The sequence below is a fragment of the Vicia villosa genome, unplaced genomic scaffold (assembly GCF_029867415.1).
Source record: "Vicia villosa cultivar HV-30 ecotype Madison, WI unplaced genomic scaffold, Vvil1.0 ctg.001498F_1_1, whole genome shotgun sequence".
In the NCBI taxonomy this organism is placed as follows: Eukaryota; Viridiplantae; Streptophyta; class Magnoliopsida; order Fabales; family Fabaceae; genus Vicia; species Vicia villosa.
Window position 1 is genome coordinate 250,868 of NW_026705641.1, and position 72,089 is coordinate 322,956.

The 72,089-nt window shown below is 37.8% G+C and overlaps 1 protein-coding gene across 1 annotated transcript; it reads right to left on the reverse strand.

Annotated features, from left to right (window-relative positions):
* Positions 1 to 19,410: 19,410 nt before the first annotated feature.
* LOC131635482 (uncharacterized) lies at positions 19,411 to 32,139 on the reverse strand. The gene is made up of 2 exons (XM_058906099.1): positions 31,547 to 32,139; positions 19,411 to 19,633 (listed from the first exon to the last, which is right to left on the reverse strand). The coding sequence occupies exons 1-2, from the start codon at positions 32,137 to 32,139 to the stop codon at positions 19,411 to 19,413; spliced, it is 816 nt and encodes a 271-aa protein (XP_058762082.1).
* Positions 32,140 to 72,089: the final 39,950 nt, after the last annotated feature.

Below are 72,089 nucleotides of genomic sequence, written 5' to 3' on the forward strand. Positions count from 1 at the left end.
CCATCAGATATGGTCTAATGTATGGCTCGTTCTGATTGTTCTCCTTCAGATATGGTCTAATGTACGACTCGTTCTGGTATCCTTCATCAGATATGGTCTAATGTATGGCTCGTTCTGATCATTCCTCTTCAGATATGGTTTAATGAATAACTCGTTCTGATGTCCTACGCCAGATACATTCCGGAAGCTCGAACCCCGGATATTCTGAAAGTTCCAATCAGATGAACATTCTGGAAGCTTGACCCCCAGACTTCTGAAACATTCCAATCAGATATACATTCTAAAACATTCTCATCAGATACACATTCCGGAAGCTCGAACCCCGAATACTCTGAATCTCTCTACACCAGTTCCACAATAACGACGCAAGCCGCCAGATGCACCTAAGCGTCAATTCACCAAAATCAATATGTCATTGGCTCAAGCATTACAACATCTATTGAAGATCGAATTGATTACTCTGAGAATGCTAACACCTCTACTCCTGACTATAAACTCAATGCGAGGTGCGCGTATCATTCCAACATTCCTGGACATTACAAAAACAATTGCTGGACGTTGAGGGATAATATCCAAGATCTAATCGATAACGGGGAAATCAAATTTAACCCTCCCGAAACTCACGTGGTGATCAACGCTCCTATGCCCAGTCATGACAAGACTAATTGACGTCTAGACGGACGAACTTTTGGATCATTAGATCTACTTTCATTTGCATGTTTCTTTTCTGTTTGTTTAAATGTTCGAATTATGATAGACATTATCTGTTTTAATAATCATCATCAGTGCATTGCATATGTTTGTCTTGAGTAAATCATTTCGCTATCACTCATTCTAAACTGCATCTTTACTTTGCATATGCTTTATGGTACTCAACTCCTGCTAAAGCTGTATACCTTTTGAGGGAGCATGACGAAAATGATACCGCAACCTCATACAGTATGCTTTTGAGCGGACTATGCTGACGATGTACAGGCATTGTTTCAATTCCTAAACAGTGGAGATATAAGGATGTTAATCCCTCGTCAACCCCTTTGAGCCTAAGAAGTAGAAGTTTCTTTCTTGTACTAATTAAAACCCTTAATCATAACCTGGGGCAGGGTAGTTCTTAGTTAATTTGGCTGTGCATTCTATTTTAAGAGAATCATTCAGTACACCTTTCAACAAAGGTTTCAATCACAAGAGTTCATCCGCACACATCAAAGAAGTGTTGGAGAAGTCAATCAAAAGCCAATGATGGTTCATCAATCATTAAGTAAGGCAGTCAATATCTTTCAAAAAAAAATGATGACGAAAAACATATATACAAAGAAAAGCCTGCTAAGTCAAAAACCAAAAAGATGACTTAGGCAAAAATCAAGGCATCCCGCTGACTGTAAGCTCAAAATAGACAGTTCAGGCAAAAGTTAGGGATATCAAAATAAAAAAATGAAAAAAGAAGAGTCAATAAATTCCTGAACAACACAATGTTGTGACTACCAAAAGGAAGAAGTGACTGCCATCTCAAAAAATTCTCTTTGCTTGTGAACCATCATCATTATCAAAGGTGCAAATCCAAAAGTCTCCTGGAAACGGAATGCATAAGTCGAATTAACTGAGCTTAGGATTGAAGATCATCACGAAGAAGGGTGGGTACAGTCAAATTTTGAGCCTTTATCCTTTGTTTCTTAAACCGTGAACCAAGCCACGTTACAACCCTTGAAAGTCCTAACTGAAGCATGGTTAGTTCGAAAGCATACTGTCACAACAAAGGTATCCTGACTCCTTAAGGTTTATCACAAATGCTGAGTCGATATTTCATTTTTACAAACATCACGTTGTTACAAATATCATGTTTTACAAATAACACACTTTTACATCTCTAGTTTTAATGTTTTTCAAAAAACTCAAGACAGACATATACATTGCATCTCATGAATTCATTATTAAGCATATTCTGCTACATAATTTCAAATGTTAGCATCAGAAAGAACTTGCACAGGGTACAACTAATGACTGAAAGTTATCCCGACAGACAAGATTACTCCAAGACACAATGTCTCCTACGAATACAAGGGGCATGACACAATCAATCAATCTGGGGCAATCCAGTCAAAATTCAAAGAATCTCTCAAATGCCAAAAAGTCAAAGGCATACATCTCAAATGGGTTTCAAAATATTTCCCGATCAATCTGGGGCAATCCAGTCAAGATTCCGAGAATCTCTCAAGGATGCCAAAAACAATCAGGGGCATGCATCCAAGTAAATCAATATGGGGCATTGTCCTGGGCCTATATGATTACGAGGGGCATGACGCCAGAGTGCACATCTCATAAAGTCCTCGCGAGGCGAATCTTTCCAAGGTCCCTACCAACTGGGGCAAATCTATACAAGCCCAGTTCGACATCTTGATCAATACTCAGTGGTGTGTCCTAATCAAATCCAGGAATGGTAGGTACTATAATACTAGGGGAAACGTTCAAGACACCCACGTCTTCCCACAAAGCTGATTTTGCAAGAACATATCCCAACAGAGTTCACACCTTCAACGCTACATATCTTTTCTCCCCAGTCAGGGTATATCAAGTTACTGATCATCCCCAAACAAACATTTCAGAGTTAAGTCGATACCTTTGACGGTTCCTTAACGACCTACTTCAAATTTAAGTCGATACCTTGGACGGTTCCTTAATGATCTACCTTTGGAGTTAAGTCGATACCTTGGACGGTTCCTTAATGATCCACCTTCAGAGTTAAGTCGATACCTTGGACGGTTCCTTAACAATATACCTTTAGATCTAGGTCGATACCTTGGACGGTTCCTTAATGATCTACCTTTGGAGTTAAGTCGATACCTTGGACGGTTCCTTAATGATCCACCTTCAGAGTTAAGTCGATACCTTGGACGGTTCCTTAACAATCTACCTTTAGATCTAAGTCGATACCTTGGACGGTTCCTTAATGATCTACCTTTGGAGTTAAGTCGATACCTTGGACGGTTCCTTAATGATCCACCTTTAGAGTTAAGTCGATGCCTTGGACGGTTGCTTAATAATCTACCTTCAGATTTAAGTCGATATCTCAGACGATTCCTTAAACAATCAACTTTTCAAAATCTAAAAGCAGTTCCGTAACGATCAACACTCAAACAACTACTTCTCAAACACTCCAAACAAAATCTGATGCATGATTTACTGGATGGCATCCTCAAGCCCATCCCCGACAAAGGCAAATTTCTTGGTATTCTAGTGTTCAATCATCTTCCACCTTCAGATACCGACTGGCACACAAACCACTCTACATCTTCAGGTTTAAGACAATTGAACAGGGGCAGCTGTCATAACCCAAAATTTGCCCATACTATTTCTCCTATTCAAATTCAAATCAATACACAAAGCTCCAAGGCATCTCACATGGCTCAATATATCTCATATCATCTCCATGACAAATATCAAGTCTCATCTCAAAAGATTGGTCACTCAATTGTTCAAAAAGTCAACAGTCGACTAGGTTAACCTAAAAATCAACTGTGGTCAAAGTAAAGTCAGAACTCCTGATTTCTTGTCAAGATTCTCATATTGAAGTATCATTCACCATTTGATCAAGAATTGATCATGGTTCATCAAGGAAAGATTAAAAATCCACAAATCAAAAGGTTTCAAAATTAGGGTTTGTATAGGAGAAAGTCAACTGAACTTTGACCAGCCATAACTCTCACATGGAACACCATAAAATTTCCATCCAAAGCTAATTTTGAAGGAAATTGAATTCTCTACAATTTTGTCTCTCACAAGCCAAGTCTAAAAATGCTTCATTTAAGAGATATGGATCAAAACATTATAGGTCCTTCTAAAAGTCAACCAAAAGTCATCTTTTTCAAAAGAGCATACAAGGAGCATGGAAAATTATTTTTACATGGGATCAAAGACATTGGTTAGAGGACTCCTCAAGGTTTCCAAGAAGTCCTAGAACATGTCCATATGATTAAAATTGATGGAGTTATGGCTTGCATAAGTTGGGCGATTTTGAGAAAATGCATGAAATACAAAGTGGAGAAGTTTGAGGTTTTTGAACCTTTGGGCCTAACTTTCGGATTTCAAACATGTCCATGGGTCTTATATTTACCATTTAATTAATCATTTTATTTTTATAATATTTATCTTATTTATTTGAATTTTTTAATTCATTTAAATATGAATAAATCATTATAAATGTGAAAAATTAATTTTAAATCAAAGATTTGATTTTGTAACCAAATTCAATCATCCAAATGCTCCATATTAGCTGGAAATTTCGTGCAAAGTGGATTGGTAAGAGATTGATACAAAAATAACAACTTTCCAATCTAATTTCAATCAAATTTTTCACCATCAAAGCACATGATTTTATTTGATTTCCTCCAAACTTAAAACCCTAATTCACTCCCTATATATATATAGCTAATTATCCAACAAGCAAGGGGACGAGATTAGGAGAAAAAAGTTAGGTTTTCAAGGTTCATAATATTCAAAGAAAAAGGTGAAATTTTGCATTCCTCATCGCAAGCGATCACAAGGCCAAGTAAGTGTTTTAACCCACTCACAAGGTATCATGGAGTAGTTCCATACTTTTTGTAGCATGTGATAGCACTTAATGTTTGAGTTTCACAACTTCCATATTCATGCATATTGTGTAGCTTTCGTATTTCATAAACTAGTACGGTTTCGTGTTATTTAATGTTTTATTTGAGTTTATGAGATGTTTTAGGGAAGGTTAGAACCATCTTCCATAAGCTTTGAGGCCGGAATACCGATTTTCCATGGCTAGGGCAAACGAAGCTCCTTCATCGTATTCACATTTACAACGCGTTTTAAGGAAAAGTAACACCATATACGAGATCAGGACATGATTTTTCATAGATCTGGGCAGGTTTGCGTTTGTGTAGATCTTGTTTGTGCAGGTTCTCAAATCGCAGCCAAGAAGAAGACGTACCTGCGGAAAATTCCGCAGGTAATTCCACAACAAAATGCCCAGCAAAATCCGCAGGGAGCAATGGAGAAGACGATGACGTGGAGACTTGACCCTTGGACCATGCTCTGATTCGTTGGTCAACTGATTCGTTCTCTCTCTCTCTCTCTCTCTCATTCTCACTGGTCTATTCGCTTGCATGTGGGCCCTGGTTTGATTTGTTCCACTAACTTTTTATCTTTTCAATAATTGTATATCTTATTAAATGGCTGTTGAGTTTACAGCGAATTCACGTGGCACAGTTGGCAGGCGTCCTGGACCACCATTGACTAATAAGACCTGAGTTCGAAACTTGGCTCAGGTCACCTACTTTTAATTTCTGTTTGATTACAGATCCTGTGCACACAACCCGTGTGCGCTCACTATACACCTTCGCTACAGCAACCATCAGATCTCAACCTCAACAGATCTAACGCACCACCAATCCGCAGGCACACCAAGGATCCTCCAGGAATTGTCACACAGGATCACAAACGCCCAGCTGAGTCTATTTTCTTTTTCTTTTCTTTTCAATTTTTATTTAGATATTTTCATATTATTTCTTTTATTTCTTTCAACCATAATAACCACTAGAATTAGATTTATTTAGTTTAGTTTTTTGTTATTATCTATTTTTAGGACAAATGATTAATTAATTAATGATTAAATTTTTAGATCAATTAGAAGGTTAGCATTTAAATTAGGTTAATTTAATCATCTAGAAAATTAGGGTTAACTAAGTTATGATTTAATTTGGTAATTTAAAATTAAATTAGATTAATTAGGTTAATTAACTTATTGACTTAGTCTAATTTTAGGTTTTTACCATTAGCCCTATAAACCCTGTAGGTCACAATAAGTTTTCTTGTGTAGGTTTAAGGGTAAGGTTTGTAAACCTTTTTTAGGATTGGTAGATCATTCATGCACTAACAACCTCTTCTTTGTGCCCAATTTTCAGGTTTAATCAAAATCCTCCGACAGCACGCCTTACCAATTAAAAAGCTAAGTTTCTAACTCTTTCTTTATTTAAATATTATTTTACTTTTATTTTTGCCTTGTTGCCCAAAATAGGGTTTGCCTCGAATAGTCAATACACTCACCCCTATTATTTGCATTTTAATTTCAGGGTCAATCGAAGGTTCGAGGGAGATCAAGACATTCAATGTTAAAACTTATTATTGATCTTTCTTATTTTACTTTCTGTTTTAATTCCCCCGTCCCCGCAGATGTTTATTGTAATAGCGTGGGATTTTTATTTTCCTGCCTTTAATTTCCTGCAATTTTAAACTGCGTGGTTAGTAATCTTAGGGAGTGCAAACCTTTAACAGAATTAGATAACTAATTATAAGATAATATATATGAATTTAATCACATGATTGTGCCACACACTCACCTTTAGGGTAACCTCTTCTGTTGCCTTATTACTATTGCCTGTTGCCTCTAAATTGTACTAAATAGTCAAGTCCCTCGGTTCCGAGGATACCTAAAGCAAGGTTGCCTACAGAGATTTAAAATCATCTAGTCCCTCGAAGTTGCCTCGATAAAAGATGATTGTCCCAAATTGCTAAGGTATCCTCGCATGATGCCTAAACAATAAAATGACTATTATATCCTTCCCTTAGACTACCTGCCTTTTTTATGGCATGGGATAGTCTTATGGTGAACGATTACTCGATGACCCTTTCCACATCCAATTGAAAGACTTTCTGCCCTCTTATGGTACGGATAGACCCTTTCGCCTCGAAAAGCTAAAAGAACGATTTTTCAAACTTAGGGTAGTTGCTACTAATTGCTTGCTCTAAAATTCAAACTCTTTTTCCCACTAATTTTCAAATACTTTTCAAAAATACTACGCTTATTTACAAGCTAAAGTTCTTATTCGAATTTCTTTTCACACCTCATTTTCAAACATTTCAAACAATACAAAAGTGAGCTAAGCAATTAAGAGCCCATGGAAAACCATGGATGCAAAGGGTGCCTTACACCTTCCCTTTGCATAACTTACCCCCCGAACTCAAAATCCTTCAAAGGTCTTTTCCTGTTCTTTTAGCCTTTCCTAATTGGATAAAAATAAAAGTCGGTGGCGACTCTTGCTTACCGTACATTTCAAATAAAGTCAGTTCACCGTATTACAATGGCTACCCTACTCGTAGGCTGCTAGGGTTAATGATGGCCATTTTTTTTCCCAGAGCTCGCGTGCGGCGCACTTTTTACGGTGATTTCCGGTAAACAACCGCTAGTCCTCCAAACTATAAAATATACTTTGGTTACTCGTAGGATCGACTAGATTGATCCAAGGACATAGTCAAACAATTGTCTCTTGATATGATTCGATTTATGCTTGTTTGTTCTGACTTCAAGAAAACTTGTTTGTGATGTGATCGTATGAATATTCACTTAAAAACAACACTTGCTATACATGTTAATATGACTTTCGACAAAGAAAACGTAAATAAAAGCGTGTAAACTACAGGAATGTAAAGTGCAGAAATATAACGTGCAAGAATGTAAAATACAGAAATGTAAAGTGCTTCGAAATGAAAGTTAAACGAAAAGGATAAAGGAATTGAAAAGATACTTGAATAAAGAAAGATACAAATGTATTTAAAATGGTGTTGGTGTCATACGTACGTTTCTCAGCGAACTCGTTCTCTAAACACTTGATACTTGAGTGATTTGTAAGTGATTTGTACAAAATGAACACCCGGAATCCTAACATTAAGATCCTTATTTATACTAATTTCGACCCTAACGGTCCTACACTAATCTGATGCCACGTTGCCCACAAGAATCCCTGGGATGCCATCTGTCCTTGTGCGGTTACACAGACTACTTCGAAATTAAAATCCTCCCGCCTGAATCCTCTTTCGACGCGTGGCAACGTGATCAGAACCGAGAATGCCACGAAAACACGTTAAGCCTCAGTACCTTACGTATTTCGCAAAACGTTTAAGTCTCAAAGATAATTCACTTCGAATTAGCTCCGATTCTAACCATCTTCACTCCAACTCAAACAACATTCTTGAAACATGGCTATCAGTAGCCATTTTTTAATCTCCGAAATGGTCATCAGCAACCATCTTTCTTCGAATTCTAAACTCTTCAAAGAATATTCTTCCTAAACGAAATCTTCAGCCAACACGCACGTGATGTCCTTAATTGTTTATAAGTATCGGGGGTTGTCATTTTCCCCAAATTTTCAAAATCGTATTCTTTGCTTTCTTCTCTCCGCCGCTGACCGTGAGCTCCGTCGTAACGTTCCTTCTTCAACCTACGTTTCTTCCTTCAGAATCATACTCGTAAGCTCGCATTTCCTTTCGTTTTTAATTCTATGCTTTGATTGCTCTAGAAATCGTTTGCATGCGGTTAGGGTAGGTTTTAGGAATGGTTTTGAGGAATGTTTAGGAGTTTGTTGGTGGTAGACGGCGGAGGTAGCTGGTTTCTCCGTCGCTGACGGCTGCATGCGACTGAGTTGTTCGTTTTGAGCCATTTTCTAGTTTTTTAATTGTTGTTTGGAGTTTTGATCATGCGTTAGCGTGTTCTTAGATTTTTTTCAGAAAAATGGATCATCGTGACGTAGCACGGGTTTTCATCCTTCCCTTTGGCGCGAGTCTTCTTCTGCTCGATGACTGTTTTACTGGGGAACGACAAGGTCGAGGGGCCATTCAGTCCCCGGGCCGTTGGTGCGCCCTTTCACTTTGAACGGTGGTGGAAGGGTGGATTTGATTGAACTGTCGAATTCACTATTCTCCTCTGTTTTTCAGGTGAACATGGCCGAAGCAGGGCGTGCGACATTGTCGGGTTCGTCGTCCTCGACTCCCCCGGCTCGGCAGGAGGTGCCTCTGTCGGCTTGGGTGCTACAAGAAGCGCTCGACATCGAAAGTTACTTCGTGGAGGACAGTTCAAATATCTTTTTGGAGATTGGAGGCCATGTACACCCTGCTAGGGATGCGTCTCGGATCGGGTGGTCGGTCCTTATCCCCACTGAGGAGGACCGTATCTGCGATGTGTATGCCACCGACCTGATCCCGATGTATAAGGTGGTCTTTCGGGAGATGGGGCTCCGGGTACCCTTCACCGAGTTTCAGATAGCTGTTTTCAATCACCTGGAGGTCGCACCTGGGCAGCTTCATCCTAATGCGATCGTTTTTATCCGGGCGTTCGAGCTGACCTGTTCCCACTTGAAAATAGCGGCGACGATCCCTTTGTTCTTTTTTATATTCTGTGTGCAGCGGACGGTAAGGGATGGTCGTTTCGGGTGGGTGTCTCTGAAGCAATCTAGGAAGATTTTCAAGTCCTATTCGGACTCTCTGAAGAACTACAAGCCTCGTTTCTTTCTTATCCGTCCCCAGTCTCGGGAGGCCCTCGACAGCGTTTTTACCCGGGTGCCGACCTTAGATATTCACGGTCGTCCGGTGCTCAATGATACAGGGGATCCTGTTACTACCCGTAGGCAAAAGTTCAGGTTTTTCTAGTCCTGGGATCATTTTGAGTACGGGACCGATCAATATATTACCAAGATTTCAGATTTGGACGAGGATGCTCGGGCGGATTACGCCGTCCTCCAGAAGTTCGTGCAGGGCCTTCCCCCGGTTGCGAAATTGGAACGGTCGGGGAGGCCTGCTGTTGATGAAAATAGGGATATTATCAGAGAGCCGGGTGTGATTAGCATAAAGGATCTTCTGGCCAGTGGGACCGATGAGGGTGCAGCGGCCTACTTGGGTATCTGCCCCTCCCCTTTTTTTGTCTTTGTTTGTTTTGCGCCTAAGTTATTGTTGATGTTGTAATTTTATGGCAGTGATTTGTGACGGGCTGATTCTCATGTTTTTCGTGTATTTTTCTTTACAGAGTCAATGGATCGGGCGCGCCATGATCGGATGCTCAGACTGAAGGATAGAAAAACACTTAGAAAGGGGGGGGTTTGAATAAGTGTGACTTTAAAAACTTGACAGATAAAAATAAATTGCACAGTTATTTTTATCCTGGTTCGTTGTTAACTAAACTACTCCAGTCCACCCCCGCAGAGATGATTTACCTCAACTGAGGATTTAATCCACTAATCGCACGGATTACAATGGTTTTCCACTTAGTCAGCAACTAAGTCTTCCAGAGTCTTCTGATCACACACTGATCACTCTAGGAACAACTGCTTAGATACCCTCTAAGACTTTCTAGAGTATACTGATCCACACGATCACTCTAGTTACAACCTGCTTAGATAACCTCTAAGACTTCCTAGAGTATTCTGATCCACACGATCACTCTAGTTCCTTACAACTTAATGTAATCAATTCTAAGAGTATTACAATTGCTTCTTAAAAGCTATAATCACAAACTGTGATATTTCTCTTAACGTTTAAGCTTAATCTCACTAATATATTACAACAGCAATGTAGTGAGCTTTGATGAAGATGAAGATTCTGAGCTTTTGGTTTAACAGCGTTTCAGCAAGTCTTTTTGAATAATCTTGTTCAGAGTCGTTAACCTTGCTTCTCATCAGAACTTCATATTTATAGGCGTTTGGAGAAGATGACCGTTGAGTGCATTTAATGCTTTGCGTGTTCCGTACAGCATCGCATTTAATGTTATACGCTTTTGTCAACTACCTCGAGCCTTGTTCACGCTGTGTCTACTGACGTTGCCTTTAGTAGCTTTTAACGTTCCTTTTGTCAGTCAGCGTAGCTTTCCACGTGTACTTCCTTCTGATCTGATGTTTGTGAATACAACGTTTGAATATCATCAGAGTCAAACAGCTTGGTGCATAGCATCTTCTGATCTTCTGACCTTGAAGTGCTTCTGTGCGTGATACCATTAGAACTTCAGTGCTTCTGATCTCATGTTCTTCTGATGCTTCCATAGACCCATGTTCTGATTCTGCTTCGACCATCTTCTGATGTCTTGCCAGACCATGTTCTGATGTTGCATGCTGAACCCTTTGAGACAAAGCTTCTGAGCGCTGAATTATGCATACTCTTTATATATTTCCTGAAAAGGAAATTGCATTGGATTAGAGTACCATATTATCTTAAGCAAAATTCATATTATTGTTATCATCAAAACTAAGATAATTGATCAGAACAAATCTTGTTCTAACAATCTCCCCCTTTTTGATGATGACAAAAACATATATAAATGATATGAATTTGCGATCAGAAAGAGCAGACGGCAAAAGACAAATTACACAGCTATAGCATAAGCATATGAATATGTCTCCCCCTGAGATTAACAATCTCCCCCTGAGATAAATAATCTCCCCCTGAAATAAATACTCGAAGAACTTTAATAAAAGACTTCCCTGATTATTTCGGTAGAGACGATCACATAAGCTTCTGTCTTCAGAGAATTCATAGCTTCTGACTTCTGCTTCCATTGGACAGCTTCAGAACTAGAATTTCTTTAGATCCTTAGAACACTCACAGCTTCTGATTCCTGCTTCCATCTAGGACAGCTTCAGAACTTGAATTTCTTTGATCTTCAGAACATTCACAGCTTTTGATTTCTGCTTCCATTTAGGACAGCTTCAGAACTTGAATTTCTTTGATCTTCAGAACATTCACAGCTTCTGATTCCTGCTTCCCTCGGATAGCTTCAGAACTTGAATTTTCTGGATCTTTAGAACATTCACAGCTTCTGATTTCTGCTTCCCTCGGATAGCTTCAGAACTTTGAATGTCTACCAACATCACTTCATGCTAGATTTGTATCAGAACATTGTTGAATGTACCAGAGCATCATCAGAGCATCTCTACATCCTGAAATGTTACAGAACAAAAACTAAACGACAAAAGTCAGCATGAACAAATCAAAATATAAAATGTGTATTAGAACACATGATATGTATCAGAGCCATATATATCAGAGCCATATAGGCTAAAATAGTGTATCGGAGCAAATATAATTTTGTCAGAGCAAATAGACAAATATTAATCAAATTCTATTATCAGTGCTTCTGATTCATTCTTCTTTCTTGCTTCTGATATCTGAAGCTTGACAGCACTAAGCTTGCTTCAGTTTCCATGAGCTTATTCTTTTTACAGAATAACACTTCTTATGGTTTTGCTTCTTGTGTTTGCTTCTGAAGATTCTCTTCACTTCTTTATACCTGCAAAACACTTAAACCATATAGAACTTGCAGTTCATGTTAGTTAATGTGTGGGAGCTTTACCCAGCAACTGATAGATTAATCAAATCATTTATCATTTATCTTCTCCCCCTTTTTGTCATAACATCAAAAAGAATATCTCAAAAGATTCAGATGAATAAAACGACAAATAAAAACACTGGAATGTAAAAACAAAGAAACTTTTCATTGATACTCAAAAAGAAAAGTTACAAAAGGTGAATGCAGGAAAACAGATGCAACAAGAAAAGAAAACTACTAAGACCAAAGGACTAAGATCCTAGCCTACGCAAAATCCGCGCCAGAACATCATGAATCCCGTCGGTGCTTGTAGTTTGCCTTGCCATGAAGGAGCGAAACTCAGCATTGGCTACTTCTTGCGCGTCCAATCGAGAAGCCAGCATAGCTTGATTCTGATGAAGAGCTTCCAAGGTCTCCAACAGAGCTGAGGTTTCACCAGAAGAAGAGGCACCTGAATTTCTGCCAAAAGGGACAGCAATCTCAGCAGGGTGATCTTTTGGGAGATCGTCAGCTTGTGCATCTTCCATTTCCTCATCTGAGTCTGACTCAGAAGTAGCCTTAGCATATTCTGGTTTAGGCAGCTCAGAAGTTCCAACTTCCAACGCTTGAAGAATAGCTGCTAGGTTTGTTGGAGGAGTAGGACCAGCAACTTCAGCAGGATAGACCACTACTGGAAAGACCATGTGAGGTGCTTTTTCAGAAGGGTTCATTCTGAACCAGTTAAACAGCCACTGAAAATCTCCAGTCAGCACAGGAAACCATGGTTTCCACACCACGATGTCTCTGCAGAGATTTTCTTCTTTCAACTCTTCCGCAGGTATCTTCTTCTCAAGAACACTTCTGTTCCTGATGAGATGGTGATAGCTGCTTTCACCAACTTCCAACCGAAGACCATGAGTACCAGGAGCTTCAGACATGATCCTTCTCTGAGTGTCTGTAGCCCTAACCAGAAAATCCTGACGAAAGGTATCCCAAAGGTTGTTTGTAGCATACTCATCCAGATGGTTAAGGTGAGCAGCACCCAGAATCTCCAACCAGCCATTTACATCAGAATGTAAAAGCTCCAAAAGTGATTGAGTGGTAGGGGTTGGAGGGTTGACAGTGAACCTGGAGTCGGGAAAAACAATACTATAGGGATTAGGTGTTCTGGTGGGAAAAGGGTGTGAGAGAGGTGAAGAAATATCTGATGGATGGGTTGAGGGAGAGGAAAGGTTAGATGAGGAGGAAGTTGAGTCTTGAAGGTAAAAAGATGAGGAAGACGATGGAGATGATGGAGGGCTTTCACCAGGGGGTTGAAACACACGTCTAGAATAGTTTCCAGATAACTTTGCTTCGATTGAATTCACCTTGAGAGGGTCATAGGTGATCTTTATCTTTTTGGGTTTGGTTTCTGGTTCAGCAGTTGCCTTTCTCTTTTGTTTCCGATCATTATCTTGATTCCCAGAGCTTGACGATGGATTCATGATGAAGTTGCAGATATTGGAAACTGCTAGGGTTTATGATATGAATGCAGAGAGAGAGAACGAAAAAGAAACTGAATGCAAAGTGAGAGAAATATAAGAGGGAAAAGAACCGTTTGAAGAATATAAAAAGAAAACTGAAAGAGAGTAAATGATGAAAAGCATTTAATGTTACGTGACGTGAGGAGAGATAATAATGACAAAAGGCGTGATTTGCACAGTTACCTAAGTAGACGTCCCCTCAACTGCACGCACGCTCGTCCAGGAATAGTGAACACGTGTTTACCATCTGGATAGCCAGTTACAGCTGTTTTGCTTTTAAAGAGATTCTGAATCAACTTAGACAATGAAACGTTAGTAATAACTGAATCACAAATTTCTAATTGATTTCAATCAGAACTTCTTAAAACAAATTTTATTTCAGAAGATACCCATACATAAGAACTTCTCATCTTCACATTCTGGGCTTGTTTCTGAAGACCCATTTTGTACCTATTATATTGAATCCATCTGGTCTAGGAACAAGATCCCAAACATCATTCCTTGTAAACTGATTCAGTTCTTCTTGCATAGCAATTATCCAGTCTGGATCTTCTAGAGCATGATCAACAGAAGTTGGCTCGATCAAAGATACAAGACCTAATTGACAGTCTGCATTGTTCTTAAGGAATGCTCTTGTTCTGATTGGATCATCCTTCTTTCCAAGAATGACATCTTCTGAATGACCAGAGATGAGTCTGGATGATCTTCTGACAGATGGTTCTTCAGAAATGCTTAGATTCTCCAGAGAAGCTGATACTTGATCTTCAGATTCTTTGCTTCTGAGAAGCTCTGCTTCTGATGCGTTGCTTCTTGGCTCAACAACTTCTGATATATCAATATCACAATCTGCAAAATTATCAAACTGCTTTGGTTTTTCAGAACCAAGCTTATCATCAAACCTGATATTGATTGATTCTTCCACAATCAATGTTTCAGTATTGTATACTCTGTAGCCTTTTGAGCGTTCAGAATATCCAAGAAGGAAACATTTTTGTGCTTTGGAATCAAACTTACCAAGATGATCTTTAGTGTTCAGAATAAAGCATACACATCCAAAAGGATGGAAATATGAAATGTTGGGCTTTTTATTCTTCCACAATTCATAAGGAGTCTTATTTAGAATAGGTCTGATAGAGATTCTATTCTGAATATAGCATGCAGTGTTTATTGCTTCTGCCCAGAAATGCTTAGCCATATTGGTTTCATTGATCATGGTTCTGGACATTTCTTGCAGAGTCCTATTCTTTCGTTCTACAACTCCATTTTGCTGTGGAGTTCTAGGACAAGAGAAATCATGGGCAATACCATTTTCTTTGAAGAATTCTTCAAAGAATCTGTTCTCAAATTCACCACCATGATCACTTCTGACCTTTATGATTTTACACTCTTTTTCAGATTGGATCTGAATGCAGAAATCAAAGAACACTGAATGAGTCTCATCCTTGTGTTTCAAGAATTTTACCCACGTCCAGCGACTATAATCATCTACGATGACTAATCCATATTTCTTCCCTCTGACAGATGCTGTTTTGACTGGGCCAAACAGATCAATATGCAAGAGTTCTAATGGCCTTGAGGTAGAAACAACATTCTTGGACTTGAATGCAGGTTTGGAGAACTTGCCCTTCTGACATGCTTCACAAAGAGCATCTGATTTGAATTTCAGATTAGGGAGTCCTCTGACAAGATCTAGTTTGTTAATCTGAGAAATCTTTCTCAAACTAGCATGACCTAATCTTCTGTGCCAGACCCACTGCTCTTCAGAAACAGACATAAGACAAGTCACCTTCTGACTCATAAGATCTTGCAGATCTGTCTTATAAATGTTATTCTTCCTCTTGCCTGTAAATAGGATTGAGCCATCCTTCTGATTTACAGCCTTGCAAGACTTTTGATTAAAGATTATATCATAACCATTGTCACTCAATTGACTGATAGATAAGAGGTTATGTGTTAATCCTTCTACAAGAAGTACATTAGAAATGGAAGGAGAGTTACCAGACTTTATAGTTCCAGAGCCAATTATCTTGCCCTTCTGATCTCCTCCAAACTTGACTTCTCCTCTAGACTTAAGCACCAGGTCTTGGAACATAGACCTTCTTCCTGTCATGTGTCGTGAGCATCCAGAGTCCAGGTACCATGACATGTTGTGCTTTGTCCTTTTTGCAGCCAAGGATATCTGCAATAGGAATAATCTTATCCTTAGGTACCCACATCTTCTTGGGTCCTTTCTTGTTAGTTCTCCTCAAGTTCTGATTGAACTTGGGTTTAACATTGTAAGCAATAGGAGGAACAGCATGATAATTTTTAATGTGAGTTTCATGATATTTCCTAGGTTGTGTCACATGCTTTTTGGTGTGTGTTATGTGAAAACTTTGAGCATGTGAAGTGTGCCTAATATCATGGGAGTGGCCATACTTGAACTGATCATACAATGGCTTGTATGTGAATTTCATTTCATCAACAGGTTCAAGTTTGTATGGGGTTTTACCCTCAAAACCAATGCCAACTCTTTTGTTTCCAGACACAGCATATATCATAGAAGCTAGCTGACTTCTGCCAAAACTTCTAGATAAGAACTTCCTGAAACTTAAATCATATTCTTTCAGAATATGGTTTAGACTAGGAGTGGATTTTTCTGAATCAGAAGGAGATCCAATATTATTGGATAAATTTAAAAGTTTTTCTTTTAATTCAGAATTCTCCAACTCAAGCTTCTTTGTTTTAAATTCAAATAGCTTTTTCAGCTTTTTGTATTTGAGACTAATCTGAGACTTGAGTTCCAGAAGTTCAGTTAAACCGGAAACTAACTCATCTCTAGTAAGTTCAGAAAATACCTCTTCAGAATCTGATTCTGATGTAGATTCTGATCCGTCATCTTCTGTCGCCATCAGCGCACAGTTAGCCTGCTCATCTTCAGAGTCTGAATCATCTTCTGATTCATCCCAGGTTGCCATAAGACCTTTCTTCTTATGAAACTTCTTCTTGGGATTTTCCATCTGAAGTTTTGGACATTCATTCTTGAAGTGTCCAGGCTCATTGCATTCATAGCACATGACCTTCTTCTTGTCAAATCTTCTGTCATCAGAAGATTCTCCACGTTCAAATTTCTTTGAACTTCTGACGCCTCTGAACTTCCTTTGCTTGTTCTTCCAGAGTTGATTTAGTCTTCTGGAGATCAGGGACAGTTCATCTTCTTCTTCAGATTCTGATTCTTCAGGATCTTCTTCTCTAGCCTGAAAAGCGTTAGTGCATTTCTTGATATTGGATTTTAATGCAATAGACTTACCTTTCTTTTGAGGCTCATTTGCGTCCAACTCTATTTCATGACTTCTCAAGGCACTGATCAGCTCTTCTAGAGAAACTTCATTCAGATTCTTTGCAATCTTGAATGCAGTCACCATAGGACCCCATCTTCTGGGTAAGCTTCTGATGATCTTCTTTACGTGATCAGCCTTTGTGTATCCCTTGTCAAGAACTCTCAATCCAGCAGTAAGAGTTTGAAATCTTGAAAACATCTTTTCAATGTCTTCATCATCCTCCATCTTGAAGGCTTCATACTTTTGGATTAAGGCGAGAGCTTTAGTCTCCTTGACTTGAGCATTTCCTTCATGAGTCATTTTCAAGGACTCATATATATCATAGGCCGTTTCTCTGTTAGATATCTTCTCATACTCAGCATGAGAGATAGCATTCAGCAAAACAGTTATGCATTTATGATGATTCCTGAAAAGCTTCTTTTGATCATCACTCATTTCTTGCCTTGTCAGCTTTACGCCACTGGCATTTACTGGATGTTTGTAACCATCCATCAGAAGATCCCATAGATCACTATCTAGACCAAGAAAGTAACTTTCCAGTTTATCTTTCCAGTATTCAAAGTTTTCACCATCAAATACCGGCGGTCTAGTATAACCATTGTTACCGTTGTGTTGCTCAGCAGAGCCAGATGTAGATGTAGACTTTACAATTTCATCAGCCATCTTTTACTGAAGCGTTTTTCTCTTCCTGAATCTTTTCTAAACACGGTTAAGTGCTTGCACCTCAGAACCGGCGCTCTGATGCCAATTGAAGGATAGAAAAACACTTAGAAAGGGGGGGGTTTGAATAAGTGTGACTTTAAAAACTTGACAGATAAAAATAAATTGCACAGTTATTTTTATCCTGGTTCGTTGTTAACTAAACTACTCCAGTCCACCCCCGCAGAGATGATTTACCTCAACTGAGGATTTAATCCACTAATCGCACGGATTACAATGGTTTTCCACTTAGTCAGCAACTAAGTCTTCCAGAGTCTTCTGATCACACACTGATCACTCCAGGAACAACTGCTTAGATACCCTCTAAGACTTTCTAGAGTATACTGATCCACACGATCACTCTAGTTACAACCTGCTTAGATAACCTCTAAGACTTCCTAGAGTATTCTGATCCACACGATCACTCTAGTTCCTTACAACTTAATGTAATCAATTCTAAGAGTATTACAATTGCTTCTTAAAAGCTATAATCACAAACTGTGATATTTCTCTTAACGTTTAAGCTTAATCTCACTAATATATTACAACAGCAATGTAGTGAGCTTTGATGAAGATGAAGATTCTGAGCTTTTGGTTTAACAGCGTTTCAGCAAGTCTTTTTGAATAATCTTGTTCAGAGTCGTTAACCTTGCTTCTCATCAGAACTTCATATTTATAGGCGTTTGGAGAAGATGACCGTTGAGTGCATTTAATGCTTTGCGTGTTCCGTACAGCATCGCATTTAATGTTATACGCTTTTGTCAACTACCTCGAGCCTTGTTCATGCTGTGTCTACTGACGTTGCCTTTAGTAGCTTTTAACGTTCCTTTTGTCAGTCAGCGTAGCTTTCCACGTGTACTTCCTTCTGATCTGATGTTTGTGAATACAACGTTTGAATATCATCAGAGTCAAACAGCTTGGTGCATAGCATCTTCTGATCTTCTGACCTTGAAGTGCTTCTGTGCGTGATACCATTAGAACTTCAGTGCTTCTGATCTCATGTTCTTCTGATGCTTCCATAGACCCATGTTCTGATTCTGCTTCGACCATCTTCTGATGTCTTGCCAGACCATGTTCTGATGTTGCATGCTGAACCCTTTGAGACAAAGCTTCTGAGCGCTGAATTATGCATACTCTTTATATATTTCCTGAAAAGGAAATTGCATTGGATTAGAGTACCATATTATCTTAAGCAAAATTCATATTATTGTTATCATCAAAACTAAGATAATTGATCAGAACAAATCTTGTTCTAACACAGACAAGCGAGCAAGGCTAAGGCGCTTCCTCTTCCTCCTCGGCTGCTGTTGGTTCCCCGCTGCGGGCTTCTGAACAGGATGAATCCCTGAGGCCCGTCACGGTTCTTCCTTCTCCCCTCTGCAGCAGCCGGATCCAGATGCACTAGTTCGTCACAAGCGGCAGAGGGTCGAGGCTGTGGATCTGACCCGAGAAAAAGTTGGTGATATCTTCACTTTGCCTTCATGTTTTCTCCAGCCTCGGTTCTTTGAGGGAGGGCCTTCTCTGACTATTCCTCAGGCAGAGTCTCTCCATATCGAAGGTTTGGAGCCGTCTGTCCGTTAAAGATTCCTGGTGCAAGATGCTTCAGCTGTGGTCAGGGTTCTCGAGCTAGCTACCATATATGCTCGTTCGGCGCCTTTGTCCGTGGAGGCGGTGAGGCTGCTCGAGGAGGATTCTAAGGTTAAGGCATCTGCTCTGGTAGAGCGAGACTAGGAGCTGAAGGAGCAGGGTGAGGAGCTGACGGCTGTGAAGGCTCGGTTGAGTGCTAAAGAGGATGCTCTGGCAGATGTGCAAGGCCAGTATACTTTGCTCTACCGGACTCTGTACGGGGTGATGCTGTCTTCCTCGGTGAAGGAGGCTTCTCTTTGGTGATCTCAGGCTCCTGCTGAGGATGAGACGGAGGAGGAGAAAGCCCTCTTGACCCGGGCAGATTTGATCCAGTACATAAGAGTCCTGGGGGGCGATTGTGTTGCTGCTGCCGAGGACACCTACAACTCCATTGTGGCCCAGCTTAAATTGAAGAACCCTGGGTGGAATTTGGTGACCGAGGGCACCGGGCCGTACCATCGCGTGGAGGGGGACTAGACTGTCTCTCCGAGCTTTGGGGACGAGCCAGCGACTCAGGAGACCAGGGAAGTTCAAATGGAAGAAGGTGTATGAAGATTTTCTGTGTTTAAGTTTTTGGCCTGCGCGCCATTGTTTTTTGTTGTTGTGTTCCGGGGTGTATACCCCCCGTTTTTAATTTGTAATGATATTACCGGCTCGGCCGTCACGACCGTAGTCGGGCACACTTATCGGGCTACGTGTCCGTTTTAATTTGCAAGTACTTTATTTTTAACGCCTTTGTTTATTGTGCCCGTTTCTTCGAAGTCTGTGTGCATGCGTTCTGACTTCTTGGACGGCATGTTGCTGGTTTCCAACGTCTTTGTTCTTTAATGACTTGTCTGTTTCCCAAGCGGTTCTGTCCCCTTTCTTCTTCTATAAAAGGAGGTCTCATAGACCTTTCTTTCTTCATTTTTACGCAGGAATGGGTGGCGCTAAGGGAAGAAAGGTTTCTTCAACCTCATGCTCTCGCAGAGTGAAGGAGGTGAAGGAGAAGAAGAAGGTTTCGACCGGTTCTGCTTCTCGTCCCTAGGGGGTCCGTGGCTCGGACATGCAGGCTTAGACTTCAGGCGTGAGAGTCGTGATCAACGCTAATGGTTCTGAGACTGAGTGGGATGAGGATTGGTATCAGTATCTTCATTCGGAGGAGTTCGCCCGTCGGGCAGAATAACGCGTTTTTATTTTATTTGATGTGTATTTTGTAACTCTCGTGGATGATGAATAAAGTACTTTTGTTGTTGTGATTTTTGCGTGTATATTTGTTTTTTCTTAATTGGAAGATTTGCTTGACTGTAGTGTATTGATCGCCAAGTGTGTGGAACTGTGGTCGATTGCCGGGGACATGTGCCTGGCGAGGGTGAGTCTCAGGTCTCGTTGTGCTGAGTTCTGATCCTCATGGTGTGAACGGTCCCCTCGCGAGCGGGGTATTCTGCCGATGGCACTTGTTTACGACGGGAATGCTCGGTATTCGTGCCCCCCGAAGGACAAGGAGTCCCCTCAATTAAGAGAGCAGGCTTATGTCTTTTTGTTTCATCTGGAGGTGCTCGACATGTACCTGGGCCGCACATGCGTTTTAGCTGTAATATTGCTTGAGTTTTTCAACGTTCCAAGGTCGAGCGAGTTCTTCTCCTTGTAATTTTTCCAAATAGTATGCCCCGTTTTCGGTCTTTGCCCGAACGCGATAGAGGCCCTCCCAGTTTACGGCCAGTTTGCCCTCGCGGGAATCCTTGTGGTTTCTTTTGAGCACTAAGCTGTCTACCTCGAATTCCCGTTTAATGACCTTTGCGTCATGTCTTAGGGCGATTTTTTTTTTTGAGTGAAGCTTCGCGTAGAGCGGCTCCTGTTCGGATTTCTTCGACCAGGTCGAGCTCTTCTCTAATTTCCTCGAGGTTGCCCTCTGTTTTGAGGGGTTCCTCGACGCGCCTGGTGGGCACATGTACTTCGACGGAGATCACGGCCTCTGTCCCGTATGTAAGTCAAAAGGGAGTCTCCCCGGTGGTAGAATGGGGGTGGTGCGGTAGGCCCAGAGGATGCTGTGTAGCTCCTCGACCCATCCCTTTTTGATTTCATCCAGTCTTCTTTTGATGCGCCTCAGAATTACTCTGTTAGCGGCCTCGACTTGCCCGTTCGTCTGGGGGTGTTTGACTGATGCGAAGTGTTGCTTAGTTCCTAATTTCGTCACGAATTCTTGGAAACGCCCTTCGGTGAACTGAGTGTCGTTTTCGGTGATGATAGCTAGGGGTACTCCGAATCGGGCGAGGATGTTTCTTTTGTAGAAACGTAGTACGTTTAGAGATGTGATTTTGGCCAATGGTTCGGCTTCGATCCATTTGGTGAAGTAGTCGACCGCGACTATGAGGTATTTGTTCTGATTGCTCCCGGTCATGAATGGGTCAACGAGGTCCATGCCCCACCACGCGAACGGCCAGGGAGATAACAAAGACTTGAGTTCGTTGGGGGGGCGCGAGGTGCATGTCCCCAAAGCGTTGGCACTTGTCACATTTCTTTATGTATTCTTTAGCGTCGTGCTGCATGGTGGGCTAATAGTATCTGGCTCGGAGCGCTTTCCCGGCGAGGGATCTTCCTCCTAGGTGTTGGGAGTTGATTCCTCCGTGTATCTCTCGGGGTATGTGGGGGATGGTGCCCTCGTCAATGCATTTAAGGAGGGGTATGGAGAACCCTCGTCGGTAGAGTCGGTCCCCGACTAGGACGTATGAGCAGGCTCTTCTCCTAATTACGGAGGCTTCTTTAGGGTCGCTCGGCAGGAGATCGTTCATGAGATAGTTGTACATGGGGGTCATCCAGCAAGACGCGTCTCCGATCGCGCTGAAGAGCGTTAGCCCGGACGGAGGTTCGATGCTGGGTCTGGGAAGTATTTCCTGGATCACGGACTTATTGCCCCCTTTCTTCCTTGTGCTGGCGAGTTTCGACAGAACGTCCGCCCCGGAATTATGCTCCTTCGGGATATGTTTTACTTTGGCGCTTTTGAAGCGGGCCATTTTTCGCGCACGAGGCTCAGGTATTCGGCGAGATGGTCGCTTTTGACTTGGTATTCTCCCGAGATGTGTGAAGCTACCTGTCATACCCCAATTTTTGACCCTAAGATCATACATCATTTGCATTTCAATCATCAATCAAGATCACAATCTTGAGGTATCTTTTTTTCTTTTATACTCACTTTGTCTCTAAGGGGAACCACCAAACATTTATATTTGTCTAATTTGTTCTATACTAACCAAAATTCAAAAATATGTATTTTGTTTCTTTTATTTGTGTTTTACAGGTAAGAGATCAAGCAAAAATCAAAACAGTGCAAGAAAATGGATTTTTGAAAATTTCACTATGGAAATCGATTTCCCTGGACGAAATTTGAAAAAAAGAGGGAAGCATGACATCATTTTGGCACCTATTTTCTTTGATCATTTTTGTCATTTTACCAATTTTCCACCTCACCAAAATTAATTCCCTTCATTAAACCCTTTTTAACCTCATTTTACCAATTAAACATCAATTAAACACAAGATTAATTACCAAGTGCACAATGACCAAATTGCCACTACTCTTGCTCCAATTCTATAAATAGAGGTCTTGCCTCCCTCATTTCACAAGCTTGGAGAGCCAAAAAAGTTCTTGCAATTTCATTTCTCATCCTTTCCAAAACCCTCACCCAAAGTTCATTTTCATAGAATTAGTAAGGTTCACCTTGAATCTTGCTAGTTTTGAACTAAACCTTCTTCATTTCACTCTTTTCTTTGTTTGTTCATCTCCAATTTTGAAGGATCTACTCATTTGGTGCCTATTCTTGAAGCTACTCCAAGATTTTGTTCAAAAAGTGGTAAAATTCTAAACTCTAAGATGTAGATCTTTGTTGCTTATGTTCAATGCATCTTTGATGCTACATTGGTCCTATTTGATGGTGAATTGATGGAAATTTCGTGCTCCAATTGATATGTGATCATAAGGTGTTTGTATGTTTGCTTAAATCAAATTTTATGCTTCCTAATGCTGTTTTTTTGAAAACTGCACGCAGGAAATCGATTTCCCTCTGTAGGAAATCGATTTCCACCTTGTTTTTATGCCAAATTTGAACTCTGCACTCAGGAAATCGATTTCCTACAGAGGTAAATCGATTTTCAGTGAGGCAGAATGCTTTTTTTTTGCCTTTTTTATGCTTGTTTTGCCTTCTTTCTTCCTTTACTTCATTAATATCATTGGATCTAGGATGTTGATAGGTTTGAAATGACCAAATCCATAATATTAGATGAATGATATTAATGATAGTGTGAGTTGATTTTACTTTATGCATTTTTATTCTTCTTCTCCTTCTTTTTTTCTTCTTTTGATCGATGAAAGTCTTAATACCTTGAGAATTCTTATGGATTCTTGGTAAAGACTAGATCAAAATGTAATAGGAATTAGGGAAGGTAAGAAGAACACAAGTTTTGGTTATAACTGCTATTCTTTTACTTTCTCTTAAAACAAGATTACAAGTTTACAAGAATAACAAATAACCTCTCTCACCCTAAATTAGGATTTGCAGCTTAGCAATGATGAGAGACTAGTATGCTATTTATAATAAAACCTAACATACTAACTAATGGGCTTTTTCTACAAGGCCCATTACACAAGCCAACTTAATAAACAAGCTAACTTAACAAATTAGGGTTTAAACACTAAAACCTAATTTAACATGCTAATAACCCTAGCATCTTCGACACAAGCATGTGAACAACCTTCGACTTCATGCTTAAACCTGTCGAACCAAGAAGCTATCCTTCGACCATACTAGAGTTCGATCCAATATCTCACAAATCTCCACCTTGGATCTAACTCTACAACATCAAGGGAACAACTAGCTTTCTTCATGCAGCTTTAGCAACTGCATACAGTGGAAAAACTTGCAACTCGACAATGTCTTGGTGATCATATCAGCAGCATTGTCTTCAGTCGAAACCTTCAGCACTTGGACTTCTCCACGCTCGATTACTCCTCTGACGAAATGCAGCCTCACATCAATGTGCTTAGTTCGTTCATGATAGGTTGAATTCTTCGACAGGTGTATTGCACTTTGACTATCACATTTAACAGTGATACCTCGACCTTGAAGTTTCAGCTCCTTCGCAAAACCTTCAAGCCACAATGCTTGTTTCACAGCTTCAGTTAAGGCAATATACTCCGCTTCAGTGGTTGATAGAGCAACAACCTTCTGAAGTGTTGCTTTCCAACTAACTGTTATGCCAAACATAGTGAAAACATATCCAGAAATAGATTTTCTGGAATCCATACAACCTGCATAATCAGAGTCGACATATCCTTATATTACTGCTTTACTATCTTCACCCAAGGCTCCACCATAAATTAGGACTCTATTCAGAGACCCATTTATGTACATTAAAATCCACTTCAATGCTTGCCAGTGAGCCTTTCTAGGATTCGCCATGTACCTGCTTACAAGACTTACTGCGTATGCTATGTCGGGTCTAGTACAGACCATAGCATACATCAAAGAACCAACTATATTAGCATATGGGATGCTATTCATATAGGCTCTTTCGACATCAGTATTGGGGCACTGATCAATACTCAGCTTGAATTGAGGGTTTGTTGGAGTCACAACTGGCTTCGAATTCGACATACCAAACTTTTCAAGAATCTTCCGTAGGTATGCCTCTTGAGATAAGCATGACTTAGACTTCTTTCTATCTCTTTGAATGTCAATTCCAAGAATTCTGGAAGCAGCTCCTAGATCCTTCATATCAAACTCCTTATTGAGTTCAGCCTTCACCCTCGTCACATCTTCAACATTGTTGCTTGCTATGAGAATATCATCCACATAAAGCAACAAAATAACAAATGAATTATCAGGTTGAAATCTGAAGTAAACGCAGTGGTCGAACTGACTTCTAATGAAACTTATGCGTGCCATGAACTTGTCAAATCTCCTATTCCACTGTCGAGGAGATTGTTTCAGCCCATACAAAGATCTCTTTAACTTGCACACATAATCTTCCTTCCTCTTTTCGACATACCCTTCAGGTTGCCTCATTAGGATCTTTCATCTAGATCACCATACAAGAACGCAGTCTTCACATCCATCTGTTCCAGTTCAAGATCGAACTGCGCTACCATGGCAAGTAACATTCGAATGGACCTATGCTTCACAACAGGAGAAAACACATCATTGAAGTCGACACCTTCTTTTTGAGTGAAACCCCTTGCAACTAACCTTGCCTTGTATCTTTTCGACGTCACTCCTTCAATTCCTTCCTTAACTTTGAAAATCCATTTACAACTGACCAACCTTGCCCCAACAGGTTTCTTGATCAGTTCCCAAGTATGATTATCATGAAGAGATTTCATCTCATCATCCATGGCCTTCAGCCATTCAGTCTTATTTTGACTCCTCATAACTTCCTTGTAGTCTCTAGGTTCTTCGTCTAGAACCTCACTTGCAGAGATTAAGGCATAAGCTATAAGATCTGCATACCCAAGCCTCTGAGGTGCCTTTATGACTCTTCTCGACCTATCTCTCGACAATAGGTAGTCATCGTCAGTTTCCTCAACTTCCTCAGCATCTTCTGCTTCTTCTTCGACTTCATCAGGGATATGCAATTCAGCATCAACATGCTCCACCTCAACAGGAATCTCTACCTGTTCCAGCTCTTCGTCAGATGTTTCTGTACTTCGACCAATATCATCAATTTTCTTAAAAGCCATTTCAGCTTCATTGAAAACTACATCTCGACTGGTGATACACCTCCTGTGACTTAGCTCTAGGCACCATAGCCTATAAGCTTTGACTCCTTCAGGGTATCCCATGAACATGCATTTCAGAGCTCTAGGTTCGACCTTGTCTTGCCTAATGTGAGCATAGGCTACGCAGCCAAATACTCTCAGTTTGTCGAGATCTGGTGGATGTCCCGACCAAACTTCTTCAGGTGTCTTCATATCTAACGCTGTCGAAGGACATCTATTTATCAGATATGTTGCCGTCAAAACAACCTCAGCCCAGAACACCTTCTTTAACCCCGCACTAGTCAACATGCATCTGACTCTCTCCAAAATAGTTTGATTAAACCTTTCAGCCAAACCATTTTGTTGTGGAGTACCTGCAGTAGTTCTATGCCTTGCAATACCAGAGGCAGCACAAAAACTGTCGAATGCCTCATTGCAAAATTCAAGGCCATTATCGGTTCTCAACCTCTTGACCTTTCTGTCAGTCTAATTTTCAACCAGAGTCTTCCAACTTTTGAAATTCTCAAAAGCTTCATCCTTAGTCTTCTGGATGAATACCCATAATTTTCTGGAATAATCATCTACTATGGATAGAAAATACCTTGCTCCTGAATGTGATGGACACCTTGTAGGCCCCCAAAGATCAGCATGGATGTAATCAAGGGATCCATGTGTTCTTTGTTTTCCTTTGTTGAACTTCACTCTACAAGATTTTCCAAGTATACAGGGTTCACAAAACTTCAGCTTTTCGACTTTGTCTCCACCAAGCAGATTTTGTTTCCCTAATTCGACCAGACCCCTTTCACTGACATGGCCCAATCTCATGTGCCAGATTTCTGTCTTTGACAAAGGTTTCGTGGATGCAACATTTGTCGAACCACTTACAACTTCAGCCTCAAGGGTATACAAGCCTTGTTTCTTCACGCCTCTCAAGACTTCCTTTGAACCCTTCATGAATCTTAGGATACTTTTCTCTCCTTGGAAAACATATCCTTTCTAGTCGAATTCACCAAGAGAAAGCAGATTTCTCTTCAAATCAGGAACATACCTGACTTCAGTCAACAACCTTATTGACTCATCATGGAGCTTGAATCTCACAGATCCAACACCTGCAATCTTGCAAGCCTTGTTGTTTCCCAGCAATACTGATCCACCATCTTGATCACATAATTCCTTGAACAAGTCTTTGTTTGGAGTCATGTGCCAAGTGCAACCTGAATCCATAATCCACTCCTTTTTAGAGTCACTGCTTGAAACCACAAGAACATCAGATGATTCGAAATCATCTTGAACAATGGCAGCGTTGCCATTATCCTTACCTCCATGATATTTCAGGCGCTCAGGGCACACCTTTCTTGTGTGACCCTCCTTCTTACAATGGTAACATCGAATGCCAGATGCTTCGCCACTGTAAGACTTCGACTGGCTTTTGCCTTTCTTCTTGTCGAACTTACCATCCTTTCGTAAGAGTTTTCCTTTAACGGCCAAACCTTCGCCAACAGTCGAAGTTTTATGCTCCTTTCGTTCATTCAAGTCCTTAGAGTACAAGGCTGATTGAACTTCTTCAAACGTTAGGGACTCCCTTCCATACAAGAGAGTTTCTTTGAAGTGAGCATGTGATCGAGGCAAAGAACACAATAGTAACAGCGCTTGATCTTCATCATCGATCTTCACATCAATATTTTCAAGATCAAGAATCATCTTGTTGAACATATCCAACTGCTCAACCAATACTTTGTCTTCAATCATCTTGAATGAATACAAACCTTGCTTCAGGTAGATTCGATTTACCAGCGATTTGGTCATATACAAACTTTCAAGTTTCACCCATAACCCTGATGCCTTCGTCTCCTTTGATACCTGCCGGAGAACCTTATCACCAAGGCTCAACAAAATTGCGCTGTGTGCTTTGTCGATCATATTTGTCTTCTCCGCTGTCGTCAATTCTGCATTCATGGCTGCCTCTCCCTTCAACGCTTCCATACAACCTTGCTGAACTAGTAGGGCTTTCATCTTCAAGCGCCACAAACCAAAATCATTCACTCCGGTGAACTTTTCAATCTCATACTTTGTTGAAGGCATCTTCTCCATGCTCACCGCACCAATTTGTTGTGAAAAACGATGTCAAGAACAAAATGTAATAGGAATTAGGGAAGGTAAGAAGAACACAAGAATTGGTTATAACTGTTATTCTTTTACTTTCTCTTAAAACAAGATTACAAGTTTACAAGAATAACAAATAACCTCTCTCACCCTAAATTAGGATTTGCAGCTTAGCAATGATGAGAGACTAGTATGCTATTTATAATAAAACCTAACATACTAACTAATGGGCTTTTTCCACAAGGCCCATTACACAAGCCAACTTAATAAACAAGCTAACTTAACAAATTAGGGTTTAAACACTAAAACCTAATTTAACATGCTAACAACCCTAGCATCTTTGACACAAGCATGTGAACAACCTTCGACTTCATGCTTAAACCTGTCGAACCAATAAGCTACCCTTCGACCATACTAGAGTTCGATCCAATATCTCACAGCTACCTATTTTCTTTTCGTGCGGAATTGCTTTCGGAGAGTGATTTATATATCGCTTCTCTCGCATGCATTAGCACACTAAGTTTTGACCGGCCTCGTTGTAGGGTGATTTCTACATAAATCACTTGGTGATCTACTTAACATAGCGCAATATTTTGTGTCTCGAATAAAAAAAGGATCTAATATGGAAGAGAATTGTATGCGGTTGATTTATGACTTTTGGAAGTTTATCGTGTAGTCGCTGTGATTTTATCAAGCTTCTGATAAATTTCCATTGAATTTAAATCCGAGAACGTCCTTCACTCACCATCGATCTTTCTTACTAACTTTGATAACATACTTGACAAGTTTTCAGATGGTTATCTTTAACATCTAACAATTGACTTTAATTTCCGCATTTTATTGTATTGCTCTTTATATTTCTCGCTTTATGATTTATTTTATCATTTCATCATGTTTATGTTTCCGCCATTTTCTCTTTGTCCATTTGAACGTTTACATTCCGCTATTTTCTCTTAGTCCATTTGGACATATGTTTATGTTTCCGCTATTTTCTTTTTGTCCACTTGGACCATACTTTACATTAATGCTAAAACACTGATAAATAATAAAAATATAAAAAATGCTTAAGGTTTTCTATGGACTATTGGTTACTATCCCGAGCATTTTGGAGACTTGGACTTATGGACTTAGTACCTCTGGACCCTGTTATGATGTTGTTACTCTGTCGTTATTCGGTCTGTCTGGCATTGGATTGTTGTCTGTTTGTGTGTGCAGGTATTTCCTCGAAAGTCCTTGATGGTTAATTCCAAGGCGTCGTTATAAGGATTTTACCCGAAAACAGCCGTTACTCTGCCCGATTTTCGTCAGAATTTTAATGTGCTTAATGCAAAGTTGTGCTAAAGTCAATAAGTTCATCTAGATCCCCAAGTGATAATGTGTTGGTTTAGTATTGATAGTCCAAAGGATGAGAAATCTACCTTGACTTTTAATGTCAAGTGTTGGCTTCTTCTTCCGTTAGACCGTTTCTTTCCTTAGCTTTTATTTACGCACTAGGATAGCCTCTCCATCTCCTCCCCTTCTTAGATTTTCAAAATCTTCCCCCTTTTCCAAAACCTTCTTATGTTTGCAAAACCTCTTTTAGAAAACCTTTCTTAAAAATATCTTTTGCCCTTAGTGGCCTTTTCTTCAAAAGTTTAAGCACGACTAATTGTTGTAGTGAGTTGCGATACCCCACGATTTTGAAATTGATTGATATAATGAGATCTTTTCCACGTGAGAGAGCTAGAGGCATACTCGTTGATTTTCATCCGAGTTGGAGCCCTTCTTTCATTTGTGATGCAAAGAACTCGTTTGTTCTCATGCTCAAGATTAATGGCTGAGTATTTCTCTTCGACGACGATAAAGTGTTTATTCCTTTTAAAAAAAATTGTTTTTCCCTTTTAAGCGGAACTACATTAGCTCTGACTTCTCGATTGCACCGAGGAGGTATGTAGGCACAAGGCTTAATGCTTTGCCGAGCTTATTTTAAAAATAAAACAAACCCTTTTTTTAGCACACACATAACACAGATTTTCAAAAAGGTTCCTGTGGAGTACCACAGATATGAGGGGTGCTTAAAACCTTCCCCTTGTATAATCAACACCCATACCTAAGATCTCTTCTTTTTTGTTTTAAAAACAAACTTTGGGTTTTCTTCGTTCTTTTCCCTTTTCCTTTGGAAACAATAAAGCACGGTGGCGACTTTCACTGAAATATTGAGTCGAGTCAATCCTGTGGCTTCGATCTCAGATTTTCCCCGCTACACTACCAATTGGGAATCGGTGAACACTTCGATCTCCTTGGCGTCTAGATCGTTAGCGAGACGTAGCCCTACGAGCAGTGCTTTGTATTCCGCTTGGCTGTTGGAGGTTGGGAAAGAGAGAGATAACGATACTTCTACTAGCGTTCCTTCTCCGTTTTCTAAAATGATGCCTGCTCCGCTTCCGGATGAGCTGGAAGCCCCATATACGTATAAGGTCCATTTCCGAGCATTGCATGTCGTCGTGTCCGGGAAGGCCATTTCGGCTACGAAGTCCTCTAGGACCTGTACTTTTAGTGCCTTCCTTCCCTCATACTTTATGTCAAATTCTGAGAGTTCTAGGGACCAGCGGAGCATCCTTTCATCCATATCGGGGCGACCTAGCAACTATTTTATGGGTTGTTCAGTGCGCACGACTACGGTGTGTGCCAAGAAGTAGTGCCTCAGTCTCATGGTTTCTATGATCAATGCGAGGTCGACTTTCTCGATCTGCTGGTACCTGATTTCTGGGCCTTGGAGCGCTTTGCTCGTAAAATAAACGGGCCTTTGGCCTTTCGGGGTTTCTCTGATGAGAGCGACACTTACTTCCTCGGTTGCGACAGCCAGGTAGAGATAGAGGATTTCCCCGGTTTCGGGCCTCGAGAGCATGGGTGGGCGTGAGAGGGTTTGTTTGAGATGAGACAGGGCTCGCTCGCATTCGTCCGTCCATTCGAAAGTTGTCTCCTTTCGGAGGAGTTTGAAAAGTGGGAGGGCATGCTGGGCCGACTTGACTACGAATCTGGATAGTGATGTGAGCATGCCGTTTAGAGACTGGATGGATTTCTTGGAGTTCGGCGTTGGGAACTCTGAAAAGGCTCTGGATTTGTCCGAATTCGCCTCGATCCCTCGTTCTATTAGGTAAAAACCGAGAAATTTTCCTACTCGGACTCCGAAGGTGCATTTTTCGGGGTTAAACCTCATCTTGCACTTCCGGGCTTGTTCGAAGACCTTCTTGAGGTGGGCGGCATGATCGGTCTCCTCTTGGGACTTGACGATCATGTCGTCCATGTAGACTTCGAGCATATCGTCGATCTCCACCTGGAATACTTTGTTCATCATTCTTTGGTATGTAGCTCTGGCGTTTTTCAGACCGAAGGGCATTACGTTATAGTAGTAGTTGCCCGACTCGGTCATGAAAGCCGTGCACTTTTTGTCCGTTTTAGACATGGGTATTTGGTTGTACCCAGAATACGCGTCCATAAATGATAAAAGTTTGAAACCTGCGGAATTATTGACTAATTTATCTATGCTAGGCAGAGGGTAAGCGTCTTTAGGGCAAGCCCTATTAAGGACGGTATAGTCAATGCACATGCGCCATTTTCCATTAGATTTCTTTACAAGTACATTATTAGAGAGCCAAGTAGTGTACTTGGCTTCCGATATGAATTTAGCCTCTAAGAGGTCCCTAACAGCTAGTTCGGCCGCAGCCGTTTTTTTCGGGGATTGCTTTCTTCTCCTCTGGGCGACGACAATGCACACGGGATCGATCGTCAGGTGGTGGCACGCTACTTCTCGATCGAGGCGGGGCATCTCGGCCGTGCTCCATGCAAAGAGGTCGGCGTTCTCCCTGAGGCAAGCCTTGAGTTGCCTTCTGGCTAGTTCGGGCAGGTCTGTACCGACTTTAACTCCTCTGGTCGGGTCATCGCCGAGGGCTATTAGCTCGAAGTCCCCGTCGGGGATTGGACGAAGACCTTTCTCTAGTGTCTTCGCATCTGCTTTTCTTTCAGTTTCTTTGTGGAAGCGGTTGTCTAGGTCGATGGTGTTGATGCAGGGCATAGATTTGTTGGGCTCGGGACCCGCGTTGCATGCTACTTTGTCCTAGGCGGTAACCTTTATAGAGCTGAGGCCTTTGGCGAAGGCTTCGAAAGACCTTCTGGCCGCTTTGATGTCGTCGTTGAGCGTTGAAACTTGTCCTTTGGCTGTGTAGTACTTGAGCTTAAGATGCACGGTTGAGGGGACTGCGATTAGCTCGGCCAGCGCCGGCGTCCCAAGATGCATTGGTAGATCGAGGGGCAGTCAATGACTAGGAACTGGACTCTGAAGGCCCTTGCGGATTCCACCGACCCGATTGAAATGATAAGCTCAAGGAACCCCCACGGTTTTGTCACGGTGTCGTTGAAACCTTGTAGGTCAGATCCTACGTAGGGGGTGAGGTGGTTGTCGTTCAGTTGCAGCGTCTTGAATAACTGGGAGTACATGATGTCCACCGAACTTCCTTGATAGACCAAAATGCAGCGCACGTCAAAGTTGGCCATTCGGGCCCGGATAAGGAGGGGGATGGTCGCGTTGGGCGCTCCGTCGGACAGTTCATCCTTGTAGAAAGATATGGAAGATGAGCCGCCTTTGGCCAGGTCGAGGGTAGCGGCTTTGCTTGAACTTGCTGAGATTAGTTCGTCGAATTTCTGTTTTACGGATCCGACGGTGAGTTTGCTGAATCCCTTTCCGGATATGACCATGGCGGAGGGGAAAATTTCCCATGGGCTAGGAGGAGAAGGGGTGGAAGACACCCTGGCCCAGTCGGGGAGGTAAAAGTCCTCCGGTCTGGTGATACTCATGGCCACTTGCATGGCGGGCGTGTCTTCCGCTGGTTTTTCCTCGGTGACTGGCTTGGCCTCTTTGGCAGCCTCTTGCTTCTTCGCATATTGCTTCAGGTGTCCTTCTCGGATTAACATTTCTATTGCATCTTTCAGGTGGATGTAGTCTTTCGTGTTATGCCCGTGGCCTTTATGGAACCGGTCGAACTTTGATTTATCTATGTTTGGCCGCGCAGGCATGGACTTCCGGGAGCGGACTTTGCCCGTTTGGAATTCTGCGTTCGCGCACTCGTTCAAAACGCGTTCCCTGGATGCATTCAGCGGGGTGTATTCCCGAAACTTCCTTGCTGGTGCCTTGTAGTCTTTCGGATCCCAACCTTTATCTTCTTTCTTATTATTACTTCCTCGGCGAGAGTCGTCTTGACGAGCACCTTTAGTGTTCTCTTCCTGTCTTGAGTTGCGAACCGCGTGAGTCGCCTCCTTTTCCTCGTATTGTATGTATGCCTGAGCCTTGAGAAATAATTCGTCCAAAGTGGCGGGAGTTTCAATCCCGATGGCTTTAGCGAAGTATGAGCGTGGTCGGAGGCCTCGCTCGAGTAGGAACTTCTTCCTATGGGCTGTCGTGGATACTTATACGGCCTCTTTGTTGAACCTTTCTATATAGGCCCGGAGGGATTCGTCTTTTCCTTGGATGATGGCCTCTAAGGATGCTTCTGATTTTGGATGTCTTCGGGAGGCCGTGAAGTGGCCGGAGAAGAGTTTTCCGAGCACTTTCCATGAAGTAATGGATTCATCGGGCAAACTTTTGTACCACGTCATGGCTCCTTTGTGCAGGGTGGTCGGGAATAAACGGCACTTGATTGCACCGGCCACCCCTCTGTAGTCTAGGAGGGCGTTGATGTTTTCTATGTACTCGTTTGGGTCGGTGGTCCCGTCGTATGTGCCCAGCGGCGGGGGTTTTTCAAGACCGGCCGGCAGGGGTGCTTCCAAGATCGTATGGGACAGAGAGCCCCGACACTCCTCTTCTTCTTCGTTGGTGGAAGGAGTGGAGGACCGGCTGCGACTCCACCTGTGTCGCCTACGGTTGTCCTCATGCCTTGCGGGCAGTGACCTGGATCTTCTTTTTGGCCGAGGGGAATGTGAACGGTGCCGAGAGCGGTGATCGCTCGACCCTTTCTTGGAAGCGGGGCCCGCATTCTCCCTTGGGGAGGGTGAACGAGGGTGTTTCTTGGGAACCGTGTCGCACTGAAAGCGAGATTTGTGGCTGGGGGGAGTTTTCGAGTGGCGCTTCCGCTCAAGCGCCCCGATCCTGTCGTTCTGTTGCTGAATAAGTACGTTTGTCTGCGCAAGGGCGGCCAGAACGACTGTCATGGTTTGGTTTTGGGGAGCTTGGCCCTTGGAAGAGAAAGGGTTTTCCAGAACCTCTTCGTGGTTGTCTCTGCCACTGGTGTCCCCGAGATGATGGAGGGCGTCATCTTGGAAATCTTTCGGGGAAGGAGATGTTGTGATGCCGTCTCGAGGGACGGTGTTTCTGGGTGGAGGAACGACGACAGAGATGTCGTTCTTATTGAGTATTGTAGCATCTAATGAAGAGGAGTCTTCGTTATTTCCAGCCATGAAAGATATTTGATTAGAGCTTTGGTTCCTGGATTCTTGCAGGAGGCAAGAACGGATCAAGAAAGTGCAAGAAGAGGAACGGGGAAGCTGGATTTCCCACAGACTACGCCACTGATCTTATCGAGCAGATCAGATGGCCAGCAACAAAGAAGGCTTGAAATCTGGAGCGGTTGAAAGGGGAAAAAAGGGTTGTACTTGCAAGGCACTCCGATGCCAAAGTAAGTATGTGATCCACAAGGTACAACAAAGTGAGAGATTTTGGGGGTAAGAAAAAGATTACCTTGCCCTCTGAGGTTAGAGGGCTATTTATAGGATAGTCCCAAGAAAAATTGGCTCCGCTTTACAAGGCGTGAATCTAGACGATGCACGAGCTGACTGCTACCGGGCACGAGGCTCTCTCGTGCTCGGTTATGTTTGGTGTTTGCCCGGAGCGGACCGGGGGAGGCTGTCGTGCGCATGTCCAGGGTGCCTTGGGCCGAAGACTGGATTGGGCCAATAAGAGTGATTGGGCTGGTCCAGAACAATATATATATATATATATATATATATATATATATATATATATATATATATATATATATATATATATATATATATATATAGAGAGAGAGAGAGAGAGAGAGAGAGAGAGAGAGAGAGGGAATATCATACGAGAATGCTTTTTTTATATGAGAATGTGAGAATGAATCTGAACTGTTAGATTTTAAAATAAATGGTGGAGATTATGTTTGAATCTTTTTTCTCTCTCCTCCATTATTATAATAAATGATGTAGGAGAGAGAAAAAAGATTCACACATAATCTCCACCATTTATTTTAAAATTTAATGGTTCAAATTCATTCTCACATTCTCATATAAAAAAGGCATTCTCATATGATATGCCCTATATATATATATATTATTTAATGCATTTTTTATAACATCTTGATTATTTTTCTAATTTCAATATTATTCATAAACTCAATTTTCAAGATTATGGTGAAGTTGTTGATGTTATCTTCAACAAAGATTGCATAGAGGATTTCCATGCTTTGAATATGTCAACAAATTTTTCCATTATCCAAGGTTCTGCATAACTTCTATATGATACAACTACATTATTTGATAATACATATTTTCTGTCCCTTTTATTAGTTTTTACTTTTCTTGTTCTATGTGATTCCTGTTTATGTGACTGTTGAGCATTTGGAGAACATCAATGACTTCTCTAAGAAATCTAAGTTGTTGTTGCTAATCCTTCCATGATTCTTGCTTCATTATGTGTATCTTCTCTTCCTTATCTAAAACCTAGGAGAAACGGTAGTCAACTACCAATTTCACTTCCTTTCCATATTTTTCAGTGTTATTTTTATAATTGCATTTTAATATTAATTCTTTTGACAGGAAACATGAAAAATGCATAGGGCTGATACATAGTTTTCTTTTTCAGTATTCCTTGATGTTAAGAGATAAGAAATAGTGTGGAAGGGATGAATGTAGTATGCTGTGTTGGTAGGCGTGGAATAAAAAGTTGTCTTTTGTCAAAGCCAATATCATTAAGATAAAATCTCCAAATGCAAAAAATGTTCCAAAGTGGGTTGTAGAGGAAATCTTGGGCTTTCCAAAAAGTCCTAGAACACTTCCATACCATAAAAATTGAGGGAGTGATGCATTGTTAAAGTTAACCAATTCTCGATAAAATGCATGAAGCAAATAAGGACCGAAGTTGATTTTCTTGCAAATGGGCCTAATCTTTTATGATGCAAACTTTTTCCTCGAGTCATCAAGAAGCTCCAAGTCCAAGTCCATGAATAGTTGATGATTATTTGATTTTTTATTGAATTTTTATTCACTAAAAATATGGTTTAATCAAATAATTAAGAAAATATGAAAAGATTTGATTTGGTTAAGGTTTCTAATCAGATTCAATCACATTGTAGAGCAAATATCTTATTGAATTTCGTGCTCCCCAAGATTGGAAGAAGGAGATTGAGATTTGGCCAATTTTAGAAAGATTGAAAATCAAATTTCAATCAAAATGCCAATCATTGGTTCAATAATATTAAATCAAGTTTTGTTTCCCTAATATGTTCTATTATAAAAACACAACTTGTCCAAAGCATAAAGGGACGATTTTCTGCAGCCAAAATCCCTAATTGAGTTCTTGAAATTTCAAACAAAAGTGAGAGATCAAATTCAAGGTTGGAGGTCAATTAAAGAAGTTTTGTTGATTCTAACACCTTCTTGGAGTCTCTCAGAAGCAATCCCAATCATTACCAACATTTAAAGCATCCAGAATCATCATCCATATACTCACGGTTTGCACTTCCTATCTTGAATTCGCATTCTTAAATTTACGCATTATAAACATGTTTTGATTGCATATTTGTGTTTGTTATGGTGTTATGAATGATTTTGGATAGTTTAATCCGTGTTTAATCACTAGTATGAAGAGATGCCATTGTTAGGTTTTAGAGCTCCATTTTAGGGTTTTTGTTTACAAGTGAAATTGGTCTAAAAGAGGACCACCATTGAACCCAGGAGGATGAAAAGAGTTCATCCATGGCTTTAGAATTAATTTTTGTTGCGTATATGGGGTTTTGATGATTTCAGGAGCTATGGAGACGGAAGAATGTCCATAGGTAAAAACCCAGGTCTAAAACGACGGCTGGGTGGAGAAGACGAAGAGATGGCCTTATGTTACTGGTTAGTTTGAATTGCCCGCGTGTTTGCCATCAATTTCCAGGTTTCATATATTATTATTTGCTTGCATTTGGCTAACGACTGAAGCGTTTAGTTGAGTTGGCAAAGATGATGGCATATGAGGCTTGGGGCGTGGGCTCGACCCCTCGCTCCTACAATATTTTTATGAATTAATATGTTTTCAGATTCCATGTGTGTAGCCTAAAGAAGACATATGGTGTGCCCTCATATAAAGACCCTTGAATGATCTCAAAGCTGGATCAAACGTCCACAAGCATGCAGGCGTACCATGGACATTCAAAGACCGTCACATTGAATCTCAACACCTCGTTTTGTTTTATTTGTTTAATTTTAATTTCTTTTTAGGTTTTTTAATTTAGCCAATAAATCTCAATTTCCCCTATTAACCATTAACCCTATTTTTAGGTAAACCTTAAAATCAACAAAAACATAGTAATTAGGTTTAATTTGATCATAGAATTAATAATAGGTTCTTTGACACCTTGGCATTTTTTAGGGCTAATCAACACTTTAGGGTTAACACTTAGGTTTTATTTTTAGGTTCTATTTTCTGGGTTAATTATTTTTTAGGTTAACTATATAATAATTGAGTTAGGGTTATAATTAACTTAGTAATTAGATTTTATTAATTTAACCTTGATTTAATTTTAGGTTTATAATTAATTTAATAATAACCTTTAGACTTAGGTTTTTTATCTCACCTATTTTCAAACCTCAATTTTTTCCAATTCGCGATCTTCTCATCTCATCTCATACTCTATAATTGTCGCATGCTTGTTTTAATTGCTATTATTTAATTATTTATTTAATTGTTCATTTAAATTCTAGAAGGTGTATAGGTTGCCAATTTTTTTTGATGTAATAGTAATTAGGGCTATATTTTCCGCTCTTTACTTTCTGCACCCCTTAAACTGCTATTTAACTGCTAGATGTATGTTAATAGGATTGTATGGCAAGATTAGAATTGAACATAGCTAACAAATAATTCAACATAAAATATCTGAAAATAACACACTAGCACTCACTCACCTTTAGGGTAACCTCTCTTGTTGCCTTTCAATTACATGGTCATGTCTCTCGAACGTGGGGATACCTCTAGCAAGCAGCCTACGATTCAAAATCATCATGTCCCTCCAATTTAAAGATCATAGTCCCTTCGATGCTGGCTACGATTAAAATGATCACGTCCCTCGATTAAATGATGATAGTCCGTTCAAAAGCTAAGGTATCCCTACGAGTTGCTTTCGGTGACCATCCGATGACCCTTCGATGTCCCTTCACATCCAATAGATAGGACTACCTACCCACAAATGGTGTGGATAGTACTCTCTCTCTCTCTCAAGGAAAGTCTTAAGTATATGAAAGACCTTACAAACTTAGGGTAGGTAACTCCTGATTGCTTGCTCAACTCAAAAACAATTTAAGATGCTTTTTACACCTCCTCTTTTCAAAACAATTTTCAAAGACTACACTTTGTATACATTCATACGAGAATCATTACAAAGGTAAAGTTCTTTTACAAACTATTTTTCTAAACACATACTACACTTTCAAACATTTCAAAACAAACAAGTGAGCTAAACAATTAAGAGTCCATGGATAACCATGGATACAAATGGTGTTTACACCTTCCCTTTTTATAACCTATCCCCTAACTCAAAATATTTCAAAAGGTATTTCCTTTTCTTTTTGCCTTTCCTAATTAGATAAAATAAAAGTCAGTGGCGACTCTCCCACCGTATTACATCTGAGAAGTCATGTTTTCTTGTCCCCTGTTGAATATTTATATCTGTCATCCTTTAAAGTACCTTTTCCATTCGTAGTCTTCATTCTCTTTTTTATATCCTTCTAACTTTTCTTTCTGTTATGGCTGTCAAAATGTTTCACAGAGATGAAAATTTGCTTGAAGTCATCTGTGAGAAACGCCCTAGTATTGTGAATGATGACAATTTCATCAGTATTTTTTTAGAAGATCCGGGTTGGTTTGGATATACTGAAATACTTCGAGGTCCCATCTATCCTAACACTGTGGCTTTACATATCTATTAGCAATGATGGCAGTCGCATCACTTCAAGTATCTATGGTATTCCTTTTATGACCACTCAATCCTCTATTGCTAAAGCTATCAGGTTTCCATATGAACTTGATTTGTATGATCATAGAATTTTTGATCATATGGTTGTCATTGTTGTTGCAAATTATTTTAGTAGCATCATGCTTGCATTAAACAATCGAGATAATCTGAAACCTCTTGCTAGAATATGTTTTTGGTTCATTCTTACAAACCTTCATCCAAGAGGAGAATGCCTCAATATTTTATCCTCAATGGATAGGTTTCTTATCTTCTGCCTTCGAAAATGCATTCCAGTCAATCTGTAAGCCATTATCTTCAATCATCTGAAAGAATCCATCTTGGCTTCCAAACACTCCCAACAGCCTTTCATCCCTTATGGACGTGTCCTATTTGCTTTATTTGAAGAAGAAGATGTTATGAGAATTCTTCGACGGGCAGAATTTACAAGTGGAAATGTTTTGCTTGATGAAAAATGTGATGTCTTTGAAGTCTAGTTTGTGTCTTTGTATTTGTTTTGTATTCTTTTGTACTCCCTGTTACGACCGGCTTTAAATTTTAAGCTTTTAAACTTAAACTACAGAGTCGCCACCTACTTTTTATTTTATCCTAAGGATAAGGGTAAACATGGGAGAAAAACCTAATTTTAGCGAAATTGAGTAAGTTGAGAAATTAGGGTTGAGGGAAGGTGTTAGGCACCCTTAACCCTTCCTTAAGGTTTTCTATATGTCTATAAGGTTTGTAAGAGTATTACGGTAAGGTTTATAAAAAGGTTGCGGTTAAAACCTACTTAGTTTTTGGGGAAGGGGACTCGTTTCGGTTGCCCGAATGTCTACGTACCTCCTTATTGGAGGATCAGAGTCAACGTAGTTCGTACGGTTGGTTGGTGTTTTTATGGGATTGAATGCATTTACTTGTATGTTGAAAGTGTTTTAGAATGTTTACGTAGTTCGCAGTTTTAAATGGTGAAAATAAGTTTTGCATACAATCCCTTTTTGTATTTTTTGTATTTAAATAATTAATAGATGTGTTAAATTGAATTAGATGAATTAGGTGTTTTGAATAATTTGATTGATACGACATTAACGATCGATCAATTCGAAGACGTGGTGAAATTGTCATTCACTCGTCGTATTATTCGTGGAAAGTGTTAGAGTTAGATTATTTCGCAGAAGAGAGTAATCGTTCTGACATAGCATACGCTAAGTCTTTGATTACTCAAACGAATGAAATTTATATTCACCCGTTTTTAATCCGTGTTCAAAAAAATGTGGAGTTTATTATTTGTTTAAATTAAATAAATAAGTTTAATTTTTTGTTAATTAAAATAAGACACATATTATTTATATTTTTGTTGATTAAATAAATTTTTTATATTTAAAAAAAAAAGGTAAGAAAACATAACAAGGTAAGAAAACATAACATTATGAATATTTATACATGCCTAAAGTTAATTGTCAATTTATTGAAATTATTATGCATGATGAGTAAATAACAAATATATACATGACTAATAGATAACAAACAAATATATTTTATTAAATCTATGAATAAGCTACTCTTAAATTTACCTATAGTAAAACGCAAAATTATAATAGGAGAATGCATTTGGAGAAAACAAGAGCTACATCTTTGTATTGGAACTTTTAGAAGTATTATTAGTCAAAGCTCTTTTTAAAAGTATTTTAATTAATATACTCACAGGCCCTTACAATACTGCCTCCGTTTTTATTATAAGTCGTTTTGGAAAAAAAATTTGTATTTAAATATAAGACACTTTACAATTCCAATGAATAATTAATATTATTTTTTCTATTATATCCTTAAATATTTATTATTCTCTCTTTTCAATTATATAAATTTATCTTCCATATGTCATTAATAAGGATAATTTTGTAAAAACCTTCATAATTTCTCATTTTCATACAACAATTATTATTTTTCTTAAACTGTGTGAAAAGTCTAAAACAACTTATAATAAAAAACGGAGGGAGTACCTCGTTTGGGTTTACCGAAAAATCTGGAGTATTAATCTATTATTAAATATATTCTAATCCTAAGTTTACTCTCACAGAAGAACAACACAGCAATAGTATTGGCATAGCATATAAATTAAAACTTAAATAAAAGAAAAGGTAAAACACAAACTTAGCACAAAAACAACTACGTCAAAAGATGGAAAGGTGATATACCTGCAAAAGACAGTGCAACGGACTCGGGAGGGGTAGTGACGTCGTGATGCTTTGAGTTATTCTAAATCGGTTGTTGCTGTGTTACGTTGCAGCTGGGTTCCGGACTAGGAAAGAATTTGATTTGGTCTCCATTTATTGGAATATAAAACAGAGATTTTAATGAGAATTGATTTGTTTTTATTCGGTATGGTTTTGAGATTGGGATATATCTGATCAGCATAAATCTGAATAAAGAATTTGATTTGGTTTTGATGATTCTAATTGTATTTACTCTAACTTTAATGTGTAATCTCTATTTGTGGAAAACAAAGAAATAACAATCTGCTCCATAATGATAGAAATAATACCTAATTAAATTAGTAATAATTTAAAAATGATATAACAATGCAAAATAAAAATTAACTAGGCAAAAAAATCTAATCTTGCAAACGTGACTTTTAAAACCACCCTTTTTATGTTGATTTTTCCTTACATAATAAAAAAATTGCTAAACAACAATAAAAGCCTAACAATTCGCTAAGTAAAATTACCAATAACAAATAAAAATCTAAACTAATGTTTTATTCTAAAAAGAAATTTGATATTCTAGTAACTATTGAAAATATAATTTTAAAACTAATAATAAGATACATGAAAACTATAAGATCAAATATTTAAGATTATCAACCTATAATAATAGTAATAGTACGATGTGAATTTAAAGCATAAATGAACTAAGCCTAAAAAATCCTAGTATCAATAATAAAAGTTATGAACATATGATAATGAAAAATAAATAAGAAAACTAAAAAAAGTAAAAGATGAAAAAAAAATTAAAATGAAAAGAGGTAAGAGGGATTTGAACTCATGCACTCACACACTTGAAACTCCCTGCACTTAACTTTCTACCACTACGCTAACCTAATAATTTTTTAAAAGATAGAAATGAAAATTACACATAGTGAAGAAGCCCGGGCAAATTTGGGGTATGACACTCCCTTTCATCATTGAAGCTTTATTTACTGCTCTTGAACTTTAGTCTCGATTCTTGCTTCATATGTTTTATGTTTCAAACATTATTAATTTTTTTGATTATGACAAAAAGCGGAGAAGAGATACTGATTTTGATGTACCTAATTCTCAAATAAACCATTGCTTACATTACTTGAAAAGGTTTTGAATATGTTTGTTGAGAATTACTGCAGGTACCCTCTGACAAAGCAACTCTGATAAGTATACTCCAAATGCTTTGTTCAGTTTCTGAGGATATTATTTTCATTCGAAGGACATCATGAGTCTTAGACTCAGGGGGAGTTTCCATCCTAGGGGAGTATTGTTTCTAACATATATATTTTTATAATATTAACTTGTGAAACTGTTTCATCAAAATACATGGTTTTGTCATCGTTAAAAATGGAGAGATTGTTAGAACAAGATTTGTTGCTACAATAAGTCTATATGTTTTAGCGATAACAATACATATATTTTGTATGTAACAATTTAGTTTCTAATGGTTTCTTGAGTGTGCATATATTGTGTTATAAGAGATTCTGGATTGTTGTCTGTGAAGAATCATCAGAAACAAGCAAGGCACCTCAGAAATACCATTTGCATTTGATTTTGAAGAAACATCGGCAGTTCTGAAGAATACTAAATGTTCATCAGAAAGTGGAGTTACGATGTGCTTCTCAAATAAGATGTTGCTTCAGAAGTCACAAGTAATCAGAAGAAAGAACTCTGTTAGAAGTTTTGCTCCAAGATCAGAAATTAGCGAGCAAGCCTTCAAGTCAAGTTTAGAAGTCAAGATTTGTTAATAAAAAAAGCTGTTACTTCTAATTCTGAAGACAAAGTCAAGATTCTGAATACCTCTAATGTCAATCCTTAAAAGATCAGAAGTGTCTTCAAACAATGGAAGGACGTGTTTCACATATGCTCACATATCTTATAATAGTGTTCTAACTCTTAAAGGATTCTAATATGAAGTCTGAAGAAATCAATCAGAAGGCCAAGTGCTGAGAGACTCTGAAGACGTAGTTCTAAAGACTCTGAAGACTTGAAGCTCTGAAGGTTCATGTTTCTAAAGACAAAGAGTACTGAAGACCAGGTGCTGAAGACTCTGAAGATGTGGTTCTGAAGACTTGAAGTTATGAAGATCCAAAAGCTTATTTTCCTTCTTCCAACTCATGTTATCATCCTCTGAAGTTCAAGAAGAATAGAAGATAAAGCTATTTAGTACGATGTACAAGGTACATATGAATGTTTCGTTCCATTTCCATAAAAGGACGAACAAGGTGTACTATTCTACATAAGCTATTTTTCCACCAATTCATAACAACGTATCAAAATACAAGACAAAGATGTATTGCACCATTCACATTTATGCTTGATTATATCTGTTGGGAACTAGCCGTTTGAAATCAAAAGGACCTTCTTTCCCTCCAACGTCTCTTTTGAGAAACCATAAAAAGAAGACCAAATCATCCAACAATATTGACGACAACTTGTAATGTTGTTGTTGCAATTACCATGATGCTAATATGCATACTTCCATAATGGTTATTGTCAACTGCAAGTGACAAGAATCAACGTATACAGAAAAAGAATAAATACTCAGAATCCGATGATTGAGAAGCATCTGTCAAAAAGAGAAGCTGAAGCTCATGCCAATTCAAAATGCTACTGGGCCAATTAGTTGATGCTAATGCTTAAGTTGATATGCAGAAGCCAATCAGGACAAATAAGATGAAGAAATAAGAATACTACAAGTTGTTATCCAACATATAATCATATACATCTTGGTAGAATAATGTAATGAACACAAGAGCTGTTGCTCGTATTGTGTCATAAATTTAGAATTCTTCATGTAAATTGTTTTAACATAAGAGTTGTTGCTCAGAATTATGTGAAATAATATGTGCTTAATAAATTGTGTAATTTGTTTAAAAGAAGCATTCATGTAAACACAAATCTTATCTACTGTATGTTGAGGGTACCTTGAGAGATCGAGTGAAAATCAGAAGCTCAAAAACACAATGGAAGTGAGTCATTGTGAAAATCCTCTTAGAAGAGCGATTGAAGGTCAGAAATCTAAAGGGGTAAATGAATGTTATATCCATTGATATTACTGAACATATCATTTCCTATTGTTAGTTACTTGCGGTTGCTTGTGCATTGCTGTTAGTCACTTGCAGTTGCTTGTGCATTGTTGTTAATCACTTACGGTTGCTTGTGCATTGTATTGTTAGTCACCGGTGGTTTCCTATGCAATTGTAATCAGTTTGGTTATAATGCATTAAGACCTTGATTTCAAGGTGAAATCACTTTGGTAGGGTGGACTGAACTAGCTTGAGAATTTCTCAAGTGAACCAGGATATATCGCGTGTTCTGTAACACCCCGATATCCGCTACACGCATTAACCGTGTCGGCCAACCAAGCATGTCACCAGCTTAATCAATAATCCCCCTAGGTCCGTGGTAGCAGGAATTGCTATGAATACGTACTTAACCCCTAGATACGTGGTTCGATTCCTGCGGGAGGCAAAAACAATATTTCCTGGGCAACCGGTAAGCGGACCTAGGGGGATTATTGATTAAGCTGGTGACATGCTCGGTTGGCCGACACGGTTGATGCGTATAAAGGATATCAGGGTGTTACATGTTTGCTGCTTCTCTCTGTTATATTTTGATCATCATTCAAGAAGAAGTCTTAAGAAGGCAAAATTCTTCTGAGAAATGTTAAGCTTCTGATAAATAAGAATTGAAAGCCTCTAATAAACACAAGCTTCCTAAACTTCCATGTACGAATTTAAGAAAGGAAAAATTATTGAAAACCCAATTCAAATCCCCCTTTCTTGTGTTTTTCTCCATCTTCAACACTGCACTGACAACCTCCTATGAGAGAAACTATCAAGAATATGGGAACATTGAGTTTTAGAAGGTGGGAATTTGGCCATCTCAACCTGTCAGAGAGACATCTCGGATGGATAAGTCAAAATAAAGTTGGTTTCACAAGAGCCATGACTACAATATCGATGACTGCATCCAGCTGAAAGACGCCATTTGAGAGCTAGTTAATAGAGGCCGGTTGGCTAAATATGTAAAGGGGAGAAAATGAGACAGAGAAAGTCTCATAGAGGAAAGTCCCCCTCAAAGACCACTCGAACTAGGACAAGCAGGGATAACAAAGAGGCCACCAAAGGCAAACACCCCTACATTACTACCATAATAGGAGGAACACCTCAAGAAAATATCCAATCCAAGGGAACTACAAAAAGGAAGATTGCATAAATGGTGGTTGTGTACTGCAATGAAGATAATATGTCGGTAAAAGTCCCATATTGTCGTACATTGGGATTTCAGGACTCCGAAAAAGTAGGGGCATTCCCAACAAAATCTCCACCTTCACAATCATAGCTACATTTTGGCAATTAGATGTGTCTTAAATCCTTATCAATGATGACATCTCCCACAACATCATATACTCAGAGTTATTTGAAAAGATGGAGCTTAACCGAAGCGGCTTACTGTCATATGAAGGCTCTGACCTTCGAGCTTTTAACGAGACCACTACTCGTCCATAGGAGTACATAACACTGATGGTTTCCATGGGCGATGGTAAAGACATCTGAACGATAAATACCAAATTTTTTGTTATTCCTTGTAGGAGCATTTGAAATTGCATCTTGGGACGATCCTTCATAACCATGTTAGATGTTGCCGCTTCGGTGCACCTCAAGCTCAAATATCACAATCTGCATGGAGAGGCGAACACCATCAAGGATGATCTAGAAGAGGAAAAAAGAAAACACCAAGATATCTAAAAATATCAAGCATAAGGCATAGCCATGGAGCTCAATGTCATTTCCCTCATACGGAAAATCTACAGGATGGGTATTCGTCTAACAAAAATTGGATGAAAAAGCCATCAAGAGCGAACAAATAAGCGGTGACCATCTTGCCTGGTTATGTTTCCTATTATTCAATCATACTTAATATTATGCTTCAATCATTTTTAATTTGTATGTGTATATCATCTCCAATATCGTAATAAAGTGATGTTTTCTAACACACTTTTCCTTTATGACTATGCATAGCCACTAAAAGCTTAGGTTACGACCAAAGATATGTCCTGGTTGGTTAGCCACTTGTCTACTTTTGACTGAGTTTTCATCTGGTAGGGGGAAGGGGAACCGACCCTTGACTAGGAACAATTCAGTGAAGTTCAATAAACTTCAAGGGAAGATCTCGTAAGTTGATAAAGATTCACAGTTATGCACTCAGGGAAGATCTTGAAACAGGATAGTGGCGAACATCTTGAAAAGGTGACGTCCAATTAATTTTGAGGGAAGACCTCACACATTCGCAAAAAGATAAAATCCTGAGCCATGCATTTAGGATAATACGAAAACATCTTAAACGGGTAACAAAGGATTCCCATTTAATAAATAAGTATTCTATACATGGTACAAGAAAATAAGTAACAAAAAAAGAGGGGACCCCGGACTTTGGCACTCTAGCAAGCCTACTTCCACAAAGAAACTGAAGGATATAAAAACACTTAGAAAGGGGGGGTTTGAATAAGTGTGACTTTAAAAAACTCTTAACATAAAAACAATTGCACAATGATTTTTATCATGGTTCGTTGTTAACGAAACTACTCCAGTCCACCCCCTTAGAGTGATTTACCTCAACTGAGGATTTAATCCACTAATCAATCTTGATTACAATGGTTTTCCACTTAGATACCATCTAAGTCTTCTAGAGTATACTGATCACAACTTGATCACTCTAGGAATCAACCACTTAGATAACCTCTAAGTCTTCTAGAGTCTACTGATCAACTGATCACTCTAGGAACCTTTTACAAATCAATGTAAAACAAATTCTTACAAGAGTATATAAATGCTTCTTAATAAGCTATAATCACAACTATGATATTTCTCTTAAGTTCTAAGCTTAAATCTCACTAAGATATTACAATTGAAGTGAGGTTGAAGATGAAGTTTGATATTGAATGATTCAGCAGCGTTTCAGTAAGATTGGAAGAGTTGTAAGAGTTTCGGCAACTTTGCTTCTGATCAGAACTTCAATATTTATAGGCGTATGCAGAAGATGATCGTTGGGAGCATTTAATGCGTTGCATGTTCCGTACAGCTTTGCATTTAATGTTTCACTCTTTTGTCAACTACCTCGAGCCTTGCTTTTTCTGCTTTTACTGACTTTGCCTTTAATAGCTTCTAACGTTCCTTTTGTCAGTCAGCGTAGCCTGTCATCTTGTACTTGCTTCTGATATGATGTTTGTAGATATAACGTTTGAATATCAGAGTCATTCAGCTTGGTGCAGAGCATCTTCTTGTCTTCTGACTTTGAAGTGCTTCTAGCGTGATACCATAAGAACTTGAGTGCTTCTGCTTCTGAACTCAAATTCTTCTAATGCTTCATAGACCATGTTTTGATTCTGCTTGACCATCTTCTGATGTCTTGCGAGAGCATGTTCTAATGTTGCAATCTTGAACCTTCTGAGTCAGTGCTTCTTGCGCTGAATTGTGCATACTCTATATATATTTCCTAAAATGGAAAAAGCATAGGATTAGAGTACCACATTGTCTTATACAAAATTCATATATAATGTTATCATCAAAACTAAGAATATTGATCAGAACAATTCTTGTTCTAACAGAAACAATCTTATCTTCAACGACAGCTTGATCTGGCCATCTCAATTGATTGTGAGACCATCTCAAGGGTCAAACTCATATAGTCAACCAAATGATGGGTTAACTAAGCATTTTGAGAGCGCAAGGGCCTTAAATCCTTGTGATCAGTCTCTACACTACTTTGAAGAACCCACGAAGCTTGATCTTTCATCTCCATAGTCCTCATCAACTGAGATACCTGGTTAGATAGAGAAATAACGAACTTCAAGGGAAGCAAAACATCCTTCACCCTAGAGAGAGAAGTGGAAGTTTCCTTTTCTCCATAAAGGTACTTATGTCGCTGAGGATTTTATAACAAATGTTGTCCTCTATCAATTTCTTTTCATCATAGTGCCAGTCTGTCATACCCCAAAATTTGCCCATACTATTTCTCTTGTTCAAACTCAAGTCAAGGCACTTTGCTCAAAGACACCCCTCCTAAACAAGGTTCAAGGAACTAGGGTTTTTGTTGTTCTGAGGAAAAATCAACGGATCAAAAGCTCCAAGGCATCCCATATGGTCTATGATATTCCAAACCACCTCCATGGCAAATTTCAGGTCTCAACTCAAAGAGTTGATCACTCAATTTCTCAGAAAGTCAACAGTCGACTAATTCAACCTAAAAGTCAACTATGGGCAAAGTACAGTCAAAACTCCTGATTTTTTGCCAACATCCTCATATTGAAGTATCATTCACCATTTGATCAAGAATTGATCATGGTTCATCAAGGAAAGATCAGAAATCAGCAATTCCAAAAGTTTCTAAATTAGGGTTTTCATAGGAGAAAGTCAACTGAACTTTGACCAGCCATAACTCCCACATGGAACATCAAAAATTTTCCATCCAAAGCTCATTTTGAAGGAATTTGAATTCCCTACAATTTTGTCTCTCACATGCCAAGTCTAAAAATGCTTCATTTAAGAGATATGGATCAAAACATTATAGGTCCTTTTCAAAAGTCAACCAAAACTCATCTTTTTCAAAAGAGCATACAAGGAGCATGGAAAATTATTTTGACATGGGACCAAAAACATTGGTTAGAGGACTCTTTAAGGTTTCTAAAAAGTCCAAGAACTCCTCCATACCTTAAAAATCGAGGGAGATATGCCTTGTCAAAGTTGGTCGATTTTAAGAGAAAAAATGTGAAGTAAAAGGCTTCAAAATGGATTTCTTTGCAAATAGGCCCAAGTTTTTTTTGATCCAATATTGATCCTCAAGTTATCCAAGGCCCCAATTTTAGTTGCCACGAATTTTTGGTTTTTTATATGATTTTATATGAATTTTTAATCATTTAAAAGTGATATTAATTTGTTAAAAATCATGTAAAAATCAAATATTCAATTAAGAATCTTATTCCAATTACAATCAATCACAATAATGCTCCATATTTGATATAAAATTCGTGCAATTGGAGATTGGAATAAAAAGATTGAAATTTGACCAAATGGGAAAGATTGAAAAATCACATTCTAATCATGATTCAAATATTTGATTCCAAGAGATTTCATGAAGTTTTGTTGACCTAAACCTTTCTAATATATATTCACAAGCCTTCTAGATGAAAAGGGGACTTTTGGCCGCATCAAGAACAAAAGGAGAGCTAAAAAAAAACCGTGAGTTCAAGTGCTATGGCAAACGGATTTTGAGGCCAATTCATGCCCTCTCACTCATCCAAAACGCTTCCTCGTGGTTCTCTGAAACTAACCATATCATCTCCATCGACCAAGGCGCACAGAATTGTACCTCCACAGCCACGGTTTATGGTGAAAGTTTCAATTTCCAATTCACGCATATACGCATCATGAATGATATCTAAATGCATATTCATGTTTAGAATCATGTTTGTAAACTTTCTATGCCATCTAATTCATGTTTAAGTGCAGGGATCGTGTGACACCATGGTTAGGGTTCATAATCTCAAAATTGGGGTTTTTTGGTTAGAGATGAAATCAACCCAAATTGATGATGTTATCGTGTTCAGAAGGCTACGGTTAATGAACCTGGACCTTTGATTGATGTTTATTTGGCTTGCATAATGATATTGATGTTTGCAGGAATTGGCTACGAATGCCATCATAGCAAATTTGAAGCTAAGCCATAGGCGAAAAAACCAGACCAAACGAGGAAGACGACTGGCTGGGCGCGGGAACCATTATTCAAAAATCTGACTCTTTATTAATTGCCTTTGTTTGATTCAAATTACAGTTCATATTGACAGTTCAGTTGGCAAAGCGCATACGTGAGGGAGTCAAATGGCGTGGGTTCGATTCTGACCCTTGCCATATATATTTATGAAGTAACAAACTGATGAATCCTGTGCGCGTTCCCCCACAAACTCCATCATGCGTCTTTGTTCGCTAGCCATTAGATCATCTATCGGATACATCCAACGCATCAAAATATGCAGCTCCACCATGCACCCTCCAGGCTTACCACATGGAACCAAAAGCTGAGTTGTTTTCTAATTCTTTTTTTTAATTACATTCTATTTTCTTATTTTCTTTTTTGTTTCTATCATAATTATTATTATTTATATTTTCTTTTTATCATTTTTTATCTTAATAAATTATTTTATTATAACAAATTATAATTATTTATTTTACGAAAGTTCGAGTTTTCACAATTTTATTCATATTTGTTTTATTATTATTTAAAATTCAAATATTGTTTTCAAATGAACCTTTTTATTAAATAATTAGGATTACATCCAATAATTATTTATTTGATGTATTGATTCGAACTCTCGATTTTTCTCCGTAACTTTGGCATTATTTCAATTAGTTGATTATTCTATTAACCAGGGTTAACTTGTGCCTTGATTAGGGTTTATGAGGTTTGTCTTAGAATTTGTCATACACTGAAAAAATATTTCTTTGTGCATTCTTTTCAAGGTTATTTTCAGATACCTCCCGATCACGTGCCACGCCTTTTACGAAGCTAAGTTCTGATTTTATTTTCCTTTAAGTATTTATTTGCATTACAAAATTGATAACAGGGCTAAAACCTCGAAAGTCAATGGACTATTTTGCACTCACGTCTTTTATTTGCTTTGCCAATTTTTCAGGGTTAATCCCGAGGCTACCCACGACTACGAACCATATCAGATTAAATCAAAAGCTAAGTCCTATTTCATATTTATTTTAAATATTCATTCTATTTTATCTTGCCTTTTTCATCAAATTAGGGTTAGCCTTAATTATCATTGAATTAGTCATACACTCACTACTTTTTGTTTATTTCTCCCTTTTCCAATTTTCAGGGTTCTCCAACCGCCAAAGCTCAATAGTCGGTAACCCTAGAACCCTGATTTACTTTCTTTAATTATTACTTGTTTAGACCTATTGCACTATTGATCCGCTGGTTTCTTTTTCCCCTTCCCCATATTATTGCATGGTTAGTAATCCTAGGGAGTGCAAGCCTGTTAATCAAATTAGAATCACCTAATTACAAGATAATATAATCGAATCTGATCACGTGATTGTTGCACCCACGCACACTTTTTTGGTAACCTCTCTTGTTGCCTATTGCCTGTTGCCTTGTGTTTTTTGCAGAGTAGCCATGTCCCTCGAATACGAGGATACCTCAGCCATGTTGCCTCGACTAATGCAAAGATCATAAGTCCCTAATGATGCTGCCTTCGATACACTAATTATGATCTCGTCCCTCGGAAGTTGCCTACGAAGGGCTGAGGTATCCTCTGGTTGCCTAACGAAAAAGGCTATTCCGATCCTTCCCTTAGACTACCTGCCTCCTCTATGGCTAGGGACAGTCTTTGGCGAACGATAACTCGATGACCCGTTAACATCCAAACGAAAGGCTTCCTGCCTTCTTATGGCATGAATAGACCCTTTCATCCTGAAAGGCGAAAGAACATTTTTCATCTAACCAGGTAATTGCTCCTAATTGCCTTGCTCTGGCTTAAATATTTTTCTTACACTTTTTCATAAACCTTCAATATGGCTACGCTTATTTACGAGCTAAAGTCCGTATTCTCTTCTTCTACATTTCTTTCAAACGAGCAAAGCAATTAAGAGCCCATGGATAACCATGGATGCAAAGGGTGCCTTACACCTTCCCTTTGCATAATTACCCCCCGAACCCTGTTTCTTTAAAAAAGGTTTTTCCTGTTCTTTTAGCCTTTCTGATATTTGAATAAAATAAAAGTCGGTGGCGACTCTTGCTTAACCGCACATTTCGATAAAAGTTAGTTCACCGTATTACACAGTCGAACAAAAAATTCTACTAGTGACCAGATGCACCAAGAGCCAAAGTAGCCGAGGTGCGTCGAGCATACCTTGCCAATTTGCTCATTTCTTCCTTTAGAGCAGGCCTAAAAAGGTCATCCAAGTAAGTGTATTCCTTGTCCAGAGGAGGGAGTTAACAACTTACAACAGAACGAGAGCTAGATCCCATTGGTAAAGGGCGAGCAGTCCGATTCGGGACATTCGATAAAGCCGACAGGTATTCTGCACCAACGATATTTATGGCTGACCATACTCCTCACCATAAAAGTTGGAAATTTTCTTCATTTCCCATGTACTCTGAACAAAAATGAGTAGAAAGTATACATCAGAGGCATTCATGGTAAGAATACCATAAAACTCAAAAAGTTCAAAAATTACCAAAAATGATTATGCTCTCTTCTCGAGAATAGGCTTTTACTAGTAGAGGAATATTAATGAGACGCTTTAAATGTTTATTAACATTTTTCATCACCAGGGTGGATAACATGCAGGTGATCCGCTATATGCGAGGTTAGACGTCGTGCGTGTCGAGTCGGTGTCATGCTCTGATACATAACACCGAGGAGGGATGAACACTTCTTTGTTTTAATTTGTTTTTGAATTATTGTTTTATGTTAAAGATTTTGAGAGTAGTGTAACTCTCTTTTATTTGAACAACCCTTGGAATTCTTGATGATTAAATATCCTGCTGAATTGTTATGTTTTATTTTCCGCTGCAATAACAAAGAAGTTGATGTTTTGAAGGATTATAATAACGATGTTGTCGGTTCATCCGAAGTCTGTTATGTATCTATGTTTTATAAACCGAGCATGTGTGTTTTTAAATCTTGCTGAAGAAGTAGCATCCTATTTTAGATGTTTGGTATTGAAATTTTGAATTACTCTGATTTATTTTATTAATTAAAATAGCGATAGGGAATAGGGTGTTACACATTTTTCTATTTTTCTAACTATACTCTTATACATTTTTAACATGCATAAGGTCAGATTCATGTAATTTCTGTATTTTATTACCTTGATTTTTTTTCATCAACTACTCAGTTTCAAATTTTGATAATAGTTTGAAAAATAGTTAGGAAATTTCTTTATCCACCCCCATGTCTTCTTGGTCACTTCTGGTGAAAAACCCAAAATACCCCTTACTTTGGAAATGCATTTCCGAAATGCAAAAAAATGCTGTTTTCGGAGATGCATCTCCGAAAACGCCTTTTTTTCTTCAAAATTTGTCTTATTTCGGAAATGCATTTCCGAAAATGGCATTTCGGAACTGCATTTCTGAAATACTGCGTGTTTTGCAGATTAAGCAAAACAGCCCCTCCCCCATTCATTTTTACCCTAAATCATTATCAAACTTCCTCTCTTCAGATTTTTTGCAAAACCAAGTTTGAAGTCTACATCAAAGCTACTCAATCACATTCAAAAGCTACTCAATCTCTTCAATTAGTAAGTTTTTCAATCTTTAGATCTATGATTCAAATCTATTTTGGGGTCTGCCATGGAAGTTGCAGAAGTTGGCTTCGCCGGGGTGTTTCGGAAGTTCATTTCCGAAAACACCTCCATTCCCTGTTTCGGAAATGAACTTTCGAAGTGGTCCAGAATTAATTTTTTTTTGTTTTTTCAATTGTTTCGCATTCTTATTGATTTCAATTGTTTTCAGGAATATGGCAGGCAACCCAGCACGCATCAGACAGGGTAGAGAGACCCAGACTGCGTCGGCTAGACGCGAGCGGGCGGCGCAGCTGGCGTCGACGCAGGGACGGGGTCGTGTGCGAGTACCCGTGCAGATGGACGAGGATACTTCCTCATCTAGATCGAGGAGTCGTCTGGCTTGGGTCTCTTCTTCCCGCCAACAGGAGGTACGAGAAAAGGAGGAGGAGGAGGAGGAGGCAGTTAGATACCAGGAGGCTGAGGAGGTACCGAATGTTGATCCTCCGCACGGGGAGGAGGAGGAGGAGGGCTACCCGGGAGGGCCCAGTAACACATCCTTGCTGATTTCCTACCACGAGCACGTCGCTCGACGTGTCTGGGCGGGAGAGGTATTTCTTATAATTTGTCCGACTTTATTATTTAACCGTTTTTTGTTTAGCTTTTTATTCCACATTTTCTTAACGGTCTAATTAACAGTGTTTATTTTTGTTTTTGTTGTAACAGGAGAGACATACTTTAAAACAGGCGAACTACTTCCGGAAGATTTTCGGTCTCTTTAAACCAGAGACGCAGTGGTTTAACGACGCGATGAGAGGTTCAGGTCTAGGTGGGCTGTGTATGACGCGGTGAGAGGTTCAGATCACCTTGCACGATGTGCAGTGTCTTCTCCACTTGCCGATTAGGGGGCGTTGTTGGACCATTCCCGGATCCAGAGGGTCGGAGCCATCGAGTGGATGGAGGTCTATCTGGGTATGGATAGGGGTGTGCATGGTTGGTTATTTTCAAAAACCAAACCATAACCATTTTAAAACCATTTAAATGGTTTGAATTTATAACCATAACCACATTTTAATCAAAACTGGTTATAAAACCGGTTATAAATTTGGTTATGATTATATAACTAGTTTTTTAAAAAAAATCCAGTTTTAAAATTTTTTTTTTTTGAAAATTTTTTTTAAAAAAAAAAATATATTTTGAGAATTAAAATATTTGGATTTGGATAATAACCGGATTATAACCGAATCCAAAATAATTTAACCGGTTAATAACCATTTAATTATACCCGGATTATATCAATGGATAACCAAACCATTAATAACTAAACCGGTTAATAACCATTCAATTATATCCGGATATTTAAAAGTGGTTTAGGTTTGGTTATGAAATTGGACATCAAAACTGGATATTTTGCACACCCCTAGGTATGGAGATAGATATGGCTGAGTATGAGTGTCAGACGACAAATGGGCCTCATATCCGGTTCTCCACATTGAGCGCTTATTTTGAGCACCACCTGGTGGCGGTGGCCGAATCCGAGGCTGCGGAGAACGCCATATTTATGGAGTATCACCGTGCATGCGCTCTCTGGTGCTGGTTCATGTTTGTGGTAGGCGCTGCACTCTTTGTGGACAAGAGTGCAAGGTACGTCGACGTGACCTACCTCCGCTATTTCATGGACTTGACTACTGTTCACTAGTGGAACTGGGGATCAACTATTCTGGTATACCTATACTAGAAGCTGAATGGAGCCTCTAGTTGGAGGACCAGACAGCTGACCGGATCCTGCACACTCCTGGCGGTACGTTTCATTTTAATTGTTTCACATTTATTTATGGTTCGTATTTATTTTTAATACATTATCGTGTTTGTGTTTCAGAGTTGGATCATCTCCTACTTCCCCCGCATCCACGACTTCCAGAGGACGCCATGCCCAGGGCCACCTGATATGTTCTCTAGAGGGGGAACAATGCAGTGGGACCATACCGTGGGTACCTCGACCGCACGATACACGATGACATTAGTTGGAGGCCATTCGGCTACTACACTGATTTTGTTGCCTTTGACAACATCTCGTTATATTCTGGCTGGTTGGCATGCGAGACCAACACTATGGTGAGGTATCTCCCTGAGCGGTGCATGCGGCAGTTTGGATTTGTGCAGATGATACCCAGGTCACCTTTTGAGGCTGCTCCCGACACAGTTACCCGAGTGCAACTCACTGACATATTTGCGGATTGGGAGCGTCATGTGATCCCGGAGGAGTATCGTCGCATGCAAGTCACCCAGGACTGGCATAGTGTGGAGGGGTATGTCACATGGTTCTATCGGGTGTCACATCCTCTGATGACATCCGACGCTCCCAGCGCTCTTAGGCCAACATACGAGGAGATCCTGGAGAACCAGCAGGCCGAGGATGACCATGCCATTGATCTCTTGCCGATCTGCCAACGGATAGAGCTGCTTGGGCGGGACGCGTTGGATCGAAGTATCATTGATTAGGGCGGTCCAGAGGCAGTCGCCGTGGTGGAGAGGATCGTCGGTGATGCGGGCCGTGCGGCAGCATACAGAAGGCAGAGGAGGTCCCAGAGAGAGGGTTAGGCATACCCAATAGGGGTTCGGGTTTATTTTTCTTGTATTCGGATTGTATATTTCGCACACTATGACTCGGTCTGTATATATTATTTGGATTTTATTTATTATATTAGTATTTTACGTTGATATGTCGTTTGTTTTGTTCTGCGTTTTCGTTTTGTTTATATTACTCGTTTTGTATATATTTTTTACGGGACTGTTAAAAAAAGCATAAAAAATAGACTTCTGCATAATTCAGAAATGCACTTCCGAAAATCACCAAAATTGTGAAAAAAGCTCTTTTCAGAAGTGCATCTCCGAAAACACCCCCAAATTTTCGGAGATGCACTTCCGAAGTCTGAGAAAATTTAGAAAAAAAAAAACTTCGGAGATGCATCTCCGAAGCACGGGTAATTTGGGGTTTTCGCTGGAGTGATCCCCATAGGGAGGTGGACAAAGAAATTTTCAATAGTTATAAACATACTAGTTTTTATTAATTTCAGAAACTTAAATCCGTTGACTGTTAGTTTGTTGGTCTATGAGAGGTCACTTGTGGCTATGACAATTTGATTAGTCACTTGTTTTCAGGACCTGTCAGTAAACAAATTTAGTGAGACTGTTTTATTTGCACTCTAGCCCTGTATGAATAAATGTACCACTGTATGAATACCCACATTTTATAATTTTTCTTGGCACATGATTGCTAAGTTGGGGAATGCCACTATTGTGTATGTGTAGATTTTTTAGTAGAATGGAGCAATATTCTTTTAAATTCTAAATTATTGCATACGAAACATGTAGCTTCAATTTATAGATTAATTATTAAATATTATTTTTTTTTTTAATTTTGACATATATTAGGTGTGGATTTACCTACGGATTTAGTTTTCTGCAGTTTTGCTTTTAGATTATTTCCTGCGGATTTACCTGCATAATTACCTGCGGAATTTCCTGTTGAAAATAATACTCATGAAGGTTTTAGTTGGGGACAGAAAATCGCAGAAAAATCCGCATGAAATGTATTTCCTGCGAAAATTTAGCTAAAATCCGCAGATAAATCTGTAGGAAAATAGAGTATTTATTGTAGTGTACCTATTTACTCATTATCATTCTCATTTATTCACACACATTTTTAATAAAAGTTAATCGATCAATTAAAATTCATCATGTTATTTTAAGTTTTTAATAATATTAAAATATATATATATATATATATATATATATATATATATATATATATATATATATTATTGTTGAATTAAGAAAAAAATAAACACTTTATATTAAATTGCATACTTGTTTAATATTGATGTATTTATCAAAATTGATCAACATAGATGTGTATATAGTAATAAAAATAAAATTATATAAATATATATTCTTGAATACTAAGGTACCCATATCCGCACTCATATTCATTTATTTTTAATGGATAATTATCCGTATTCATACCCGTACACATTTTATGGATTTTATAATTCCAATTAGCATCACTAGCTCTTAAAAAATATTAGTATAGTTAATTATAACTTGGTAAATACATTATTAATTATGGATAGTGGTATAATTAAATAATAATGAAATACAATAAATGAATAATAATAAATAAATAATATTGTTAAGTATTTTAAAGTCATTATTATTTTGAAATAGAAAGAAAATTGAAGTTAAATATATTTTTTTATGAAATTAAGAAGGGTTGAGATTTTCTCTATTTTTCTAAGAAAATTGTGATAATTATTATAGTCTTGGATTAAATCCAGTATATAAATGCATATATTTTGAAATTGGGATACTAATTATAAATTTCTACACAAAAATCACTATAATTGGATATATCTATTTTTCTATAAAACTAGTCAGAGACCCGTGCTGTCGCACAGGTGCATTATTTGTGATATCGTATTTTTTGAACGATGCGGAAAATGTGAAGTAAAGAAGTTTGATCAAAATGTATTTAAAAATGGAAATTAACAATATAAAAAAAGGTTTGGTTGCTTGATTGCTTAAAAAAAAGTATTATTGTGATAGTGACTTATGCAGCCGCACAGATAAATTCGTTCATATATTTCATTTGATAAAGTTTGATCACTTGGAAAAAAATTAAGTATTATGGTGCTAGTGACCCACACGGATAAGTTTATTTTTTAAATTTAAAATAAAGATTTTTACTTTTTAAATAAAGGTCATTGTTAATTAAAATAAAATAGATATTATATTGATAGTGACCTGTAAGATTAAACATTTTATTATCATAAAAATTCAATTATATTAAATAAACATACAAAATAAAATAAAAAAAAGGACCAATTGAGAAAGAAAGAAAAAGGAAAATTTTAAATTCAAAAGCTTTCTATTGTTTATGTGGGTAAGGAGTTACAGTTTAGTGCTAATAAATCAATCCATTTTGGGGACTAATATGGTTTCGTTTTTCTCAATCACTATTTTTATCATGCAAGTTCTCATGTTCCTTGAGTTTTTCTTGAAAATATCCATGATACAAAGTTTCAAAAATTTAAATTTTTGAGCTCCACTATCAATTATGAAAATGATTGGACATTAGGAAACTTTGACATTATCATTCCAAAAAAAAGCTAATGACAGTATCGTTTTATGATGGCTAAGTATTGCCACTTATTGTCATGTTACAGCAAAAGTGTATCATAGTATCACAATATTCATATTCTATTGAGTTTAAAACCAGTGTCCGAATAGAATTTATTTACAATTTCATGTTTCTCCTTGTACTTGTGCTAATTTATTCATCAAAAGAGGGAGAGGAACAATCAATATTTTTATTAATCAATTAAATGATATAAATATTACAATGATGAAAGCAGACGTAGAAAACAAAAACTAAACCCAACTAAAATTTAACTTCCTAACTTAGGCATAAAGCATTTCTGGCAAATCTCTATTTGAGAACTCCCAATCTATTGACAGTCCATACTAAAAGCCTGCAGAATGCCTGTGAGCAGCAACAGTGACTGCTGCAGCACCAGCTGCACCAAATTGAGAATGTGCTTGCAACAATTTCGCGTCAATAATCGGTATAACTGCAAAATCCCTAGCATCAGCAAAATCTCTAGCATGCCAAACGCAAGATTTCTCATTCCCAATATAACTGCAACAACACAATACATAATCAATCAGAAAATGGCAAATATATTTTCACCGTGATTCCTCTAAATCGCCTATACCAACATCTGAACTAATCCCAATCAAAATCCCAACACAATTGGAAGCTACAAAAAACCATACAAGAAACAAAATTCTGAAACTATATATAACAGAATCAAAGCAAAGGCATCTGGCCGGGTGAATCTCGGTGGTGTATGAGTTTGGAGAAAGGCATCTGTTAGTCTGCTCAGAAAATGCTGCTAACCCTTACGCTTCCGAATCAAATGCAGATAGTACCGAGGTTGGAGATTGGGTGTTGTTATCTGCAGCGGACAAGTTAATGGATGGAGATCTTTATGATCCATTCAGGACTGACTGTCCCTTGAAAGTGTCAACTGATTTGCGAGGGTATGGATGAAGAGATTTCCGCTTTGGGTGAGGAGGAGGTATGTTAATTGGCTGAATAGGACCTTCAGCGCTGCCATCAGGTTCCCGCATAACCTGAAAAATAAATCTTTGCGTTATTTATGTTATTAATTAAAGTATCAATGAATAAAGTTTAAATCTATGTTTATATTAATATTCATTTTACAAGTGAGAATTATCTACTAAACTAAAATATATTAATCTTAGAGAAAAACTTTTGAGCATGGCTTCGAATCTGAACTGCGGTTTTGGATCCTATATGTTCTGCTTGAAGATTAACAGGACTTTATATCTAACTTGAATACAAGGAATATCATTTATTTTGAATTAGTTCAACAAACTTTGTTCATAAATTTTACCTTCAATTTGACGCCAGCCACAGCCATATAATTTCAAAGCCTTGATGAACTTTTGATGCTCTTCTTCAGTCCACTTCTCCCTTTGTTTAGTGATGGTATACAGTTTCTTCGCCTGATTTAAATTGAATTAAATTTCAGGACAATATATTCGTTCAAATTTCACAACACTAAAGTGCTATTTAACATTGTTGAAAATAATATTTCAATATCGATTATAAAAGGAAATTATAACAACCTTGGGAGTCTGGTCATTTCCAACAGGAAGTATATCCTGCGACTTCAAAACATTTTCAGACACTGCTCCACCTTTGGAATGACACTTACTAATTGGCCAAGCCACATTGATTGAGCATGGGCCAGACTCTTCTTTCATCTGCGGCGAAAACAACTCGGTTACAATCAAATTCCACACCTATTACTGTTTTCTTGAAACCAATAGTACCTAAAAATAGGTCATAAAGTGATCCAGCAGTTGAAAAAAATATTAGTAAATTATCCCTAAAGTAAACCATGAAAAACTAAATGCTTAAAAAGATGGATGCTGACCAACATCACGGAGAGGCAAATCCCGGAACACAGCATGCTGGGCCAAAGGAGAAGGTCCAACATCATAACAAAATATATCATAGAATTGTGACCTGTATAATATCAACAAATACAGTTGGTCACAATTAGAACCACAAACAAACCAAACAAACATCAATAATATTCAAATGAAATAGACATCTAATTAAAAACCAACATCAATAATGTTCAAGTACACTTGAGCATTTTGGTTCATCTTCATGTCTAGGATTAAGAAATCAATGGAACTATTGTCTTCAATAAAAAAATCACAATGCTTGAACTCTATAAAAAATCTTCATGTCTATGATTAAGAAATCAATAGAACTATTGTCTTTAATAAATAAGAGTGTAACAATGCTTAAACAATAAGGTATGATAAACATTTTAGAGAAATAATGTTTCCTCTAGTTTGGAAGGTTCTTTAAAAACTTAAATGAGTATGTGAAAGATCTTTAAAACAACAAAAATTAAACCACCGTACAGAGGGAAAAAGTGGAAGAACAATAGGAGATGGTAACTTTATAAGCACACCAAATAAAACATGTTTCATCATCAACAAAGTTAAAAATAAAGAGTAAAGTGAAGTATTTTTTTGCTAAATCACAGCTAAACATAAAGAGAAAAAAGACACATTTTTATAGGTTCCATCAACAACCGTGTTCATACATCAATGAAGAAATAAGTGTCCCAGATTTAGAAACAGTTCTTGCAAAAAACACAGAAATTTCAAGTTATCTTTCACAACAAAAATGGCCCCAAAACATAGAGGAAAGAAAAGTGAAAATCAAATGTTCCACAGTTAAATCTGTTGATTACATAAAAAAGACACGATTTTTACCAAGTATCACTGCAAACCATTTTCATACATCAGTTGTCTGAGAAGGAGAGTCGGTGGTCGACGACAAGATTGCTTGAAACAGAAATCCAACGGGTTCATTGAGAAGCCTGTGAGATGAGGAATACCAAAATGAATTTGATTTTTTTTCATTTAAGGTGGTGGTGGCATGACAAAGAGGCGACGTGGATGGGAGTCTGTGGCTTTTTTTCCAAAATTTTTTAGGGTTTGAGGAGAGAGAAGAGAGAAGAGGGAATGAGAGAAAGAGAAAGACGAGAGAAATGATTTGGGAATGGAGAAAGGATTTTAGTTGCCAATTGTCACATAGTTATTGGAAAGTAGAAAAGTTGTAGTGTTAATTTGTTAGTTAAAAAAAATATCCTTTTAGTAGTGTAAATTCTTTTTGAGGAAAAGGCAGTATTGGTAATTTGGTCAATTTAATAGTATTGGGCAGATCATAGAGTAGATAGATTATGCAAACCTAAACGGCCCTTTTCAAATATACCCAACTCACATAAATTCTTTAAAATTTAATTTATATTATTAAATATTTTAAAATTAAAAATTTATTAAAGATAAAATTCCTTTATCTCTATAAAGGTGTAAGGTGAAAAATTGCAATAGTTGGCTTCAACTCACTAATCCATTCCTTTACAATATCATCCAAAGAAGAACAATATCTGAATACAAACCTCAGCATTAAAAAAGTAGCTTAAAGCAAAATGAAGCAACCATATAAGATTAGTCATCAGTTGCAACATTTCGGAAAAAAAAAAGGAAGGAAACCAAAATCAGACGCTAGAAGATGAAGATTTTGCTGACTTCAGATAAACTTTCGAAACTCTTCATTCTTTTCTTCAAACCTATTGTATCAACTTTTATAGTGTTCAAATTACTTTTCATAGACTGAAGCATCACCAATAGATCATCCAATTGCGCCGCCTTGTTCAAATTATTAATTTTTTTTTTTAATTTTGACATATATTAGCTGTGGATTTACCTACGGGTTTAGTTTTCCGCAGTTTTGCCTGTGGATTATTTCCTGCGGATTTACCTGCATAATTACCTGCGGAACTTCCTGTTGAAAATATTACTCACGAAGGTTTTAGCTGGGGACACAAAATCGTAGGAAAATCCGCAGGAAATGTATTTCCTGCGAAAATTTAGCTAAAATCCGCAGATAAATCCGTAGGAAAATAAGTATTTCTTAAAGTGTACCTAATTACTCATTATGATTCTCATTTATTCACACACATTTTTAATAAAAGTTAATCGATCAATTATAATTCATCATGTTATTTTAAGTTTTTAATAATATTAAAAAAATATATATTATTGTTGAATTAAGAAAAAAATAAACACTTTATATTAAATGCATACTTGTTTAATATTGATGTATTTATCAAAATTGATCAACATAGATGTGTATATAGTAATAAAAATAAAATTATATAAATATATATTCTTGAATACTAAGATACTCATACCGCACTCATATTCGTTTATTTTTAATGGATAATTATCCGTGTTCATACCCGTACACATTTTATGGATTTTATAATTCCAATTAGCATCACTAGCTCTTAAAAAATATTAATATAGTTAATTATAACTTGGTAAATACATTATTAATTATGGATAGTGGTATAATTAAATAATAATGAAATACAATCAATGAATAATAATAAATAAATAATATTGTTAAGTATTTTAAAGTCATTATTATTTTGAAATAGAAAGAAAATTGAAGTTAAATATATTTTTTTATGAAATCAAGAAGGGTTGAGATTTCTCTATTTTTCTAAGAAAATTGTGATATTTATTATTATAGTCTTGGATTAAATCCAGTATATAAATGCATATATTTTGAAATTGTGATACTAATTAGAAATTTCTACACAAAAATCACTATAATTGATATATCTATTTTTCTATAAAATAGAATGGATCTATACTCAAATAGAAATACAAGACAGTGTATGTTATAAGGAATAGTATCACGTAAATTTCACTGTTTTTATGTTTCATTGTGATGATCGAACAACTAAATAGGAGGAATTTGAATGGTTGAAACATGTTACTCATATGGGTGATACCATTCTTTGAACATGAATATCGATATCAAATTTTTTATCGTCAATTGGTTGTCATGTTTAACATGCATATTAGATTCATAATGACTCTATAAACAAATACAAAAAAATAATCAATGTAAGCTACACCTTTTAGATTATCTCATAAATTTGTATCCTTTTACATATTATCCCTTTACATAGAGAGATAGGATAGAAAAAATTTATTAAGGATAATATATCGAAAACCACATCAGTTAATGTGCTGAAATGTGTCACTTTATATGCTTTTAATCTAATTGGAGGTGAATTTTGATTTTTGTTTCTACAACCTATCTTTTACGATTTCAACCTTATAAGATTTCAACCTTATATCAATCTTAAAAATTGTGGTTGAATTTAACTCGACTTTATAAAATCGACTTGTAAGATAAAGACCGCTCTCACTTAAAATATAAATTCAAACCATATATTATTTGGTATGGGTTTACAACATACAATATCTCCTCATGCTCAACACTATTGAGTTTAAAATATGTAACAATCAACTCACCACAATACTGCTGAGATATTTTCCAACCTACATTCGCTTTCCTTCCAGAGTTTTCTTGTAGTCCCAAATCGAATATTCCGCCACACTTTCACATCAAAACACTAAATTCACCTGTCAGCTTATTTCACACTCTCGTCAAATCTCTCAGGGTTAAGTGTATGCACTCAAATCTCGATGTATGCAATATCAACTCATGAATTTGAATACATTCTCTTTTCACTTCACACACACAAACAACACACACTTTTTGAGGTCTTTTTAGATTGTAACGGAACTTGGGTTACAGTGCGCTAAACAAAAACAACGGGAAAAACAAATGGTTTTGGACTCAGAATCATTGTTGTCATTCTTTTTACTATGTCAACTTGCAACATTCATCTTAATGATATTTTAGACACCTTTTTTGCTTGACTCCTTAGTTCCTACTCACTCATTATCCTTGAGTGTGCAACTTCGATTTTTCAAACCGAGTCTCTTCTTTTTGGAAATTGTGTCAATTTCTTTCCTTTTTTCTTCTTCTTGTTTTCTTTTTTTCTCAATAGGCTCAACGGGGTTAACAAAGGATAACAATTACACATGGATGGCTGGAAAGGCTTAGGCGATAAAAACAACAAACATGCCTCAGTGTGTGGTTATGCAGTGATATTCCAAAAGAACATGCGCGAACTCGGAACGATAAAGACATACCTGACTAATATCTCTCGATGGATATGTGTTTGGCCTTTTATGTCTCACCATGTTAGGTAAAGCTAACAGATTCTAAAATACCTCTCGTGTGATGCAGATTCTCATTCAGCTCAGGATGCATATGGACCCTCTGTCAGTCAAGTTTGCGAAAGTTGCGTCCAAATATCACAATTGACAGTTTGAGCAGGTTGAACTTTGGACACCGTTTGAGTACCCAAATTTATACCCTTGAGTCTTATTTCAACCTCTAAAGCAATTTGATCTTCCACTTTTACTACTTAATTTTCCAGTTTCAAGTCAATCACTCCCTCGGGTTTACTCACACTTCAGTCATATAATTCTAAATGTTCATTTGCAGCAATGGCTTCAATGATCCTCTTAATACCAGTGGTTGTTATAAAGTTGGATGGGCCACCGACAACTGTATCAATAAGTTGCGTTGTCTTTATTCTGAGGCCATTTACAAACATTTGCATCTGTTCAGTTTGATCCATGTTATGAGTGGGGCAAGCTACCGACAACCTCTTGAACCTCTTATATGCATCAGCTAGCGACTATCCTTCTTTCTACTTAAAATTCACAATATCATATCTTTTGCGAATATAAATAGAAGCAGAAAAGTATTCATTCAAAAAAAAAATTCTCCATATCTTTCCAAGTAGTAATATTCCCCGCAGGATATGAGTAAAACCACTCTTCCGCATCTTCAAAAAGTGTGAAAGAGAACATTCTTAATTTCTTTGCTTCTTCAGAATTCCCCTCAATCTTTAAAGTAGTGCTTATAGTAAGAAACCTCTACAAATGCTTATTTTCATCTTCATTTTTCTTTCATGTGAAAGGTCTCTTCTCAAGCCATCAAATTGTTGTAGGATGCAACTAAAAATTTGCAACATTGACCGGTTGGTTCATAATAGTCAACTGACCTGCTGGAGCAACTACTCCCCCATAGTCTCCAAGGAGTCTCTTAGGAGGTGGAGGATTTTCACCCATATTTTCTTCTCCACTTTCAGACTCGGAACCTGAATGAACTGAGATATCTTCTTCTTCAGATTCCAATTTAGCCAACCGACCTTATCCGTGTCTTGTGTGAAAAGTTCTTTGTATTTCCACGTCAAAAGGAAATTCAGCCGAGGGTTTTCCTCACATAAAAGATTAAACATAAATTAGTAATAATAATAAAAATATAATATAACGTAAAATAAAATTCTAGTCACAGAGCAATAAAATCTCAATTAAATTACAATCAAACTCTATATTTTGGGAGTCACCAGCAACAACGCCAAAAACCCGATCGAAAAAATAGTAAGTGTACTATTTTGCCTTTTGAAGTAATATGGGGTAAATTCTCCGAATGTCAATCTCAAGGACTGTGTACTAAATATCAAGTTCAATTTTTGGTTCAATTAAACAAAACTATAATGGAGTTTTGTTTGATGATTGTTAATAAGCAATAAGTAAAAAAATAAGCAGAATATAAAATATCTTTTTAACAAATATGAGAAAATTCTAGGGTAAAGTGTATGATTTTCCCTGTTACAACCTTGAATTCTAATTTCTTCAACAAGTTCAAAATGTTCAATTACCAGATTTTTAGAGTATTTTCCTTTAAATACTTAAAGGAAAACCTTTGAGCATTTATCCTAAATCATAAGCCCTTATAGATTTATGATAAACTCAAGCCTCGGTTATATCAAGATTTAGCTGGTAACTATAACTTATCCCTAGTCCTAAGTAATAAATTCTATAGTTTAATCGCACAAAAAACTTAACATTGGCGGTCCAACCTAATTGTTAACCATGAATCAATCCTTGTTTGTTCGATAAGGAAAGCATTATAAACATTATGCAATCAAATTGAATAAGAAAAACATATATATTCAAAGTAATTTCAATAACATAAGAATTAGACATTACAAATTTTTGATGAACTTTGGTCTTTAATTGCTTCCGCTTATGAAAAGTCTCCATTCGCCAATAATCTCATATGCTTCAATTTTGAATCTTGAAATTCTTCTCTCTGCAAAAAAGGTCCCTTCATTCCTTGTGAAAACTCTCCTAAATAGTAAAAATTCCATTGGTCTGGTTTGAAAATTCCAAAAAGACCCTTCAGGTTAACACATAGTGAAAATTAACAAAATAATAAAAAATCAGCGCCTAAGCCAACACGGCTCGTGTCAGCTGACACGGGTGGCTGTGTTGCCCCCTTGAACTTCAACTCTTGAAATTAAACTTCCAGACTTGTTGACACGACCCGTATCAGGTGTGATGGGTGGTCGTGACAGCCCCTTGATTTCCCAATCTTAAAGTTCCTCACCAGCATTCCATCCTGACACGACCCGTGTCAGGCCTCCTATATCATGGCCAAATCTTCTCTAAAACTTCTAATTTATTCACTTTCTCGTACCGAGACCTTTGGATTGTGTATCTGAACCTGGAGATAATCACAAACATCCAACCAACACATAAAAGCTGAAAAAAACTTAAAATAATAAAACTCGAACAATACGCACGGACGATGAAAATTACTCAAATGATACAAAATACAAAACGAATTGATGCAGATTACCTAGATTATTTTCGAACAAGTGACAAAAATATAGTAAAAATGGTGATCGATCTGCTATGCAGGAAAATGCTCTCAGTTTGTCAAGATATGTTGGATGTACCGACCAAACTTCTTCAACTATTGATCGGTGGTTTTTACACATTTATTTATCAGTTAGTTCAGTTATCTTTCCTTTGCATTGTCAAGATTTTTATTGCATTTTTCTATATTTTATGCTTTGGTTGTGTGTTTAAGTGCGTGCAGGTTTAGATGAATAATCGGGACCATTTGGTGTGAAAAAATACAAAATATCATGTTACAGGAGGCCTGACACTGCCACCCGTGTCAGGAGACGAAACCTTAAGCTCAAAAAAGAAGAAAAGTGGGATTCCATGGGGCTGACACGGCCACCCGTGTCAGCATGTCTGAAGCAAAACAAGTTTTGGGTGGTTCCAGAGGGCCAACACGGGTGCCCATGTTGCCTGACACGACCCGTGTTGCCCAGTGACGTTGATTTGGAGTACTTTTATGTTTTTTACCATTTAGGACCCAGAGCGGTGTTTTTGGTATTTCCAATTGACCTAAGTGAGTCTGTACTATTTAGAAAAGTTTTCACGATGAATTAGAGGACTTTTGACTTAGAGAAGAATCCACGATTGAAGATTGGAGAACACAAGGGTTTGGGAAAGAAGAAGGTTTTCATGAACGGAAGCAATTGAAGATCAACTTTCATCTAAATTCTTGTGATGTCTTTATTTTATATTTTTTCTTTGAACGATATGAGTAGCTAAACCCCCCAATGCTAGGGGGTGTCCCTTATTAACATCTGTAATGACTTTAATTTCCCAATTTCAATAATCTATTTGTCTTTCATATTCAATTTAATTGTACAATTTTGCTAAACCTTTCTTTTTCATACCAACGGGATTGATGTATGACTAGCACTTAGACTGGATTGCCAGTGTTAGGGTTTTTGTACAATTATATTATAGTAGATATTGCCTAGGAATAGGGATAACCTATAGTAACCAGGACGTTCTTGATAACTCAATTAATTTCATCATAATTCACTAAAGAATTAGGATTTATGATGAATGATTAAAGGTTTGCTCGCTGAGGAATTAGGGGTAAACATTGTTGAGAACCTGATCGGTAAAATAGCAAGTGTACTATTTTTGCCTCTTTAGTAATAATTAGGGAAATCCCCCGAATGTCGATCTCAAGGACTGCGTAGGAAATACAGATTCTTAAAGTATAATTCAATTGAACAAAAACTAATGTTTTGGTTTTTGTGGATTAAATCCTTGCAAAGAAAAAATAACGAGAAAATAAATTGATTTTTGTTATCAAATATATGAGATGCTAGGGTGAGTGGTTGATTTGGCATGTAACACTTAGAATTAAGATCTCTTCAACAAGTTCATAACATTCAGTTACCACATCGTTAGGGTGTTTCCTCCTAAGTCCTTAGTGAGAAAACCTTTGGTCTTCCAACCTAAATCCTAAGTCCTTAGGAACGTAAATTGAAACCAAGCTTTTATATAATCAAGATTATGTGGTAATTATAGGGTATCCCTAGTCCTAGGTGACATCTACTATAATAAAATTATGCACAAACCCTAACAACTACAGTCCTGTATTTGTTAGCCATGGATTAATCCTTATTTAACCGATAGAGAAAACATGAAGAACATTGCATAATTTAACTGAATAATATAAACCAATGTATTGACGAAATCCCAAATTCATCGTTATTACAAAAACCAAAACAGGACCACCCCCTAGCATTGGGGGGTTTAGCCTCTCATAATATTCAAGAAAGACATAATAAAGAATGTAGACATTACTAAAAAATAATGGTGACTTTGATCTTCAATGGCGGAAACCCTTGAATCTCTCCGTCTCCAAAACTCTTGATGAAGCTATCTTCCCTCTTCTGTGATTTTCTATCGTATGATGCAAAAGTCCCAAAATAATTCTCTCAAACTCAACTAAATAGTCTAGGTACAAATCTCAGCCAAATGGAATGTCTAAAGTGCCCTCAAGGTGGAGATTTAATGAAAAAGCCCTAAAGTTGGAAGTTTTCACGCTCTCAGCAACACTGGCCGTGCTTGGAAGCACTGGCCGTGTTGCTCTTTTATTTTTTATTTTTGCTCCCAGCAGTCCTGACACGGGCCGTGCGTGGAAGCACGGGAGGCCGTGTTGCCCCCCTGGATTTTGTATGGATAAGAGTTTTTCAGCTGACACGGGCCGTGCTTGGAAGCACGGGCGGCCGTGTTAGACCCTAGAACCTTGAATTTTCATCTTTCTCTTGCTTCTCCTTCCTTCATAGTTGCTTTGACACTTAAGATGACTTGTTCAAACCTGAAATTTTTACACAGCTAACCAAACGGCATCAAAAGAATCTAAATAACTTAAAGTCGTCCAAATAAGAACAATATATAACTGGAAAATTTGAAAATTTCATCGGTAAATAAAAGTAGCAAAAATGCCACCCGTGTTACCGGACACGGGCCATGTCGGGAGACGGAACCTTGAACTTGTTAAAGAAGAAAAATGAGAGTAAAATTCATTTGAAGATTGATTTGTACTGTTAGAGAGTAAAATTGTAGTTAAACAAAAATTTGTTTTGTTTAACTACAATTTTACTATGTAGTATTCATGATAATGTTATGAATTTGAGCTACAATTATCTCACTAGTCAAAAAGCATATTCAGAAGACCAAAAACAACAATGAGCTAACTAGAGAACTAAGCCTCCCATCCACACATATTTTCTCCCACAACATTAAAACTCAAGTGTATGATAATGTTGACATATAATAATTAGTAGTCACATTCTAAACTACAAATATCATCTAATTTTATCATTATTTCTTTTCACAAACCACATATCATCATCAAACCAATCCATTTAAGTCACAAACTACAGTAGGACTTACTAACAACCTGAAGCTTTCTTTTCACAAGTATAAGCACAAAACTCCAACCCTTTGAAATAACTTGTCCCCCAAGTTTGATATTGACCCTTTGTATAAGTGTGCTAATTTCATCAGAGCTATTTAACTAAGTCCCATCATTACTTAATATCCACAAATATTACTAGAAATCTTATCTTTGAAACGATCTTTTCCATCAAAATGAGACATTACTTGACAAGATTACAAGTCACATGCTTGAATCTTGTGAGGTAGAACAAACTAATTTCCTCATTAAGATTCAAGAGGGTGAATGATGCTATCACGTGAAGTTTGTTGGAATCTTTCTAATTTCATGCTATAAAACAAGTTTTCACACGTGTCCCTCATTTGAACAACTTGTAGAAGCATAGCTTAATGAGGCCCCTACGGTTATGGAATGATGAATGATGTGAGGTTAGACATTGTTAACCACTTTTTGGAGAAGTGACAGTCACTGATAGCCCGACATGATTTAACTGAAAACTAAGTATTTAAGTTGAAAATTTTGAAAGAGAGAAAGCACGTGTTAGTAACAAGTGGAGCCTTGGCATTGGATAGAAGGAATTGGATAGTTCAATAAATTGTGTGCAAAGGGTTACTAGTTTTGAGCAATTAGAGACTCAAAACAAGGGAAGCATGAGCAGAAGATTTGAGAAGTGGAGAAGAATGGTGAGGCAACAACATGGAAAGTTTTATATTATGAGGATGTGTATCTATGTGCTTCTCAATTGGCATAAGTACTCTTAGTCAAAAGCACTTTTTTTAAAGTGTTTTCAATCAGCTTTTATAGTTTTAGGTGTTAAGTGTTATATATATTTATGTATCTACCTAGCTAGTTCTATGGATTGCACTATTTGTTGTTGAGCTTAGTCATGATAGCAACTAATAGTAACAGAAATTGTGTATGAAACGTCTTCAAGTCTTCAAGTAGTTGAAAACCAACATAGAAATGTAAAACATCTTTCTCATTTTCTCTCTGGATCTCTCTAATGCCTCCCTCCTTCCCTTAGAAACTCTTTGTTTTAGTTTCTGTGTTGTCTCAAAAACTTACAAAAGAAAAAAACATAAGTGTTATATTTTCTTTACTACCACCGATATGTATACACAATTTTGTAAATTTAACAATTTAATTTTCAGTTTTCCCTTATACATGATACATTACCTCCTCTCTTATATAAGTGAAACTAATTATGGTAAGCTCTTATTAAATATGTGATTTAGTTTTCAATAAGTTGTTGCTAGCTATGCATATAATTACTGCTAGTACAATATATTGTTAATGTTAGTTGTGCATGTGATTACTATTAATTATGTTTTTAGTTACTATCTAGAAGTTAGTTAGTTTGTAGTATGCAATACTATTAAAAGAATGTAACACATGTTTATAATATACTCAATTTCATTTCAATAATATATATATATATATATATATATATATATATATATATATATATATATATATATTCCTTTTTATTTGCCTCAATTTATAACTTGTAATTCAAATTATTCTAACAAATTGATATTTAGATTGATGTTCCGTTTTCATCCATGGTAAATGGGAGTACA

What these genes read in the sequence shown, in the direction of transcription:
- LOC131635482 (XM_058906099.1), bottom strand. Translation starts at nt 32,139, where the DNA reads ATGCCCTGCATCAACACCATCGACCTAGACAACCGCTTCCACAAAGAA. An exon ending in TTTATGGACGCGTATTCTGG is followed by an intron (nt 19,634 to 31,546) that starts GTACAACCAAAT and finishes ATGGAGTTGTAG; the next exon opens with GTGTCCTCGGCAGCAGCAAC.